At 33.8% G+C, this 72089-nt stretch overlaps 1 protein-coding gene across 1 annotated transcript; it reads right to left on the bottom strand.

The window, feature by feature from the left end:
* Nucleotides 1–15809: 15809 nt before the first annotated feature.
* On the bottom strand, nt 15810–26320 carry LOC111032976 (zinc finger protein Elbow-like). Its single transcript, XM_022313491.1, has 2 exons — nt 25916–26320; nt 15810–17527 (listed from the first exon to the last, which is right to left on the bottom strand). The coding sequence occupies exons 1-2, from the start codon at nt 25973–25975 to the stop codon at nt 16085–16087; spliced, it is 1503 nt and encodes a 500-aa protein (XP_022169183.1). The 5' UTR covers nt 25976–26320; the 3' UTR covers nt 15810–16084.
* Nucleotides 26321–72089: the final 45769 nt, after the last annotated feature.

Raw genomic sequence — 72089 nt, 5'->3', positions numbered from 1 at the left:
TTGTACATAATTTAATGAAACGTCAATATCATGTACTGTTGTAGTTTTTATTTTCAGCATTTTTTTTTTTAAATTTTACTGAGTTAAGTACAGTTTTAAATTTATATTATGTATAAAAAAATATTTTTAACTCTTATTCCAATCAATGGATGTTATTATGTCAAGCAGTTGATGTCAGAACAGTACGAGTCGTTGTCACAGCCATAATTGAAAATACAACGGTTAATTATTATAGTGGCGGTTATGTGTAATAATATGAATGAAAATATATTAATGGTCTAAACTAATAGAGATTTAACGACAGAAAGAGATAGTTGCAATATGATTGGCTAAAAGTTGTGTCCAAAGTCTGCGCTCTTGTCTTGGAGCATCTTAAAATAATTCAACATACATAAATATTTTGCCAAAATCGTATCGGATTTCTGTTATCTCAGCCCGCAACACATCGGAAGTATCAACAATATTATCTTGAGTGCAGTCATGGCCCCTGCAGGACGAACCGACTATGTCATAGTCGTACTAATGATGTGTGTCAACTATCTCCGGTACAAAAGCCTCAAAAACACGTGTGTGTATGTGTGAGTTTGTTGGGCCCGGGTATTAAATCACAGCAAAGTGTATTGCCAGCGTGTTAAGGGAAGATGGGGGGGGATGAGGGATAACGCATAAAAATACGGTCTTTTCGCCTCTTTAATGGGGTTTATACCTACAGGCGGTGGACGATCGATACCCGGCCGGCGGTGTGGTTGATGAACGACCTGACAGTTTCCGCTCGCCGAAAATCATATTTCGCCAGGGTCAGAACATTAAATCTATATCTTTGTGTGTGCGAGTTTGTGCTTTTTGGGTCATAAATCAAAATGAGTTTTGCGCCACCGCCGCCGCCTCCCGGATTTGTACGTCCACCGCCACCGCCGCCGGATGATGTATGTGACGGGTTGAAAAGGTCGAGGTATATACTCTTTTCCTGCAGTCCACCACCACCGTACTCGGACCGACAATTTATATACTTACAGATTTTCATCGAGCCGCGACCGTTTGGACCTCTATATACAATATTAATATGTATAGGGACCTATATTTATATGTATAATGTGTGTGTTATATTATGTATAATATATATATATATATATATATGTAAATATAAATATATGTGTGACTTAACTCGTGTCCCGGTATATACTATAAAGTATACTTATATGATATATTATGGCTATATATGTTGTGTTTTATCGGTGGACGATAACACGCGACTGGCCAATTAGAACCCGCTCGGGGTCTGGTCATCGCAGCGTCATAATATATTATTATTATAATAACGCGCACGCGCGTTTAATTCATCTGCATTTCATACGCAATTGGATAGATTGTACAAAGGTGGTTTTTTTTCGCGATGATAAATGTGTGCGTGTCAGCGTGTGAGTGTGTGCGCGTGTGTATGTGTGTGGGTAAAGTGTTCGCTGTAAAGTGTATATATACGGTAGTGTGTGACAAACGACATCTCGTAAAGTTTTCACACGACGTGTAACGATTAAACAATTTTTTGTACTTTTTTTTTTATTTAACATTTCCATTACCGGTCGACGGTACCTATATACAAACATGGCTCGCAATACAACTACCGCATGCTTTACCATTTTGTATTTATTGCCCGCACACACTGATAACTATATAACCGTCGTCGTAACACCTTGTATAGTATATACTGGCTGCGTATACGTAGGTACTATATAGTTAGCTTTATAGAGGTCAATATTGTTAACAAAGCGGTGTTATCGTATAAGGTTCGGAAGTAATGATTATGACGTGTTAGAATGTGTTAACTCAGTATACAAGCTGAACACGATTAGAAATAAGTACCAATAAGAAATACCTACGACCATCTTAAAACTTTTTTTTTAGTCTAAAAGTCTACCGTGTTAGATATTTAATGGATAATACACAAGTTTTTATGAGAGCATGATGACGAAGCGCCGATGAAATATCATAAAAAGTAATAAATAAAATTGTTCAAAAAAATTGAAAAGCGTCTGAAGAAACTTTTTATAGTTATTAGTAGGTACGTTACTTGTAATGTGTAGTACTTGCTACATAAAAAATTCTTCAGACGCTTTTTAACTATTTATAGACAATTTTACTTTTCACGTTATATGTATCGTACATTCATTACCAGTAAATGGATAAATAAATAATTAACTATTTAATTAATATAGTCGTATAATTATAACACATGTAAAAGCTTAAAATTTTTAAAAACTGCCTATAATGTTACACAATAAACCTAAATCACATGTTTTGTTCATAATGAATAGTTTTAAAATAACATACAAGTATGCCAAATTTATAATATAACTGCTCTAATCATTTCTAAACAATAGAATTGAGTATGATAATAAATTATGTCTATTGACGTACGCACGAACGAAAGATTATCGACTCACTGAATTATAGATATTTTATGAATATAAAATAATGAAAATAATAACGAACTGACAACTTATATAACACTTGTTGTTATATAACATTTCATAATTTTGAAAAAATACTGAGTGTATCATAAGTATCTAATACTAAATTTGAAAACGGTTTTGGTTTGGCATAATTTACGTGTTGACTCAGACACACGAAATACAAAAACATGTTCTTTACCATCTGATATAATAATAATATGTAGATAGATATGAATGTATAATATTATGTTTATTAGTTTTTAAAGGATGCGGCTATAATGGAATAAATTTATTACATAATATGTATGTATTTATGCATATCATAATATTGTGTACACAATATAAAATTGAGGACTCATGACACTCGATCACTTTTCGCAAAGCCATGGAATTTGATTTTCGTCTTTTTAGTTAGTCATAGTCATAATTCACATTTTCATAATCTATGCATTTTTACACAATGAGTAGATATATACTACTTTTTTTTTATTTAAATGGCGTACCTACCACTATTTTGATCTTTAATAATTTTGCTATATTTGTCCTTTTAAGCACTAATGGCTTGGCCAACTATTGAAGTCCGAAATCAAATGAGTAACAGCAATTCAAATATTATCTTATCTTCCATTATTTATTCAAATAAATCATTGACAAATTGACATTTAAGAGTTCTATTCTATATTTAAATAAGTTGAAAAATAATGAATTGTAAAGCATAGGTGAAACAATTTGATGTTTAAAGCAACATATCAATACTTATTATACTACTACTTATAGGTAATTCAAATAAATCCTCCCAAAAACTGAAAAATGAATTACAATTATTCTTCCTGGGCTCATGTTAAACTTAAAAACTTAGTCCAACCACAAAAAATTGTTGAAAAATATCGGTCAAAACGGTGGGTGAAAAGTGGATTGAATTTTAAGAAATAGTAGTTCATTACAAATTTGCGTCAAAAGTAAAAAGGTAGAAAAGGCCATGAAAGTGTGCATTAAGTACCTATATAATATAACGACATACTGAAAAAAAAAATTCAATTACATGGCTCTGTGGCCTGCGCTAAGACAGTATGTCGCATAATTAACCTATGCACACTATATAGGTTCAATAAATTATATAATATTTCAATATATGACATTTGTTATTGAATAATCTAAAAGGTAATCAGACGAGGCCTGTGTACATCAAGTCATCAACACAAGGTAATATAACTATATAACACAGAAAATAGTCAAGCAATAATTAAACCCGTTGAAACGTATACTATATATAGGCTTACTCTAACAGGTGTTCAAATAAAAAATAAAACATTCTTTTAATAGGTAATTATTTTTTGTACATGTATATATATATAGGTATGTAAATGGTATTATTAGCTTGAACAGCATAATATTCTTCTTCTATAAAACTACGTGGAAAACATATTATATTGGAATAGAAAATATAGTTTAACTGAAGCGTAAGACAAGTGTTATCTCTTTGAACGATCACAATTATCTACCTATATCTATATAAATGTATTTACAAACGTGTATTATAGTAAGGAAACGAATATATATAATATATATATATAAACTATGTTTTAATAGATTTAAACATTGCGTTGTTATTTATGATTTTTTTACTGAACGCACCGCAGACTGTGCGCATGTTTTGGTTGTATATTATTTTATAAAATTGAATTATATTATATAAATAAATAAATAATATACCTACTACGTATGGAATATTAAATTTGATTTACGGTGTATTGTTGTCCATGATATATTATACTGCTTTTGTTTTTTTTTCACGGACGTCGTGACATAGGTTTCTTTTTTATTACATGTATTTTATTAAATACGCGTCATATCCGTTGAACTTTTTTGAAAGAAATTTGGTGAAATTTTATTTTTGAATTATAATACAATTACAGCATATTTCCTAAATATATATTCTGATTTAGTTGTGATTTTTCAAGGATTTAAGTTCGTTCAGAGTACGTTTACAGCTAAGCCACTATTAAAATTTGAAAGTGCTATGATTACTAAAACAAAAAAACCTGTGGTGAGTTTGATAACACAATTGCGAGGCTTTATTGTCCATTAGCGAGATCGATTTTTTAATTTAGGTCAGTGGCTTGCAATCTAGCTTAATAGGGAAACTGACTAGACAAATTGAAAAGGCAATTTACTTACACGCTTTTATACGTTTAGTTGTAAAACGGGTTTGAGTGATTTGATTTCCAATGAAATAGCTCGTCTCCTTTATGTGACGGGCCCCAAGATCTTGTTGCAAAACGGAAGGATATAGATGTAGTAAGTACTTAGTTTTTTTTATTAAGTACACACTAATCTACTTTGAAATTGATTGTCCCGTGTGGCACTTAAAAATTGGATTTCAGGTCTCTATTTTCAATTCTAGAATGGGTCATTATTTTTGCATCTCGTCTCCATAACGACCTTTGTAGGACGATGATAATATAGTTCTGCGACGTATGTTAGCTAAATTGAAATTGTAATTTGTATAATATTATACTGCTAGTATGAAAATATCTTAAAAAAATTAATAAATACACAGACAATATTGTTCGTTTAACCGGGATTCGCTCCCAAAAATCCAAATATTATACTCACGTTGAGTAACTTGCGCGCACGGGCAGTACCTATATAGGTACGAGGTAAACGCGCCTCAGTAATAATAACATAGTGTGAAATCTCGCGACCGACAATAATATAAAATGAAAATACATATATAAGATGTATACATATTATAATGATATGGTTTACGAACAAGCCAGTGTCTGTGTGTGTGTGCGCGCGAGAGAGTGATTTTTTTTCCCCATGACAATACAAAAAATATAGTTTGGCGCCAGGTCGACGTCAACGGCACACACACACACACACACACACAAACACATGACAAAAGCATGTTATTATAAATAATGGCGTTGAAAAAAAAATACTAATAATAATAATAACGCGGCTGCTACAGCAACGATTCTATTGTCTGTCCTCCGTGGTGGCACGAACGCCTAGCGTGAATTGCGCAACGGGTGAATTATAATAATAAAATGAAAATATTACCGTCGGGAAATTCGAAAAACGCACAGTGGTGAAGATTGTAGTCATTGTAGTCGGCTTTGTGGCAGCTATATAATCACTATCGAGTGCAATACGTGAATCGTATGTATGACTTAACGATATATGGCTTAAATGGTCGGAGGGTCGGCGAAGAGCCCTCCTAATCGTAGAGGTTACAAAACAATATGGCATTCAGGAAAGTCGAGTAAAAACGAATTTCCCAAAATGTTGCTTGTGTTATATTCATTAACATGTTTTCAACCATTTTAAAGGGTAAGTAATTATTGTAAGTACCTGTATTTAAAAACCAAGATAATTTAGTATTTTACATAAATAGATTTAAATAGAGGTAGTATAGTATAATATACCATATTTATTTAAACAAAAGTGAGTTTACAACATTTATCATATTCAACTGGATGCAATTATATGACACGTATAATACGAGTAGATAGAAAACCGGTGATATTTGTAGGAAATGGACAATTTTCTTTAGCCCCTTCTGGAGAAAAATATGTATCCTGTCAACCTGCAAAAATCCATTTTTAGTACTTACACATTGTTACTTACTACTTTTAAAGTTTTGACGAAGCTGCGAATCGTCAAATGTTGTAGTGTATAGCTCCTGTATATACACCAACAATCATGAATCAGCAATTCGCATCACAAATTATACCATTAAACCTACATCGTATAGATAAATAATATTATAGTGATTATACGCACTTTGCGGTAATCAGAGGCTTGGATAAACTACATGGTTCTCCAGTGGCAGTGAGCACAGGTTGCGGTCGTTGAATTAGTGAAGGTTGTGGTTTTCCAAGTAGGCTGCGATGGGCTGAACGGAGGTGACTATATGATCGTGTGTGGTTGTTACCCTAGAAGTTTTGGCGGGTGGAGTGGAGGCTACGATTCGCCCGACGGAGCTGTGATGGTCTTGAGACTGCGGTGATCCGAGAAGAGGCTGCGGGTACGCCGACTTTGAGGAGCGCTGAGTGAAAGCTGTAGTGTCACGGAAGCCGGAAAGCGACGAGGTGATGGTCTTCCTCCACGACGACTCATGAATCCACCGACCGACAAACACAAAAAGTCATACTGACGGCCATTTATACGATCTGCTGTACAGCCATTATCGGTATATTATATTTCAACGGACATTCGATTGGGCGTGTTACAATTTCGTCATCATCATCATCAGCAGAACAGTCGTTTAGATGGGCGCATGTAAGCTCCGCCACAAATACCTACCTTTTTTTAGTGTAAACTCCGCCATAATACCTTTGAATATACCATTTGAGATGATCTACCTATTCGTTCTCACCAAACATAATACCTCGTTTTTAAGACTTCAATTAATTGATTGTTATACCTTATACGTCGATAGATTAGGTAGGTAGGCCTAAAATATATTTTTACATTCGTACGTTTTTACGAACTATGTATTTAATATAATATATAAGTATCATTGTTCGATCGTCCTTGAAAATTGTCTAACTATGATAATAATATCATAATATGGTTTAACTCGATCTCATAATATAGTCATATCATAATAAAATGTTTTTAGGTTTTAACCGTTATACTCACTATCGTGTCTATATTTTTTTTTTAAACTACATCCCAATCTTAACCATTGTATCCGGTTATTGTGACTATTTACTTTATGAGCGTTATTATATAATGGGTGTATAAGTATATACGAAAAACATTATTTCAAAAACGTTCTCCGCATTGAATTTCTGCTCATAAAATAGAATAACATACTCAGCCGGTATATTGGCTGCTATATATTGTATTCTTTATTCGACATGTCAATAATAATATAATACTGTGTGGCGCCGTACGAAATGGATGTCGCGCAGTGCTGTTCAAACAAAACGCGCCGTCGTTGAAAGCGAATTGACCCACTCGACGTCTCAGCTGTCGTCGAATTTGTGCACTTATCGATTGTATAATTCGTATTTACCGTTTTTGTGTACAACTAAAAATTAGATGTCTGTCACCGGCTGTTTCGCGTTGAAAAAAAAACCATGATAATAATAATATAATACATTAGTAATAGGTACCACGATCACGGTATACGATATATTATTATTTTGGAAAGTGTGCAGCCCAGAACGAATCACCGAAATTCGCCGAACGTTCCGCACCGTTATTGAAAACGATATTCCGTGGTCGTACACAGCAGTGGCGCCATACATTTGATCGGTATCTGTTATTTTATCGACTGACTCGAAAAACGTTTAATTGATAATAAGCGAGTTGTTAGTAATATTTTTGCAGTGGCATTGGATTACGTTAACTGCTGCTACGGTTGTCGTAAAAGCGTATACGTCAGTCCTATGCAGTCACGAAGTAACAATATACTATTATATTACACAAAAATTAATTCGGCCCCGATGTTTTCACGATTACCGTCATCGATGTGACGAGTTAATATAATTATCAATTTTTTTTTTCACAGCGTCGAATTCGTAGTGATACGTAAACCGTAAACGATAAATCTACACGGCACGAGACGACATTATTATTGTATTTGGTTGTCTGCAGGCTGCGAAATTTCACTGGAGATAATCTTTACGAAGGCCTCGTGCAGCTCGTCGTTAATGATAATAATAATTATTATTATTATATCATTGATGCGATGTATTCGAAAAAAATATCACAAGTCATACTTTAATACGATGTAGGTACTTGAGTATAATATGTGTACGAGTACACATAACCTACAGTTCAAGTTAATATAATTTTAAAGTTAACATTTTTTTTTTTTAGTGAACGTGTATTGGTAACGGACTAAAGTTTTTTCGGACCAACAGCAAACATTATTAGAACACGATATGATAAAAGAAAATAGTCATAGAGATTGGCAAAATGTTATCAGATTTGACCAACTAGGTTCATTCAAACTCATTATATCGGCTTCAATGTGACGCATATAGCTGTCTTCAGTTTTAAAATACTTACACTGTAGCAACTTTAATCTGTACGACATTATTATACACTATGCAGTAAACAATAAATTATAAATTAATAAGTAATAAATAAAATATTGAACACTTAATAATTATTATTGTCCATGTGTAACTAATAAGTAGTAAGTAACAACTATAATATAGTCGTCACCGGCCAACTATCTGCAATGCCGCGTTAATACTTGCAATAACAAATTTCTACGAAGCAATTTGAGTATTTTTATTACTAATCTTCGCACATTGCGTGGCTCAGCGACAATAATTATTGACAATTATTATCGTTTAAGATAAATGAAAACTTAGTTGGCTTATGCCATATAATATTATAAACTAAAGAAACGAAATAAAACAGTACACTTGAATAAATTTAAATTTAAATATTTTAAGCTCTAATGCGGGTACGTCGAGTAATGAAAAACACTGTTATCTGAACAACACACAAGCTCATATGGAATTTTTAGGGGACAATGCACTAGAAATTGTTCTAAAATGGGGACAGGGGAAGAATGCCCCCCTCCCCCCAACATACCCCCCCAACATAACCTAACCGGTCGAACGGAAAGCAACCTGGACTATGCGTTCATTAAAATGTTTCGTCCAAGTGCTTGTGAGGTCTAAAATCGTGTCTACATAAAAGTTGATACGCATATTAGGTATATGATGATCGAAAAAACTAAAAGACTCAATTATATAATATCCAGTGAAATAGTGAACGGTACTAAATCAAAAATACACGATAAGACGAATGATATTATGTATATAGTATGTGCTGCAGTGTTCACTTCTGTCGCAATCGAAACGCCCTGTATATACGCACGTTAAGACGTTTTTATGACCATTTGAGTTTCAAACAGGGCTGAGGGCAATAAAAATAGAGTGGTGGGGGGGGGGAGCAAGAATAAGGCGGAAACTCGGAGAAACCCAGTGCGTGAACAGGCCATAATATTCGAAAACAATCGTAACCATAAAAACGGAATTATCGGTATAAAGCACGCGGCGTCGATTCCAATTCCCTCGCGTCCCCACGTCTACGGCGACGTATGTATATAATAATAATATGTTTTTACGACTCGTCCGCCGTCGTAATATTTTAAAAAAGGCCGTTAAGGGGCCGAAAAAAAGAGGAAAAAATAATAATAACGACGGTAGTAATAGTACCAGACGGCCATAAATCTCCTCGGGAGGAAGCAGGCGGGCGACACGCAACCTCCGCCACCGTCACGCGATAAACGTTTGTTCGCGGAAGAGTAAATAATAATACTATAATACACTATTAGCTGGTATCAAATCGGCGGCGTGACGGTGGAAGCCTAGATAATGTTTTAAACTGTATTTGTCCTAAATTACACAAAACACTAAATGTTCATCATATCTATATATAATAGCTATATATTATTATAATCGATCTATTTTTTATTTCGCACATCTCTCGTCGTCAATATGACCGCGACCTGCTGCCCACCAGTAATAATATTACTATAACAGAAGCTGTGTGGTATGTTCCATCCTGGTCGTGATCACTTACGATGTGATAACAAACACTGCTGCCATTATCATCTGCAGCCGAGTGGGAAGTCCATAGTGAGGGGACATCGTTGTCTTATCAAAAATCAATAACTCTGTTCGGAAGGTTAACACTCTGTGCTCCGTATTTTATAATTATATCTTTTATTTTTTATTAAGGGGAACCCACGGCAACGTAGATCATTGGGTGAGGGGTGGTAAAGTAGGGAGTTATTTTTGAATATTTTTAAGAGATTTTTGAGTTGGTAGGGTTGTTACACGGGGTATTTTGTTATGTGCCATGTTCTGTCCCAAAAAACCCGAGTGGTCGCAGATCTGGGAGCTATAGCCTCGCGGGGCACAGCGTAGCTGCAGAAATCTTACTTGATTTTGGTCAGCCACTGCATCGTACCATGGCAGAATACAATTATTAGTATGAGACAAAACTGTAAAAATGTAAATCAATAAATTTTACCTGCCGTGAAAATAGAAAAAAGTTTCTTTGATAGCACTGTCTAGCTATTATTGGGGTATATGTGTAAGGTGTCATGGAATTTAAATAATAATAATAATAATAATAATAATAATAATAATAATAATAATAATAGTAGTAGTAATGACTAATGAGTAAATGACGGAAAAATTCCAACAATTTAATTTCGACTGTATTATAGGTTAATCCGACCATTGAACTCTCTCTACAGTCTTTTGGAGACATTAATATATATATATATATATGGATATGATATTATACTGGAAAAGTAATGGAATTTAACGAAAACAATAATTATTTGCATACGGCGTATGTCTTATGCGACTGACATAGAATCAGATATCGTCGAAAACACTTGTTTTCAATACATATATAGTGGGTATAAATATAACAATAACAGTGTTTGTGTGAGTATAACGAAAGCGTTTGTACTCGTGTAAAATAATATGTCCATAGGATCACGAGTTATAAAATATATAAATAAAATACTACGACAAAAAATTGAGAAACCTCTGGTAAGATTGCCAGCAGTTTTATGGCGCCTTCTGTGTTTTACGAGCGACGATTATATAATATTGCACCGTGTGACCACGTCGGGTGGGTGTGTGTACTTCGCGTAGAATCCCTGAAGACGGTCGTTAAGCACAATCTCGGACCCAAGTTCATGCTGGCCACTCGACCTTATCGAGCTTGAGGTCTGCGAGAACGAATAACATTGCATTATCATGGTGATTTATGGAATATAATATAATATTATGTGCGACGATAATCGCGTCGAAGGCGACAAGAATGATGGCAGTTCGCCGCCGTTGTAGATTTACCGTAAAAATAAAAATTCGACTTTTTATGAATGTTCTTATGTATGATGAAAGTAAGACCAAAAATACAAAAAAAAATGTATTTATATATTGTCACCGACGTGGTAACACCATATTATACCATTGTGCCTATAATCTTCTGAAGTTCTAACCATGTAGCCTAAAGGCGCAATATAATATTATTATCTATAGACAATGGTCTGTCAATATAATAATGATGACTGCTACCATTAAATAGAACAGTGCCGGTGACACTGTCCAGAGATCGCAATTGATTTTAAAATGTCGACATTTTAACATGATGCTGTATAAAAGATATTATTGTCACTGTAATTGAAAAAAAACTGGAAAAATAAAATATTGTATCGTTTTCTACTATACCCACAGGTATTCGTCATGATTGCAGTGGAACGGTTAAGAAATACCCCTTTGATCACATCCACCATCACCCGAGACAGTGAATCTACGATTTAGTTAGATGTATACATACATATATGCGCAATCAACAAACTTCAGGCTGTCGGGGGGTTGGGTTGACTATACACGCATTTAGTCTACAAGAGATCGTTTGTCACACAACCCACGAGGCCACGACGATAATGGGTCCATCGTTTTGGACTGCGTTGACCTTTTCTCACAAACACGCAGGGTATAAATAATATACAGGATTATACCAACGACTACCTCCTCCGCTTGAGCCTCCACCATCAGTGCATAGTCGAACACGAATAGTTTACTGCATACTACACCACATTATCTATATAATACAATATATATGGGGTGGTCCATTTGACTTAATATACACTCCCATTGTTTTAGAAAACACTATAGGTTTTTGATAATATTTCGTTTGCACAATTTTAAGTCATTGCAAATCAACATTTTTTTTAAAAAAAACTATATTTTTCACTAATTTAATATATTAAAATGAGCTGGTCGAGTTAGAACACAGAGATAACCCGATATAAGTGCGTATGTATGATAATATGTGGTAGTATAATATTATAATTTGATCTATAAAGTGCACACCACACGATGCACTGCGGGCAGCAGGTGTATGTGTACGACCACGGACGTCCGTCATCGAGACCCGCGACAGACGACTCTCCGCCACCGTCACGCTTAATTTATGCGACCGAAAAGGATACGATCGCGACGCGTCTGACCGCAATGGCCAACGCTAAGCAGCTCCGGTGATGGACACGTCTCGCTCGGCGAACAGTCTGTGAATATTAAAAACGTTTTACCCACCGGCATAGCTAACCCGCACACGTATTATTGTTATAACACCGGTCGGGCCCGGAATGGACCGTCAGAGGCGACGGGGTTGGCTGCGGTATATACCTACGTCGTGTTCGCGGTATCTACCACGACCGCGGTGGACGTCTTCTCATTGTTACATTATTATCATAACATACGTACGGCGGCGGCGTGCGCGTCCATCACCTCACGGCCGACGGTACACGACATACATTATTATATGGGTATTATATAATATAATATGTTATAAATTATAATAATATATAAATAAAATATAACATTATGTATAGGGGGACGTAAACGGCTGCTCGTAAATTTGACTCGAGTTTAACGTACGGTATAATAATATTATGTGTTTGTAGGTTCAACCGATGTAAGACGGCAGCCACGATACATGCGAACGACGCACTCTGTATAATGTATTATATAGGGTGATCCATACAACGTAAGACTATTTTACAATTATATTTATCTATTAAAATCTTTGAAAATAAAAAAATAGCTATTTTTAAATTATCTTTTTATCATTTTAAGGCGTTAAAATTTCAATATTGTCTGTGTCATAATATAATAATTGTTCACCGTTGTAATATTTCTTATCAATTGAATTTTGGACAAGTAGCTTATGAGTTATTAGTAATCAAAGTTTAAATGAACGGAGTGGAGTGGTGCGAACAATTAGGATACCTCGCAAAATGTTGGTCTACTACTCCGTTCATCTAAAATTGAAATACTTGAGTATAACTAATAAGCTACTTGTCCAACGTTCGATTTTTAGAGATCAAAACTACGTATCGAATTCTTACTACAGCTATTAATTTATGATTAATATTAGATCAAATTTACTTACTATCGAATTTGTAGAGGAGAATATACATACAGTATGCTCGAGTTAAGATAAGTTATGATTAGTACCTATTAAAATGAATTCATTTATTTCAAATTCACATGTAACTCCTTTTAAAACATTTTTAGACACTCGAACACAAAGACAACAGTATCGTAGTTGTAAATTTGCTCGTGCGGGTACAACGTCCTCTAACCGCTGCTGTTTCGTATGTTTTTTACTGTCGTCGTCGTGAGTACCTGTCGTGTTCGTATAATTTAAATGTATGGTGCGGGTCATCATCGGGGTCGTATATTTTTTTGTTTCACTCGCGAATATCCCCACGACGTTATATTTTGTCTGTTATGCGTTTCAAAATCGAACCATCGCGTTATAATCGTACTTAACGTCATGTCTGTAGACCGATAAGCGTTAAAAATTGTTTGACCTAACGACCGGGCGCGACAAGCAACACGTAGTTGCAGTGTACATCTCTGAACGGTTTTTGTTTTTATGACGTGCCAACAATTTTTACGCTACAAAAATTGCCGGCTTGAGCTGATTTCATAAAGTATTATTATAGCCTATAGGTATAAGCGTAACATTATTTTTGCCTGCAATATTCTTGTCGTTGTGTTTTTTGGCGATTAGCTGTCAGTATTTGGTAGATTGCTATTAAAAAATAATGGTAATACTTCTTTTCCTAAACATTATTTATTATTTTTTTTTTTAAGAGTTAATACTATACTATGTGTAATATTTATCACAATGAGAATATGAGCTGATTTACAGCGACATCGAAAGACTTGTTAGAAGATTCTACCCAGTAATGAGACTTCTGTACTTTTGCTGAACATATAATATACGACAATAAAGTATTATTTATTATACCTATTCAGATATTTAACAGAACGACGTAAGGCGTTAATCCCACGTTATAGGTACTCGAGACCGACGTGGACTATCATATTAATGCGAATCGATGTTTAGTGGACCAACAGCTTATAACATTGTATTACTTTATCATAGTAGATGTAATATACAATATTATAGTCTGCGGATCTTTGCCGACTAGTAATTATTTCAAGGCCATCAGCAGAAATATAAACCAGGGAGTGGAAGCCCAAAGTCTCTGACCATACAGCTCATACTATTTTTTTAATGTATTTAACCAATATTAACTAAAATAGCGGAGGTACCCCACCATTACACCCCTGAGGGCATCATTAAATTATATAATTTAAAATTTCGATTTCAAATTGTATATTATATACACATCGTGTCGAATAGGTACTAGAATATTAAATTATTTATTTATTTAAAATAAACACCAAACTGAATAACTATATTAATATTATTGAAATTTCGTAACAGTGAAAAATGTGTACTGTACATCATAATCGCGTGTTTGAATACAAATTTACACCATACCAACACTTTCTTCTTTGTATCATTTATACTGTATACATGGACTTGAACTTATAAGACCAATATCTCAGAGGGGAAGTAATTTTACCGACGTCAGCACTACTTTTGAAAATGTTACTGTTGAACAGCACTAATCAAGTACTGAACAATCGTGTTATGGCAGAAATTATTGGTTCATTATTATTATTTATTATTTGTCAACTAACTTCTCGCACCTCTGGAATAATCTACTGAAACCCAAAAATGCCAACTGTGCACCATTATTGTAACCATGGTTAAAACAAATTCGGTTTTATTTTCGGTGCATAATAGCAATAATATTAATAATAATAATGACCATTAATTATCATAATTTGTAACATGGTAAGTCGAATGGCACTCATACGACCATTGAGGTCGTACCTATTAATAACCGTCAATATACTTAGTTATACGTCATAGAGCACAGATATAAGTTATATCACTGAAATATCATGATACGTTGACGGTATCGTCAAAAATACTAAATAGTTATGAATATTCTATATTCTTGTTATCTTGTTATTGTGACATCTCTCGTCAAGTAGTCTGCAGAAGCAAGGAATAAACGAAAAAATAACACAAATATTATATATTATATTATTATATTCAACAATATATAATATGAAATCGGGTGATGTATATAATATAAATATATATATATAATACACAGTTACATAATATAGTTTAATATTTTTACAATAAATTCATAATATATAATTTATGTTATTACTACATATTTTATATTGTAATATTATATACGATTCGAATATATATTTGTTTATAATTCTGACATTAATAATAATAATATGAAATAATAAAACCGAATAACAAAAAAAAAAAAACAAGGTAACGTAGTCAATAACAAAATAAAAAATATATAGGTACCTATACGTAATAACTTAATTTATTATTACCAATTAACATAAAAAGCGGGCCAATTATCAAATTTTAGTAGATTGTTTTGTTATTCAAATGAAATAAAAATTAACGTGTACCTACAACCTACATCGTATAATATATAGAAAAGGAGCGACTGCAGTTTAATAATAGCTGGTGTAGGTATAAACTCAGTTATTGTTGTTGAAACAATAATAATATTATGTATATTATAATAGGTAAACGTAAATAAAATTAAAACAAATTTCGCTAATCGGCTAACAACACTCGCGACTAACGGCGTTACGACGATCATGATAATAATTAATAATAATGCAATCAACAAATCGTTAAAATGTTCGGCAGCAGAGTTATGTGTGCGGCGACGTGCCCAGTCGCGGGGCGGCAGCAGCGGCCGCGGCGGCGGCGTACGGTGAGTAGGCCACTGAGGGGAAGTACGGCGGCAGCAGGCCCGGGTGTGGTGGCATGGCCAGTGGCGAGGATGGGTAACCGGACGGAAATCCGTACGGCGAGTGGTGTTTGCTGGACGCGTACGGGTGATACCGGCTGACGGCCGCCGCGGCGGACGGGCTGAGCGGGGGCGTAGGGTAAGAGCGTTGCAACAGCGGCAGCGCGGCCGCCGGGTCGGAGGTGTGGGTGCGCAGGTGTTGGAGCAGCTCGTCGGACGTGCCGAAGCGCTTGCCGCAGTACGACGGCAGGTCAGCGCCCATCCACGAACACACGTACGGCAATTGACTGGCGGCCGCGGCCAGTGCGGCCAGCTGGGCATGAGCGTACGCGGCGGCCATCGTATGGTGATGGTGGTGCTGTTGCTGCTGCTGGTGCTGGTGCTGTTGGTGTTGGTGGTGTGCCGCTGCGGTCTGTTGGTGGTGATGGTGAGCGGCGGCTGCGGCAGCGGCCGCTGCTGACACCGTCTTCGGGCTGGCGTCGCATTGCGTGCAACCGGCTGGGCACGAGGCCGTCGGCTGTTGTTGTTGTTTGCCGGCGGCCAAGTGAGCGGCCAGCTGACATCCCGCGCAGTACGGGTCTCGGCATGGTAGCGGTGGTGCCCCGGCGCCAGGTCTGAAGTAGGGGCTCATCAGGGGCGAACCACCCAATGCTGCCATGTGGTGATGGTGATGAGGATGCGCCGACAACTGCGGATGGTGGTGCGGTGACGGGTAACCAGCGGCTGCCATCAGAGCGGCCACCGAAGCGGCTGATGACGACGAGAGTTTGTTGTGCGATGGTTCGCTGTGTTTTCTGTTCGTGGTGGCCGCATCTTCCGCCGGCGACTTGCGACTAGAAGCGCTTTCCTTGCTGCTGCACCGGTCGCCACCTCCGTTTGTGGCCACGGGTGTCGCTCTCCTTATGGTCGCGTCCAGGCTGATTGACGTGGCATTGGCCGTGGCGGCAGCTGCCGCGGCCGCAGCCGCAGCCACCTCGGCGGCCGGTCGCAACACGCACGATTCGTACGGTTTGAAACTGGACCGGGCAGTGGTGGTGACGGCGGTGATCGGGGCTGGCTGCAGGTGATGGTGGACGACCGACGTCTGGCCGGGTGGTGAACCGCTGTTCGAACACGACGATGACGACGACGATAACGACGGCGAACGCTTGTCTCGGCCGCCACTTCCACCGCCTCCGTGGTCGGAGGACGACGACGAAGACGAAGAGAGTGACGACGACGTTTTCTTATGGTGGTTGCCAGTCTTCTCCGAGTTTGTCTTGCCGTTCTGCGGCGCCGGCGCGTCAGATCCGATCTGACTGCACGTCTGCGCCAACAGCGCCAGTGGACTGTTTTTAGCGTCCAACTGTAAACAGAAAATAATAAAACATTAGTGATTATTCTAGTGGAAAGATCTCTGACTCGGGCTCTGGCCAACAGTTCGAGAACGATAGGGATGAGGGTTCTAACGTACAGTAGAAATTGCTTAGTGCGCGTCAACATAGGACCACATAGGTTGGTCACCTTTTGACAACGATAAATTAAATCATGTGAAATGTAGCTGGTATTGGTTTTGTGCGTATTAACCGATATGACGTGTAAACTGATGGAAACCTACTAAGCTCACTGTTTATAGACATGATATTTTATGTCTATATTCTAAAAATAATTTTGAATGTAACTCGAGTTATTATTTTAAAATTAATGCATGTTATTAACGTTGGGTTGCTGTTCTTTTTTTCTAACGTGTAGTGATGTTTTTGGGAAGTCGAAAAAAATGTTATTATAAAAGTACGTTTCGTGTTCAGTTTTCATATCCAAAGAAATGTAGTCATTTTTTAGATTTTGTTGTATACCTCATAAAAAAAGCACACGTTGTTGTAAATCCAATAAAACCTATTTGCTCCGCTTTCAACTAACGTAACATTATTATTCTATTGCGAGAGTTGGTTTCGTATTATATTATACTCTCGATAGATTTCCTTTTAAACGTTTTTTATTGGTTTTATTATTTAGTACCTAACTGTATAAATAGTATCATATTATTATAGCGCGTATTACGGTTGCTCCATCCTTCTCTCTTGTCCAATAAATATACAATTTACATATAGGTATCGATGACTAAATACAATACTACGGCGCAGCGCGCATAATACTATGCAACCATCCTAGTTTTCAATAACATCGTTTTCCCAGAGGTATGATATCGCCGGGAAATTCGACAATAAACCACATAATATTACCATGCCCGAGACGCGTTCTATATAATAATATTATGTAATATCCATGTTTGTACGTTTTTGTTTACTGTTTTGTGTATACTCATAAAAATTCGCCAGCCTTCGTCGCGCGACAGTAATCATCATACGTATACTGCACACGTATTATTGAAAAGTGATTTTTTTTTATTCTCTACTCCCCCCCTCCCTGACCTTAGTTTTAGTTTACGATTCTGTATGCGATTTTTCAGTTTGTTCTCTACTTCGACCCCATTCCGTTATGTGTTTGTGTCACGTGCCCGACATTCATCACCTTTATACACCTTGAATGTACAATATTGCATTATCACACTTTATGCCACATTTAGTCGTATGGATCTTTATCATGTACGATAATGTCGCGGAATTTGGAGACATTGATATCGTGTCAACTGAACTCCGGACGTCAGAAAAATGACGTCATCAATATATTATAGTTTGACGGAGTTTCCAAGACGATTTTGGAAAATATTTTACAACTGAGGAGTTTTTAGGGTGGAGAGTGGACTTGAGGAAAACCAACTGATCTTAATATAATATGTTGTGTTTGGTTAAACGAGAGAAATAATAATTACAAGACGTATTATAATTATTATAATAGGTCGAGTGTCGAACATATTCTTTTTAAACTACCTACTCCTTTAAAACTTATATAAATCCTGCTCAACACTGTTAAATTATTAAATATTTATAACCTATTTGTAAATAATTTTAGAAAAAAATATTTCATTTTGTTAATTTTCTTAGAGGAAGATTCTCCTTTCTAAGAAGAATTAAAAATCATTAGAACCAAAGCCCAAAGTTATATCAAGAACAACTTTTGAATTTTAGGAAAATGTATATGAATCTTTGACAAAACTGTATAGTTATTGTTATTTTTCTATTTTAAATGTTCTAAAGTTGATTATATCGTAGGTATAATTATGGTTCTATATTATAGAATATCTATATTAATATGATTTAAATATTTGTTAATAACTGACTTTTTCAAAATAATAGTTTATATTAAATGCATAACTATGTAAGGAATGAACTTCGCATGAAATTTGTACACAAATATATAAGATCGCAACCACACATTTCAAACAAGCGATGACCTACCCGGATAAACGTATCAAATGTTTGTTCATTTGTGGTTATCCGATAAATTCGCATCGAATTTCCCACACACGTAACCAAGGGTCGGTGAATGTTACGCGGTGGCAGAAAACTGTATATATCATAATAATATTATTTACCTACACGAATTCGATGAGTAAAAACTTTCGGAGTTCGGGAAGTACAGAAAGTAATAACATAATAAATATAGTGACAGTGTATAATACGTATGAACGTGTGTAATATATATAAACGTATAATGCGTATGTATGTATGTATGTATATGTGTATACTGTGAGTATGTCTTATAGTACTAAGACTTTATTATTTTTGAATATTCTATGCTCGTTAAGAGTGGGTACGATTTGGCGATGTGTAAATAGATTATAATAGATCAGTAGGTAAAGGTAAGTAACTACGTTCTTATATGTTAAATAAAATAAGGTCAGATCATTGATTTTCATTTCACCAAACGAGTATAGTGCTTAATGATTATAAATGTATAAATAATAATCAACCGATTGTGTGAATTAAACTCTGACCGGACAAGACACTAAATATGTAAACGTTTTGAATTAATTTTATTCCGGTATTATGCGTACCACCACATAAACTATTTACGTGTATTTGTGAACGGCATGTATAATACTTGTATAATATAATCATCGGAGTACGTAGGTCGTAGGTATTATATTAATATTACTTGTAGGTACGTAAGATAGGTATTACCTACAGTGGACTTATAATATACTGGCCGCGGTAATAAGTTTCCATCGCTTATAGATAGTTGTATGGTTTTGTAGCGAATACGTGATGATATGTGAGAGTGTCATATGTGTATATAAATAATTATAAAAATGTGTGCATACGTTGGGAAATAATTTTTAAAAAAAACCAACATATTTTGTGATGTGAGACTAGAAAACGGACTATAGCTAGTAACCTACTATAAATATACCATCGGGATACGGCTAAAATATTTTGAAATTATAACGTCGCCCGTAAATTGACTCGTTCCGACGGAATTCCGTTCGTTAGACGTCTATTTTTCTCTCCGCCGTCATGTCTACACAACAATATTGCATTCGGAATAGGTACGATGACGGCGATTACGGCTGCTGTTGTATCGTTGTACTTTGGTAATAAATCATCATTGCCGGACGTCTGACACGCTGTGACGGCAAGCGATTAGTGCAATGTACTTAAATAGTTTACAAGGGCTGCTGTGGGATTTTTCTGACGAGGACACCTCGGAATGCTAACAGTAGTGAAGCGCTATAAGGATTTTTTAGGGGAGGAGGTTGTACTATTAATAATTTTCTCAAAATTATCACACACCACTGATACTGTAAAGGAGAGAGGAGCTTAGTAAAAATACTTTTTCATTTAGGAAGACACATTTCTGGTGAATGGGAGTGTTGTGTCCTCTTTAACCTCCCCTTCTGTGTGCCATACTGGCTAACAATTTTATAATCCGAAAATGTGGACCAAAGAAGAAACCGCCAGCGTGGGTGTAGGAGGTAGAAAGATAACCTTTGCGATATTAATATTATCGTTGTAAGTACCACCACGTCTCTCGGTAGGAATTATGTATTCCGACTTATATTATCATCTGCATTATACTATACCATAACAGTTAATTGGTTCGATGAGTATCAGAAAAACAATAAATCATGCGCAATAAATTCAGGAACACGATTTTGAAGCTCATACCAAAACTCGAATTGAGGGTCTAAAAACATGCTTTAAATTATTCTATTATACTATTATCGCGATTACTTTGAGGTACTAGTGCATACGACTTCACCACGTTACAGCCGACACTCGCAGACAGCGAGAACGTAGAGAATTCTGTCGATCGGTAGTCGTCACTCTATATATAGTGAGACCGATATGTATTTCGGTGAACGATATCGGTAGTCCCGTCGAGGAACATTATGCCCAGCGGCGAATGCTTCGAATACCTTATCTGCGAAATGCTGCCCGGTGGCGGCGAGTCGAATATACGAGGCCAGTCGTTGCGGTCAGTTGCCGGAGATTTTTCCATTCAATTTGGTGTGCGCGCGTTAAATAGTTTCTGTGCAAATATTCGAGCGGTACGGTAGACGAAAATAGCCGGACGGTAAAACGAATGTCGGAATTCAGATTGAGACGACCGTGCATTTAATAATATGATAAAATATATTATAGAGATTAATGTAACAGATTGCTTCATACAAAAAAAATATGTTTAAAAAAAGATAGGCGACTGTCTTTACTCGAATATTTTGGTTGTATAATAACAATCAAAGTATCAAACTCACGTCGACCCATTGGCGGGTGTTTATGGTGGTATTTGCTTCGTGTAGATGTGACGCGTCGTACGCTTTAGACCCTTTTCCTGTGTCCGATCGACCCTGCAGTCTATACAGGGAATAGCTATAAATGTCACTTCAGCAAACAAAGCTACTTTACATTAAAATATAATATAATATACTAAATCATTATACTACGCTAGTACTCTCAAGTAGTAAAAAAGCAATAACTCATTAATGATATTTTAAAAACATAAATTATGATCATATACGATAAAATTATACATTATAAGTTATCCTTATCACAATTAATTGTTATTTACTAAATGTTGTAACAATGTTGTGTATCTTAATTAGAATTAGACCAATACGAAAATGAATTAATGGAACAATTTATGCTACCTATACTAAGTATTTCATAAAATACATAATACACCTATTATTCGTATAGACTATAGATTATACCTATTATATTTTATTTCACTCGAGACATTAGAAACATACTCGTATCATACTCATAATTATTTTTTAATAATATTGTTAAAGTCCGATGTGTGATTTGGTTTTATTTTCGCACGCCCATTTCAAGTTTCAAAAGTTATTGCGAGACTAACCTATACTAAATAGTACGTTATCTGTATTAAATTAAATTATAAATATGTCTATCTATCACAGCAATCGAACTTTAAGTAATTGGTTTCCTATATGCACTTGGTATTTTTCTGCAGTATACCTGCAACAGTTAATGTTTTGACTTGCGGGCATTTATCTAGTTTATTTTTGCTTGTGTACAATATAATATTTATGTGTGTGTGTGTGTGTGTACGCCTAACGTTATAAACATGCAGACCGACAATATCTTGCAATGCTCTGGTGTGCATAATAAACACGCTCGTGTCGAGTGATGTGCAATAAATTAGCCCACGTCCGGTTAATATAATACATAATATTATGATATCGACAAATTATAACGTTATATGCATCCCGTTTCGAGGAGCACTGTATAGTGTATAATATCTCGTGTCCGTCTCGAACGAGCGGTCATCGCGGCGTTCCGGCGGGGACGTATTATATATTATAATGATGAAACAGATATATACACGTCGTAAATAATATTTTATCGGCACTATAATATATTATTATTATGTACTCAGGCGAACGCTTTTAGAATAAACTATTACTCGTCGTTGTATTAATAGCGTATAATATACATTATAATAAAGTGTACCTCTGCACTCCTGGCACGGGATCGTAACGAATAAAAGTCGGGCTATTATATTTTGAATATTATAATTAAGTGTGTAAAACGCAAAATAATAACGCGCCGAAAACTAGTTATCCGGGCTGCGCAATAAAAGTAATATTGCAGGTATTGTGGTTATAAACCCCGTGCAGCCGTGTCAAAATAGGTTTTAACTCCCAATTAACGTTACTGCGCGAGCAACTGCATCAATCGGAATATTATATAGTGAAATCATTTTACTGACATTCGACATGCATCGTCGTCCATAAAAATCACGTATCTACGGTAAAAACTTATAATAATAAAATGCAGTTGGTTTTAAGTCAATGGTATGAGAAAAAAAAGTAAAAACCGTCAACGTTTGATTGCGATGTACCTACAAAATATTTTGTTATGATTATAAAGTGGTAAGGCATATTATATAAATTATAATACACCGCCTCCGGACAACATCAGCTTTGACCTTTTAGCCACACGAATCGTTAATATTATATTCACACCTAGTTAACATATTTTTTTTAGAACCATGTAGTTTTATTGATCAATATTAAATGACGACAAATACCGGCTCTATAATAATATATTAGCCCAAAATCACGGTCGTCGTGTACATACAGGCACAAACAAACGAAAAACTGACCAACCACGCTTTAATTTATCGTTGTTTTCGATTTGCACTCCGAAAACGATTGTCAGTCAAAACCCGATCGAGACAAACAATAATTTTAGCAGATATTTTCATTTTCGTCTTGGTCTCTACGATTGATGATAATAAATTCTAATAATGTAATATCATCAATCTCGTTTTTCACCAACCACCACGCGACACGAATAGGCCTGACCGGAAGGAAGAGTAACCTATAAATTATAATACACTCAACAATGACCGACAGTCGCGGAAACCCGTCAATCCGAGCTGGATAACTTGACCGTCAGAATTATTATACTATTATCGTGTAATATTATACACTAACGTCACTAACGCGTCTGTATGGTATCAGCAGCTAATAATAAAAAAAAAAACAACAATAGTATATATAATATAGGGTGGTAGGTGTACACACCTCTCGTTCCGGATCGCTTTTCCTTCGACTTTCCTCTCAACCACTTCCCGTCGATCGTCAGACTTTGCCGCCGCCCGTCGACACGTCAAAGTCCTGTAACCAGCCTAGTGCGCGCAGGCGCTCGTGTGTAGACATCAAAAACGACGACGACGACGACAAGCACTTCTGCAACGGGCGGGTGGAAAACCATTAACGAACCGACGACAGGGGTGGTGAAAAAAATACACTTCCCCTCCGCGTGTCATTATCGAACATACACGCTCGCGCCCGGGCAGTGGCGTAATCGATTTGCCGCCGGCGCTCAAATACCATTTCTCTCATCGGCGATATATATAATAACATTATATTAGGTGAAGACGTGAGCTTAGGAATATAATATTATTATCAGGATGTACACGATTTATTGTACTATGTTAAAATATATTTTGTAAATATTCATAACAATAATATTATTATGTGGAACTCGAGGATTGGTTTTAAAATTGTATTTTATTGTGCTTTCGAGCTACTGGTGTACTCGCCTTGTTTGTTATATTATATTATTATTATTATGTGTGACACAACAAATCAATATTGCACGCGAGTCTTCGGGAATAAATCAAGTGTCGAGTAGATAATATAGCTTCGACGGCGGTATTCTTCCCGATCCCCCCCCCCCCCGCCAAGCAACGCTAACCAACTCAGCTCGTATTGTTATTATTATTGTCGTCGTGTCCGCAGGGGGTTAACGTCCTTTTCTTTTTATGGCTTTCCGATCAAGCGATTAGGATGCTCGATCGCTTTACATATTCCATATAAGTAGAGAGATACTCGGAGATTCGTCGCTTTAAGGTCGTGAAAACACTATCGTCGGCGTTGTTTATACCTATACGCATTTTGTAATACTCTCGAAAATATATAGTTGTCAGTTGCTATTTAAACGACAAAGTTTTCGAAGGTTTTGACTTGAAAAACCATAACAGTGCAGTAGTACAAGCCATAATATTAGTACCTATTACTACCAACGCTAATTCTGACACAAAACTTCAGCTTCAAATTTATTCAGTCATGTACCTACGTGAAGTGTTATTTGTTGCGGTCGGGTGGAATAATACTATAGATCTGTATCATATTATAATATTATATTTAAGGTGTTTATTTTGGTTTTATATATTTTTTGCATTACCTAACAGATCAGTACCGTTCTGACTTATAATCAGACCCACGGTATACTGAATTTCAACAGCCTCTATAGTTGAAAAAAAATCATGAAGTTTAGCCCCAACATCAATAAAAGAACTCGGGATTTGGGGCTATTGAAGTTTTTTTTATGATGTAGTTATACAATTTTTAATTACGTCATGTACGATTTAATCGTTTTTATTTTATATGTTTCTATGGTTAACACGTCCAAAAATATAAAACTAATTAATTACACTTGAGCAAATATCTATACCTTGAAGTTCGAACACATTTAAAAGTTAAACACAGTTAAAAATTTAAACGGTATAGGACTAATTTTACATAGGTAGTTGAATCAATTGTTTGAATGTTTAATTAGTTTAACATATTTAAATTAAATTCTAATAAAAATACAGAATTTCTTAAAGCTTTTTTAAGTTTTAAATTGGTACACCGATATATACGTCATATTCCACCCTAAAATGAGGGGTTATACCTATCGGTCTGGACTGAGATTATTTTTATAATAAAAATCAAAAACCACAATTGAAAACATAAAGGTAATAACTAATTGTTGGTGGGTATAAGTGCATAAAGACGTCAAAAACAATATAAAATATGTAATGTTACACTTACCGACGGTAAAGGAGTTAAATAATCCGGTCTCAGGTATTGGTTTTCGTTACTCATGATCATGGTTCGCACTGCACATGCACACTCGAGTGGCGGATTCTGCGTGTTACACTAGGTGGATTTCAAAGTATCCAACACCGGACGAAATAACAATATTGATATAACAAAAAAAAAGTTTTTCGTTAAAAGTGTTTTCGAAAAATTATGACAAATACAAAATCCGAAACAAAATTAATACAGACGGGCGCACAGACACTCTGAATCGTACAATAATAATAATATTATTATTATTAAGACGGTCGCGGCGAGACGACTGAGGCGTACGGAAAACGACTGCGCGGACGAACGTCGAACACTTACGGACTTCGGTGTTGCACTGACGCTGAGGCCGGTGTAGCACGAGTGCGGCGGCGGGCTGACGACGCTCTAACGCGTCCGCAAAGCGGTCGCCGGACGGTGGCTCCGTCTACCGGCGGCGAGGGCGCGCGCGCAACAAATCACTTTGCGGACAAACGCGGTTCGCGTGAACGGTCTCTCGCGATTTTCAGCACGACCGCCGCGGCGTTGCAGCCGTCACATAAACCGCGGTCGAGTCAAAATCTGATGACGTGTGTATGAGGGTGGGTGCGGTGCCTATAAGAACACTATTGTACTATGACGGGGGTGCGAATGAGAACAGACGTAATGCTAAAATCTTGTGTTCAAGATTGATCTTGAAAATCTATTAGCTATACCTACCCTAAGTCAACAACAATAAATGCAAGCGTTCTGCAGGAAACACCATAATATTACTTATACTACGCTACTTCAGTCGGATTTGAGGGATTATACATGACCTCTATGTTTCCGAGATTGTGTCTAGAAATTTTACCTTGGCATTGTACGAACTAGGGAACAAATTAGTAAATTAAATATTAAAATCCACTCAACTAAAATCAAATGTAAAGAATATGTAGTCAAAATAACTTGAAGATATTTGCAAAACCTATACAGTGGCTTGGATGAACAAAATTGCTTGGCCTGCAATCGACACCCCCGAATCGCATTCTGCCAATTCGATAAGTAGTTGATACCTATAATCTATATAACATAGTATATATTACATTATATTATTATAAGAATATAATATGAGGGACCTCAGTCGAAATAGAATGGAGTGTAGGTTTTATTCCGTCGGAACGGAAGGAAAACTGCAATGATAATAATATTATAATTTAATAATAATAATCATAATAATAGCAACACGTCTAAACGATAATATAAACGCGTTCAAATGTTGTTTTTGGCACACAGCGATGCACATCTGCAGTGCAACACACACACACACTATCTGGGCTTGGGGCCCAATTCTGCCGTCAATCCGAAGTGTATAATATACTATTATGTACGACAACACAATGGTATAATATGTTATATTATGCGTGCGTGCATACGTCTCGGCAGTCGGCGACACAATGTACGAATGTCGACCTGGCGGCGATAATGCGGTTAGAAATCGTCCGAAACGGGTTCGGTCCGTTTAACGCTCGCTGTGTAGGTTCAACCACGCGCGGCGCTTCTTATAATAAATCCAATTCGAGATTATTTCGTCGGTCGGCCAATTTTTTAAACCGTCTGGTCGGCTGATATTCGAGTGTTGGTCGTTGCATGTGAAATTTGTACTCGAATGCGTGTTCGATATTGTTTGTCCAAAAACAAAATTATTCATCGAAATATGAAATAATTGAAAATAAAAACTAATGAATAATCAAACCTAAAAAATAGTTTCGTTAACATGCCTACAGACTTATAGTTCTAGACTACAACTATAGTGTTAGAACACACTTTGGTAAAATACATTCATCTGTCAATTAAATACATATTATTTAATGTAATATATAAATTTATTATAAGAATATATATATATATAAAACATAGAATCTTAAAACTAAGTTTGATTATAAAAAAATATCAAGTCATTAAAAAGAATACATTTTGTTTTATAAAGTCAAAGCATGTTACAATTTCTTGATCATTTATAAATACTACTTAATAATCTTAAATCATATTTTTCTTATTTTTATTTTTATATTTTTATATTATGATATTATGATCATGTCTTGATCTTGAGTGCTATCATCGTCATGATTCTAATAAAAATTTTATTTTCTTGGAATAATAAATTCGTCTTCTGTTGAATACACTTTACATTTGCATTTTTTATTTATGCGCCACCACGTATTTTCGTTTAATTATTATTTTTTATGTGTAGTTTACATTCTTTATATATTATCATTTTTAGATATAAATAGTGTCTAAAAAAAGAAAGTTTATTCAAAACACAAATTTTTGAATGTGTAAATTAGTGAAGATTGGAAACATTATTACATTAGATTCTATTACATTATTCTATAAGTATTTTCAGTTACAATGTCAATAATTATTGTTTTATAGGTTTTACACTCGTTATTGTATACAAAATCAACAGACAGCTGCAATATGCAATACCGACTTATTTTGTCAGTCGTTTTCATGATTTATCTTCTTGTTGGTTTTGTGGTGAACAAAATATTATTGTTACTGTGTAAGAGCAGGGGACACGACGTGGTACACACGCGTATTATGTTAATTTTGCGGAAGGATAATCGGCGCGGTTTATGTTGAACCCCCTCCCCCCCAATCCACCTTAACATCATTCTTGAACCTCTCACTGCACAGTCGTCCGGGTGGTATCCCTCCTGATGTATACGTACCAATAATTCATATTTTATGTGTCTTATATTATTATACGGTTGTTGGCCGTTGGGTCGTTGAAATATGCATACGATACGCACGCGCACAAAATAATTACATCCAATTATACGCCATTATATGATATATAATAATAATAATAATGATACCGCTTACGTGGGAATTATTTACGAGATACTGCGCGTATAATGTAGATGCAAATCGCGCGAAATTATATTTTGAAAAATCATTCGAATACATTTCACTTCAAAATATAATAACTTATAATATTGTACGTGTGATATCATCATTTCATTGCAGAATATTTCCAGCCAGAATTGGCTCGACGACAGTGGCTGGCCTGCAGCGCAGTGTTTATCTTCAGCGGTAACCACGTTTATGGTTATATTATACCTATTAGGCGCCTAAAGCTGGGTTCACAGAACGGTGTAGATAAAAATATGTCTAATATTATCTGTATCGTGGCTCACAGCTGCGTCGTCTGTCGTGTGCTTTTTCTCATATTCCGATCGGTTATTGATATCATTCACTACACAACCATGATCTACCGGTTAAATTCCAGAGATGGGCCGATTTCAAATTTTGGACACGAAACGACTAACAACTTAGCTGAGAACTCGATTTAACGCAGTTCGCGCTGGGCACGTGATCGTAAATCCTCATTCGCACAATGTGCATGTACCATATTGTGTATAGTTACATGGCATAATAATTATTATTATGTTTACCGGGAACTACGCGTGTCAACTCAATGTTTCGTGAACATTATTGTATACTTATATTTTTACTTGGCAGTTGGCATGCGTTTTCAAAAAGTGGGATAAATTTAGTTTTATACACGGAAACGGGGGAAAAAACATCAACGTGCCTATATTACGTACCATTCGAGTAGACTGCAGTATACATTACATTATATGACTATGGCTTCATAATATTGTCATTAATCATTGTCATACATACATACGTATATAATATATGTATACAAAAATGAGAATTTATATTATACTGCTATTATACATACCATGGCATGCTCAAAAACTTCACATTTATATATAATCATATTGTGTACCTATACTTACGGTCAAAAGCACACAAATATAATTTTCCGCTGCATAAAATCATTGTGCGCTATACAATTTGAGATTCACTTAATATTTGAGATATATCGTACATTATAATTTAGAATAGGTGCACAATATAATAATCTTACTAATTACTATGATATTATTTGTCGGTTGTCAGTGTAATAATATACTGTCATTAGAGCCGATGCATGTATTCCTATACAGACGCACAGTATAACATTAAAATATATTATGGAAACTCACATATATTTACTCATAACACGCCTGTTGTTATTGCAGTATACAATATCAGTATGAAAAACAAGAGACAAACGGGTTCCCTTTAGTCACATAAATCGATAAATCATTTGAATATTTAAACCGCAACTAAAATATTGACAATGGAAAGAAAAACTCTATTTCCGTCGGACGTGCCAAACAGACTATAATACAATAGGCACCTACATTTCAATTTTCCCACCACGTGCATGATGTATATAATATCATTGTGTTTCCACGCATTATGTATATATTAGCAGACGGAAGACGTTTCCGAAACAATAATAATATTGTTAACTCGAATCGATCTCACTCACGTCACGTGTTCGGGAGGGATCTCATCGGAGTGAAGATTTTAACGACTCAATAACAAACGAATCCATGGGTCGCGAGTGAAATTAAAATGGAAGAATAATAAAAAGTGGTAGTTTAACTGCGGCATTAAACTCCTGCCGTTGCCATAGAACCGTATACTCGTCACATCATAAGCCGTAAAAGTCTATTTTTGTTTTGTTTTCGAATATACGACTTTCATTAGCGACTAAACGGGACCGTATACATGAAATGCACGTTTATTGTACACGGCGTACACCCATCGTGGCTGGGTTTGTCGCATATAATATTATACGTATATGTATGTACAACGTGCAGGTATTGGTACTTATATTTTTTTTTTATAACCCCATCGGTTTAAATTGAGCAGTCGCCTACCGGGCCCATCAAAACACCACCTTTCACGTGATATTCTGCTGCCTATAGGTTATAAGGTTCAGCTGCAGCACGTATAATAAAAAGAAAAAGGCCCCACACGCTATTAAAATCGAAATTACAATTTATACACAATTAATTCTCACGATTATTATCGCCGTTGTCGTCGTTGTCGTAGCCGTCGCCGGTTCCTGCGCCACGTATAATAATATAATATACCTATATTGTGTACATATATATGCGGCCATTATGTAAATCGCGTTAATCGCACGACTACTCTCTGTCCGTGTTCCAATCAAGATGCATAAATTTCATCGGTTCTCGTTAGTTTTTTTTCCTTTTTTTTTCTTTTAATATGTAGGTATATATATTATATTCTATTTCACAAAATGTTTACAAGCCGCCCAATGTCGTAAAAATGCCGATTATATCGCCGTGCAGTCATTATTATTGGGACTCGCACCGAGAATAATCGTAAAAACAATGATTTAACACCGACGACAACGCTGTCGAGGAGGTCTTCCTCCGTCTTCCTCTGTCGTCGTCATCGTCGTCCACCGTGTTCGATTTGTATCGGTTTCTCGCGTGTTCGATTACAATCAACGGGTCTCCGTGTGTGTATATATACGTGCCTAGTGCACTACACCCCTCTCCTATACTACAGCATCCGTTAAGATTAATGGTTCGCGTGTGCAGCGTATATAGAAAACTGCTCGAGAGATGGATAGTGAGCGTGTGCATGGAGGAGAGGGGAAGAAATTACCAGTTTTGAGAGCTTGTGTCTTTTTTGGAAAAGAGAAAAACGCACAAATCGATTCTGCTGCCCGAAAAACCCGTTTTTTACTCGCACCGAAACCGTTTAATTGCATGGAATATCACTATTTTCGTTTTTACCCATATGCATATATTTATTTTATACCAACTATGCATCGCCGTCGTCTAATTTAGACATCTATCGTGATGCGATTTCTTTAACCCGTCGAATGGCCGCCGAATCCTCTCCTCCGCCCCAGTACGAACCGGATCAATGGCGAACGTAATAATTTACATTTTACACTTTTTTTTAAAATAAACTTATAAGAAAAACTGATGTCAGTAAATTTCAGGCATCCGACCCGACAGCGACAGCCTAGCCAGGTCCTCATCAACGATGATGGGCTCAGTGGTCGCTAGTTCGATGGTACAATATTTATGTTATAGTTGTTATACTGTATTATTATTATGGTTACAACAACCGTTATAAGCTATAATACAACCTATTCTGATACCAGCTAACTGTGCTAACCTTTAAGCTTCTGATGCCCCTTGGTATTCCCTTCCACCAATGTTTAGCCCTAATACGTTTATTTTTAAATTATTTACAACCTCACCAATACTTCCAAAAATTGGTGCTCGACGATCGCATAGTAAAATCTTTGGCGCATTATTGTTTTGTACGTTTCAGGATAAATTATTGAACAGCTCCCGTTATATTATGTACTTCACGTTTAATATTGGTAATATTATTTTTCATTCGAACGTATATTACAGTATACCTACTATGTTTTATATATGAAAATATAATATAAATAATATGTATGATATATATATATATTATATATATATTATATTATGTTTCCATTCATGTAGGCAATAACTATATCTCTGATGCTAAATAGATACCTATAATATACTTATAGTTAGTAGACACTATATAAGCTTACAGTTTTTAATAACATATATTATTGCGTATAAAATATATCGATTGGGTCTTCGGAATCGATGATTTAATTAACGCACGTGATAAAATCATTGCGTGTGCTCAATACAGTCGAGGACCAGCGATATTTCATCCACCTTTTATGTGCACGTATAAGGAATATAATTAATATTGAGTACGAAAAACACGTTTAGTGCAGACTTACTGTATATAGATGGTAGATATAGCTCGACATTTTGGAAAGTATCTGATTAAAGACCCACGTTCTGATGAAAAACAACATGTTATCGTCATTTGCGATTGCAGACGCGATATATGGATGAGGCGACCATTGACCATACTCAAAATAAATAAATAATGCAGGGTTATTGCACAAACACGTAGTATTCCATAAAGTGTTCAAATCCCTTCTTATTTTCTAGTGATTATATTATTAAAATATTGTACAACAGGACGAGGTCGCATTCGATTGTGTAACGTAAGACGCATAAATTATAAAATGTGTTGTAAAGTTCAGAATATTTACCAATTGTCAATATGAAAAATATAATATACTCAAATGCATTTAATGTATTCCTAATAGTGTGTTAGTAGAATTTTTATTATGGTTGAAAAACGATTGAGATGGTAACGAAGTATCGTTTGGTTTCCGGGATCACAGACCGACTGTCACACTTCGGAAACGAATTTACGTGATGAATATACCTACAATGACATTGGCATTAATGAACATTTATAACATGTGTGGGATATGAAAACCACAAGCGACCGGACGTCACGTAAAACGTTCGGGAAACGGTTCGCGCACAAATCTTCATCGAGCTCATCAGTCCGACTGTTAGCAATACGATCTGGTGCTTAACGCAATAATGTGTAGCGTCATTTTGTTAGGGCGAGAGGAACTCTATAATTGAAATTAAGTGTGGACAAGGTCAGGTTAAGCCAACGACTTCTATGGCACTGGTTCTCATATAACATGGATGTCATCACGTATGCGTTACACGCGAAAATGGTGGACTGTGTCAAAGATGTGTACTCTGTAACCTAAACTCTGTATTTCACTCACTGTGTTTACACGACCAAAAATAATAATTATTACTATTATATTATTGACCTTTGACATCAGCAAGACGAATTGCTTTATAATATTTGTAAATTAACAAACACACATTAAATGATATAATGTAATAGATGTCGTTTTGTGTGATAATCTATATAAAAAATAAAATAAAACTCGTGGGTAGGCCAATTATTATCGCGACGAAACGGGAGTTATCCGCACGCAGGTCATTTATTCTAATGAACGCTCATGTACAGTATTTCTAATACCATTACCGGTAGGTATATTTTATATTAATATATATATATAGCTGTTGTTCATAGATGTGTGGGTGTGTATAATATACTAGTATATAGTAAACAAATCGGATCACGATTACGTGTCACGAACCATTTGTTATTCGTATATTGTCACTTATCAGTAATGATGCTTATTATTAAACTTATTAGCCCAAAAACCAGCAGTGGCGTTCCAAGGTGATTTCGAGCATAAGATGTCTTTAAGTGTTTCGTTTAAAAAACAGTTCAATTTGGTTTTCGTGGTTCGTAAACGTTTTAATTTTATCATGATACGCACGTTGTTATACTTATCACAAATGATTCGTTAAAATATAATGTTGAATTATATCAGATGATGCACGCGATAGTTGTTAAAACCAAATACAAAAATAAAAATGCTATAGTTGACATTATATATTTTATATTATACAGCAATTATCGTTGTGCAGTTACAGCTTACAAAAACTGTGAATTAACTAATCATATCGCAACTTTAGACTAAATTAATTTCATATTATACTACATGATGTTGATAGAATGCACTAATATTTTCATATTAAAAATGTATGTGTTTGTAGAAGACAAATTGTTAAATCTAAAATAAGAAATAGCATTGATAAATGGTAAATATTTAATGAAAATTCTTACAAACCTGCCGCATCAGCTAATATAGTTAGTTAAAATAATATATTAATACATTACATAAAGTATCATCGTTGTTCGAAAAAAACAATATTACATAGCAGTCGTATTTTATTAAACCTATTATTAATCGTCCATACACGTCCACCGTATCTCGTGAACAATCGTCATCGTGTTTTTGTCACTAAAATTTAGTGGCGGTTGTGGAAAAAAACCGGAACCACGACTGCTCGCCACCACATTATTATAATATTATGTACCTCGGCAGGTTTAATGTAAATGTTAATAATGTACTCGTCACGAGGAGGTCTGCCGTATCTTTAACTGCTGTGGAGTGCATAAAACATAATATTATAATGCCCGGCCGGTCGTATACGTAAGTAAATTACGTGAACATTTAATACATACATATATTATACGCATACGAAACAGCTGATCGGTATCGTCGAAATAATAATAATAATTAACCGAAGCGTGGAAAAAGGTGTCCGGTCACTTTCCACGTCGGGCAGCTACGCCACTGATTTATAAGTCTAATAATTACCGTCGTTTGCGCGCTCCGTATCGAAAACACTCGATCTCTCGATCCGTAATGTACGTTATTAATTATATTGTACACACGAGGGTTCATGATATAAATTGAACAGCACCGACACGACGTCGTCGTCTGATAATATAGTATAATATGCCTACGCCATAATAGTATACGCGTCCAAGTCCGTAATGTTGTGTTGTATACATTTAAATTGCCAAATACCACTCACTCATTATTCACTCACTCACCGTGTAGTACGAAACACGCTGATATTTATATTTATATTTTTCAGGTAGATAATATACGCGCGCGTAGCAATCAAGCGTGTTCCGATAACGTCCCGCCGGCGTTCGCGTCCGCTCGATCGGATTTCCAATCGGTATATCGAGATTGAGTACATATATATATATATTCAATCTCGATAGGTATAATATGCTGGCGAGTTAATAATAATATAAGTCTACGAAGTCGAGTTAAATTTTATTACACTACTCGAACACTCTAGACCGTGCAAATTATAGGCAACCCGCGCAACAGTACCTACCCACCCACAGCATGTGATTCGGTTGACGTCTGCGTTTCAATAATTATAATCATTATATACGACTTTTATAATCATTCAATCTACGCGTATCCAATTGAAACATGTCTGACCTCACGTGAACCTATATTGACTCGTCACGTCATGTTTAAAATCATTTCCACGCCAAATATTTTAATGAAGCATAAGTAGCATGTAGGACTTTGACTTTTGGAAGACTTTTTAACGCGGTTTTGAGTCTACCGTTCCGTGAAATCGTTACAAAAAAATTGACTTGACATACCTAATACCTATCGCCCACATGTTTTATATAACATGAGGTGTGGGTACTCAATGCATTGAAGCTTGAAGGGTTTAGTCAGAGCCGATTTAAATTGCTACAGTCGCAATTCTCTGACGGTTGCAGTCAACTACCTATTTATAAAATGTACCGACATCTCTATACTGGGTCAATAACATTATGTATATTGTAAATGTATTATTAATACTTAATACAAATAAAAGTTACCTTTTAATCATAAAAAGGGAATAACACACATTCGAGTATAAAGGCGTATATTGTATATAGCTGTACCGTTGCAGTGTCACTGGTGCAGCGCGATGCACTTTGCAACAAGATCGATCTACGAGTGGTGCGTATACGTAAACAGTCACGTTCACGTAAAAATATATCGACCTATATCTATGGCTGTATTATTATATATACATCACTTATCAAATAACCATAGACGGTTCACGGTCGTAAAACGATCGCAAGCCCATTCATATATTACCTATACATATGTATATTGTATATTATCATATACAGCCATACAGCTGATGAGTGACTGTATATTTTTCCCATTTTCTTATATACCTAATATATAGAAAAGCGGAAAAAAATGATGAATTCCCCTCTCTTTGCTGTAGTATATGCAGAGTATATTGAAGTTGTGTCCGGGTATATAAGGGAACTCTTCTCCTCATCATTATATAACACACGTATATTATATATACATAATATAGAACATTTATTTATGATTGGAATCTAATTCGAAACTCTGTGGACGACTACCGGTAACAAACTGTAATAATATGGTCGTTGTCGGTCGCGTAAACGTCCGAACCCCGCACCTTCCGGAGGCAGTAAATTCTAATCGCGAAACGTTTTTATCTCCCGACCGTTTGCGACGACAACCGTCATATTATATATGACATATACACATACATAGGTACGACGATCCTCGTTCGCACTGCCTCCGATTATTACAGTATAATATATTACACGATATGAATATTTATGTCCGTCTGGGTTACGTAATATAATATATATATACATATAACAGAAACGCGTCGGCGGAGGGGTATATATAAACTGCACGATTTTCTTTCCAGCCCCTCCTAGTTCCACGCGATTTCCTATAATATACTCGGACCCATGTATGATATATCATTATATTATAATATGCAGTATCGCGTGTGAAATATAACATCGCATTAAATATTATATTATATATAATATATAAATGGCCATATGGGTATTAGCCGGTATATATATATATAATATATGATCGTATTCCTACACCGCCGATATTGATAGTCGTCGAATAATAATATATCAATCTCAGACAAGAAAAACGAACCATTTACTGTAGCTTATAATAAAGGTATATATCATAATATACAACACGATCGTAGTATATTGGGTATAATATAATAATATTATACAGTGTTGTTTATTCTAACGTTTGAACGTCAACATCTGGCGGCAATATTAACACTGCAGTGTGTTGAGTCATTCGCGAGACGCTTGCAAACAATGTAAGTACTCTGTGTGAAAGGGTCTTAAAACTAGTGTGGTCTGGTGACTTTATAAGCGGTTTTAGAGTGGCTCGATCACCGCGAAAACGGAACAAATTCATAAAATCGCCTCTACGTCGTTGACTCGACGTGATCCGTTTTGAAGAGGTTTTCACTGTGAACGCACGCGGGAGACATGCTATATCACATAAATATTATAATATTAAACACATGACTGAACATAAGTGTATATTATAGGGGACAGACTTATTAATATGAAAAACGAGCTTGACAATAATGTGCGACACGCTCAATCGATCAAACGGCGAATAGAAACACGTCGATTGCACGGTTTTCGAATATGCCATCGCGGTTGAGCGATCCAGTGACTCCGACATCCGTCCGCCTGACATCTGCAGCGGACAGAATAAGTTTTCGGGTGGTTTAAACGGCTTCGCGATTGAAATGTTCTAATAAAATATATGCAGTATTCCCATTCCCCGTATACCAACGATAATATAAATAGGTACACATTATAATGGTTATTTTATTATGCGAGAGCATAAAATAATGTGGAATTATACTTTTTGCAGAGGACGCCACTGGACATTGGCAATGACCACGTTGAAGCTTTGCCTAAGTCCCTTCGACATTTCAAAAAAAAAAAAAAAATATCATGTCTTAGGCTCCATAAACAATAACATATATACTGTCTATCGTATATCCATAGTTAGGCGTCCACGCGTGCGCACGACTAAAATATGCAATAGGTAATATTATATAATAATAATAATACATATACATTATACAAACTATAAAGTCGCTGTTCATATGCAGAACAATAATAAAATATGTAACGCGTGCGTGTGATTCCGAATGTATGTATTATGCACCTACAATATATAAACAGGGTGATTCACCAAGCATGCTCACCTCCATTTTTTCCTTAAAATAATACATTTATACAAATTCTGATTTTTCAAATATTTAAATATACTTACTCAAAGACAGTACTTTAAAATTCTTCATTTTTTTGTAGTGCCTAAAGAATTGTCTATGGTGATACAAACTTCAATTTTTCAAATAGCAACTCCCTTTTTAACTGCGTGTATCGTTTTTTTGAAAATTCTGTTGTACTTTGATTAATAATTAGAAATGTCAGTTTCTTAGTTCGTTTAAGGTATATTAAAATGATTGTACTAGTTTGCAGTAACCACTAGGTATAGTTCTTAAAAACGGTTTTACAAAAATATGAATTAGATGTAATATACCTTTTGGATCTAGTATCTTTTATACTTGGACAATCTTTCAAATTATTTATGAACATCTTTGATAACACAGCTTATACTATTTTTTTGTTTTCACAAGTGGTTGAACAATTAATATTAACTAAAATATGAGGGGCATCCCCTGGCGCTCCTTGTGGGCGCCCATGATTGTTATGTGAATATAAATCGCTAAACATTTAAAATGACCATTCCCATCATAGTATATACTATAGATAGTACATTTACCCTTAGTTTACCATTCACAGTATCAAATAGTTAAAATCCTATTACTCTTACGAATATGAATTCTGATACGTCGACATTTTCAGAACAATTATTTATTAAATAATTTACAGTAGGAAATAGGAGTGGATTGTAATATTTAAAAAAAAATGTTCGGATCTCCACAGGACACTCAGAGTTGTATGTACAGATAAATCTCGATAATTTGAAAATATTATGGTCTTTGAGTAAGTAAATAAGTAAGTATGACTAGTATGAGTAGGGGTTTGATGTTTAAAAATCTCAAAAATGAGATTTGAAATAACTGCATCATTGGAGAATAAAATAAGAGAATATATGTATGCTTGGTGAATCGCCCTGTATAAAATATTACATGATGTGTGTTGTACATTGCTGCAGTACCGTTTTTGCGCATTATTGCATATCGTTGCGCTGTGTCCGCACGTCGTCGCATAAAAAGTATGTATTATTATAATAATTTACCTGCAGACGTGCATATATACACACACACACACACACACACATATATATTATATGCATATATATAGATACAGTATACACATTATATGTAGACAGAGGTACATTATAATAATATATTATATTTATACGAACAACTGTGCGGGGATTAAATCGTCACGACCTTTGTGCGTCGGCTGCATCGACGTCATTTGTCATACGTTTAATGTTGCACCGCGTCTCGTGCAAAACTTTCACGGCCGCGTCTCCCGCGATGGTGAAACGACAATAATATGTTTATGGATAACGATGTTTTTATATCTATCTGCGGCCATCTATCAGGGTAGGCGGTGGCAGGGGTTGAATGGTGCTCGTATTTACGATCCCATTGTGTTTATCACTCGACTCGGGCGAGCACACTGCAAAATCATAATATTACGTACATTATTATTATTATTATTGTTGTTATACTGCACAGACGTACAACTATTATACGCATACAGTATAGAATAATGTATATTATTCTAAAATATAAACGGCGATATTAAATTATTATATTGTTATAATAAAATATGATAGCACAGTGGCCCCGGGTGTGTGCGCTACGCATATAATGTAGGTAATAAATAATAATATATTATTATTATTAATACGTGTGTGTTGTAGGCCAGACTAGGTAGGTACGTTTTTGATCACGGGAATCGAAAACACGAAAAAATGTTTTCTCGACTTTTGTTTTGTTCATTATCACTACACATGGTATAGGTAAGTAGGTGGTGTAGCTATATTATTATAAGATTATATACGCGTATGATGCATACATAATAACTTAACAATAATATAATATTATTATATTGTTATATGTTATTTGTGTCTTGTGTGCCGGAGGATCTCCGATTATGCGATGAGATCGTAAAACATTGGGACTGTTTATTGTTTAATGGCCACAACACGACACTGTAGCTGCATCGGCATCAGTAGCGATCGCGCGAGTTTAACAACACGCATTCTATAATATTACAATATAGTAAAGATTAAAAACTAGAGTCATATATACAATATATTCATATTAATATATTATAGTGTTCCCAATGTACTTTTAAGTGGACACAATATTATACGTTTTCGTTTGAAGGCTGAAAATTTCAAGATAATTAGGCTAGTACAAGCCACCATGCTTAAATTGGGAGAAAATTAGAAGGAGACCAAAAAGAGAAAAAAAAACAATATCTGATTGATATTTAAATTTCTAATTGATTATCTAGGATTTAATTAGGAGGGTAACGCATATAAATATGTATAATGAATAATTTAAAGAGAAGCGCATGACTCCAGCTCCCTGCATTCCACAATACCGCTTACAATAATTCCACTCCCTGAATTAAGCACTGCTTACAATACAGATAGGACGCGAGTACAATGATAAAGGTACAGATAATAACGAACATAAAATTCAAAAATATTACGTAAGACTTATAAAAGCACTGCAAATTAATACAGACATGAATAAAATAATGCACCACGACGTGTGCGTAAAAGGACCGACACAGCCTCGTCGAGCGTGATCTCAGATCACCTCCCATGTGCATATATTGTATAGAACAAGCACACGATCGCACGGTAATCATCCTTGCGGAAATCGTTAATATCTCAAATAATAATCATAATAATAATATTATATAAAATAAACGTATGTAATAAATTATAATATAAGTTTTTATACCTATCACACACGCGTATGACGTGTCCAGATATCTCGCGTGAAAATGATGTAAGAAAACTTGATCAAGTAAAATATAATATAATAATATATGGCAGGGGTTTTCAACCTGTGCGTCGCGGCTCCCAGGGGCGTCGCCGGTTATTATCAAGGGAGCCGCGTTCGCAATAGAAACTAAAAATAAAATTTCGGCGCACCAATACATATTACATGTTGCATGTGTGAGATAACCGTCGATAACCGTGTTTGCGATATCGAGTAATAGCATATTTCGATTACTATTTACAATTAGGTAGGTACTTAATGATTTTCCTCTAATATAATCTATCAGTTGTAAAACGCACACCGCTGTCGCCTGTCTGTTTTGTATTCAGTGTGTTATATGCGCTACGGCTAACGAATTTTGGATAGCTATGAAGAAGCAATATCCGATCGTAGCCAATAAGGCTATCAGGACTTTAATTCCATTTGCTTCTTCATACTTATGTGAAACGGGTTTTTCGGCCTTAGCAGTTATCAAAAGTAAATACAGAGGAAAACTAAATACCGAAAAGGAAATGAGAATCGCACTATCAAAATTTACCCCACGATTTGATGATTTAATGCAACAAAAACAAGCACAGCCGTCCCATTAAAAATTAAAATTATTATTAATGTATTAATTTTTTAATTGTATGTAAAAAAATGTTTCCTATTATTAATACCTAATTACATGTTTATCATTAAATAAAGTTAGATTAAAATTATTATAAGTAATGTAAATTTGTTTATTTTAAATGTTCGTATGGGAGCCGTATATTTTATTTCAAAATCAAAAGGAGCCGTGGACCCAAAAAGGTTGACAACCTCTGATATATGGCATTATCTGCCATCTTAAACATTATTATAACATTCTTATATACAACTCGACTCGGTAACAACTTTGAAAACGTTTTTCCCGATAAACCGTCTACTTCGAATGTAACAAAACTGCATAATACCGCGTACTGTGTATTGTGACCCACGATTTAAGTAGTATGGTTTACCAACGAATCCTGAAAAAGTGTCTACGAAATCACTATTGAAAACAGTTGGGAAATTCACCACTAGAGCTTATATTGAATAGCGAAGAGAAGCTCAAATACCGCTCTGGTGTCCAGCTATTCTTGTCATTTAATTTGGTTACCACTTTAAAAAAATCTTATCATAGGTCATCGGGTAACCATGTACTATCTTGAATCGTGGTGGGAACATTGATCTGTCCGACTTCATGTTTTAATCCACGAACATCTCGTACACCATGCGTTCACGAGAAGGTGGCAAAAACATCATAGCTATGAAAGGAAATAAAAAAAAACCAACCTATGATGTCTATTAAATAGTTACAAAGTATCTAAAAACGGAAAATTACATATTATTATTTGTTGAACTTATGTATCGATAAGAAAAACAATATCCGTGGATAGTAACTATCCCTACAGCTAATACGCCTCTGATTTTGTTTATGGGAAAACGGAAAAAAAGGCTTCGCGCACCTAAACCATAATGATTCTATTGATACTATTCCCTATGTATATCTTGTTCGGAAATTATACTCGGCTGCATCGTCATCGTCATCGTCATTGTCCTACGACAGTCAAGTTTAATGAAATGTTTTCAAACGCTATTAGCACACTCTAGTGATGACGATTAAGTGTCTCTTTCGAGTATCAAAATATATTATATTATAAATTACAATACTGTACCTACATATCAATTATACCCATAGGCTGTGAGTACCTATAGTGTTAGTTGAGAACTTGCAGCGTCCGCGTTTCTTGATATTTTCATTTTAACATACCGACACGTGATTGAGCGCCTAGGTAATAAATCATCATATTATATTCGAGTCGGTACACTGTAATATTATATGAGTGTGTGCATGTAGTTTTTTTATTTTTCATTTCATCGATCGATCGTGTGAATGCGACTTGTACGAACTATACGCCGCACTGCACAACATTATCATATTGTCATTTTCACACCGCATATCGCCGTATAAGCCACGGGGTGTGTCGTTGGATGGTGGAATATCGAATAAATAACTCACCGATATAATATTATATAATATATTATCTCGTTTGCTTCTCGCTTAATTCTTTCGCGGACAATATGCGTCTCGTGCACCAGATAATAAGCACGCATCCTTGACCAGGCATTCTAACCGTCAGTGATCATCGTCCAAGGGGTAGTAATAAAATAGCGTTTAAAACCGTTATAGTACCTATACATATATACACGTCTATAGAAATTAATATTCTTTGTTTTGCACATTGTATTATCTGTTGCACGACGCCCTATACAGTTTGAATGTCTTTTTATTCATTTGTCAAACTCAGCATTGATTCTTAGGTATATCCACTTCGACAACGTAATAATATGTGGGTGAGTGTAACTTTTATAGTTTTATTACAGGCGTCTGAAATGATTGAATAGTCTTCGTCTTACAACGAATAGTATAATATATATTGTATGAATATTAAAATATCTTTACCCTATGGTTGACAGCTTCATCACAAATAACTAATAAGTAATTCATAAAATATTAAAAATTACCGAATATTAGTAACATGGCAGATCTAGAATGTGAGCTGCAAACCTTTATTTCCTCTCCGACATCCTGTTGTCAGTTGCGACTGCAGATTGATTGACATGGGCTCTTTATTGGCACAAATTAACTGTAATATCCCCCAGCTCATCAGACTTGATACACCACTCCCTTCCTTATACAATTACCAAAATATAACTCCTAACTATCCTGGCTAATGCATGATGTCAGTGATTAAAATTAATAACATTTTAAATTTTGAGAAGAAATCGAGATGCTATGCTGTCATCCGTATCCGTCATTTATGTCACCGATTCGTCCCGTCAAAGCCGACGTGTTACAGATAAGTTCGGTACACAACATCGTGGCACAGTTTGGTGATGCAGAGTCTGAAAACGGCTTGACAAAACCTCTGGACCACGAGAAAGTTAGTTTTTAGGACATAGTAACCCGAAGCGGCCACAGACCCGACGGTAACCGCGGTCTGTCCTAGACGCCTCTTACTGTGGAGCCGGACTAAGAGATTCTCTGGACGAATCTTTTGTTGTGGTGCTATTGACAAAGACCGTAATTAAAAGTTCACAGACTTCGACTAGACCTCAATTGCATTAGCCAGACAATCTGTTTGACGTAATTTTACGTAATTGTACGTCCACTACAATGTGTGTTCGTCCCGAGATCGATCTACACATGAATATCATGTGATGGACTTCTGTTGTGTTCCACCTGTCAGGGCAAGTTTTCCGCGAGTACTGTAGTACTGAGTATCGTGCCGACTTTGGATGTCCACACTTGGCCGAGCACATCTTCCATCTGTAGACTGAATCAAATCTGGACATAAATGTTGAGTTGTTCTAACCCTGAGCCAAGAGGGATGTTTTTGAGGACGAGTTTAAGAAAAAAAATTAAACCTGTAAACAATAAGATGGTTATACTGTCATAATCTTATGTAGAATTACATGAATAAACTTTTTTGTTATACGAGTAAGTCACATTTAGTTGGCTATTGTTTGATAGGTATTAAATTATTTTCAACAAACGCGCCAACGCGCTGGAGTTAAATATATTTGTGTGGCTTGTGAAAATAGTGTTCATATTGTACTGGTGTACTTTCGGTTGTTTTGTAACCTGTGTAAACTTGTAGGTATTTTAACCAAATAAAAAAAAATGTTATCATCAGTTTAAGTCACATCGAAAATGATTTAGTTCAAATGACGCGATTATTTACCTAAAGTGGCACATCATATGAACATTTTTTATTTTATCTTAAGGTAAGATAAATGATGATTTACTATTTATCTAGATAATCATCATATTGTATTATTATACTCAGCACTGGCTATCAAGAATCTGTCATAAATCTTTATACTATTTTGAGGTTTTAATTTTTGGAAGTATTAGATTTTAAGTACTCATGTTAAAATTGTTCATGATGTTATGTAGTACTACTCCGGAATAGCTCATATTTTATTTTCGGAGTCGGAGTGAGATTATTGTTTACTTAATAAAAGTCTAGTTCTGTGACAGGTATGTCATTTTAGAGGTATTCTGTGTTGCTTGTAAGTTTAGTATTTCAGTTCATTGGTCAATAGTTGTACTGCAATGTTATACTATTATAACCAAATTCTAAACTTGCGTATTATACAAATCCAATAAAAAAAAAATGGTCAAAAAAAAATTATAAGGCATCAGTCAAAATTGCATAAAATTTTATTCTGAGGTAGATAATAAATATACACTATGGTATAAAATATAAATGGATAATAATATTTTAATAGGAGTCTCGTACTTTCGTATCACGTTTTCGTTTGATCTTTTCGCTTATAACCTATATAATATTATTCTAATTTATAATCGGTTGTTTTTGGTTGCAATGCTCGCGCAGAGCTATAATATTACAGTGTAAAATAATATTGTATATTATATTCGGACGCGTACATTATCATACCCCGAGGAGTCGATTCTTGCAGACTGGTCGCATTTATAATATTTTAAATACAATTATTATATCGTGTGTATTTAATTTTTATTATAAAATTAGCTACCGGCTATTATCAGTCATTATCGTTGAAAAAACTCGATTTCTGCGAATTGCGGTGCACATTGCGTATGCATACGACTATAACGATGACAAAGATAATAATAATGTTCCTGCAGTATACGCGCTATGAGGATAGGTTTCCGGACACTCACGCGACCGACCTGTCAATCGCATGTCGGACTGCGCGTGGAAATATATCATGACTTATAATATTATACAGGTAGACTTCGGACGACTATCATAACCCGCCAAGACGGGCGGCAGCGGCGGCGCATTCCTTGTCGTCGTAGCTAATTATTGTTATTTCGTCGTCGTTGGCCGCCTCCCATGTATACATATTATAACATAATGTACATATATTATATATATGTAACGTGTTATTACGCACATTGTGTATGTGTGTGTCTGCGTATATTATAGACTTATACTTACACACATACACACATATATATATATATAAGTGCATGTTAGTATATAATTATCGTCTTATGGCCTGTGGGTTTAAGGAGACGGCGGCGCAGTATAATAACGTTAAGTGACGTGGTAATTTTCATAATGACAGAGAGCACGTCGAGCTGCCGTGGGGGCTGAAGAGGCACGCGGAGAGACGGAGACATGAGCGAGAGAGATAGAACGCGAGGGAGACCGAGGGAGGCAGAGAAAGAACTAAGAAGAGGTGTAGTACGTGTCTCGTAATTGACGGCAGTGGCGACGGAACACGCAACCCGGTCATGATGCCAGCAGCTACTTGACTACGTGTAAATTATATTATAACCGCTTTAATAATTAGAAGACGACCCCTCGCCGTCGTATAATAATCGTCCAGAAGTATATAATACAAAATACAAATTATAAAGTATAAAGCCACAGCAGATGCGTGTAAGTGTGTGGCCTCCGCTGGTTAATCCTAAATGAAAACCAAAATTTTTTATAAATATATAAAAGAATAGCAATGCATCATAATTGGTACTACTGCAGCTATTTGCCTGGATGCGAAAAAGTTTGTTCAGTTTGGATTTGCACCCCTGTATATTTTATTGCATAATACTATATATTTATTTCTCAAATTTTTATTAATAAGATTCATTGAAAGAAAAAACGGGAAATAGTTGAGTAACCATGTATAAGTTTTGTTTGTAATTTGCATTTAATAAAGGAATTTGAATTTTATACCATATAAAATATGTGTAAAACTGTGTATTAAAAAAATTAATTATACTATAGTTCATTACACACTGTTTTAAACAAAGTTTAGAGACACCAAATGGTAAAATACAAAAAATAAATAAAATAGGAATTTTTACATTATTAGGAACATAAATAGTTGTATTTACATTTTGTAATTCATAAATGAAAAATACTGTAAACATTTAATAGATAATAACACAATATAATAGTTGAATATTATATAATTATCATTAATATTCATTATTATTATTGTTCATAAAATCAAGATTGGAATTTCATCACCACAAAATTATACATATTCCAGTATAAATTATATATTTATGTACTCAGACTATACTCAAAAGCCGGTCCTTTGAAATCATCACGAAAGCCCGCCTAAATCCATCCACCCATTTAGCCTGCTAAATCCACATAGCGTTACTCGTTGTACCGAATTCTGCAGTTATCTTAACATGGCTAATATAATATCGTATTAGGTAAAACAAATTACTTTAATATACTGTCTATATTTTGTAACGTTAAAACACATCCGTTAAATGGATCGTACACATTTACTATATTAGTACATAGGAAGTGGTTCTGCTAAAACGCACTAAAACGATTATTGTTATACATAATTGAAAGGATTTTAGAACACCTAACTGTTTTGCTTCAAAATATTTATCGAGGTATATAATTCAACTATTTCAACTTTATTCTGAAGTGACTTCCTATATATTGAAAATTAGCTAACTGTTATCCCTTTTATAACAAGTACCTTTATGCTAAAATCACTCGCAACAATAACAACTCATTTTAATGGATTTGGGTTAATGTTTACTTTCATTAAAATACGTCACGATTATTTGCAGTTTTTTATACTGCTGATCAATAAGGCGGAAGACTGACCCGACAAGTAAAAGCTATTATTTGTATTTTAAACGAAATTGAAATCTATCCAATTAAAAATGAATTTTTTACTCATATTATGATTATTATGTTTCAATATTATTTACGACTTACACAAAAACTATATGTCTTATGACACGTACCTAATCGAAGTCCATTAATTTCGATTGCTTATAACAAAACATAATATTCAACATTTCATACTTTTGTTTAACTATGCATGTAACCCACATAATTTAGTAACGTATTTAGTTTTTCTCGCTTAAATAAAAACAAAAAACAACATCATTAATCATTTAGTTTTATGACTGATTCAAAATGCAAACAAAAAATATATTGTTTATTTTGTATTTTTCAAATAAATTTAAGTTACCATAACCAGTAGTGTAATTGGGTAAAAATCTTGTATTAAAAAATTATGCATTCACCATTATCGAAACCATAACCAAATCATTATTTTGTTTTGAAACTCAGTTTATGGCTTGGACGCAAATCGTACATACCCATAGGCCATAACATAAATAAATAATATTAAGCTACACTAAACTATACTAATCTACATGAAAGTTCATTTTAAAAAGGCTCTAAATTATACAAAATAATTTCAAATTTAGATGATACGTTAGGTTAGGTTAGGTTAGGTTAGTTCAGGTTAGTATTTATCTATTGCAGTAGTATAATTAAATTGCAATTGCTGAAAAATGTGGTTTGCAAAATGTCGAAATCGGATGGAACCAGACACGATTTCAGAGCTAAGGCTTGCTAGTTGCTAGTGTCTGATGGTTCAATGCAAGCGTCAGGGAGTGTTAAAAAACAGAGAGTTTAAAACGTTGTACCTAAACACATTTAACACAGTTTAGGTAAAAACTTGAATATTTTCGAATTTCGATGATATTTTCCAAATGTATTATTATAACGACGAGCGATTGAATCTTATCGAGTTATGGTGATAATGATAGGTAAACGTTATTTGAGCAGCCTCCTAGTTGCGATGACCATCTTCACATGTATAATAATTACATCGATCAACTCACGTCTAGACTGACTCGTCGCCGCCACCTTCACCTCGAGCGTGTTCCACGTAGAAGACCAGTTTTCCGATTGTTGTGTAGACGTACCTAGTATATAATATTATTATTATATATAGGTATATGAGCGTGAAGTTGTATGGCAATGCAGAAAGTGTATATTTTCACACTTGTTTTTAAAATGTCTGCAACCAGTGGAAATAAATCTCTGTGGATGTCCTACGGTCTGAAACATAAATTATTTTACACATTATGAGTATCTGTGTGTATGCTCTTGTAGATAATGTACCATATATCAGTAGTATCTATTTTATTATAAAATAAATAAATAAACAATAAATGAGTATCAACTATCAGTTATATAAATAATTTAAGTTAGTTCTTGATTTATTTTTGACTTGCCTTTTTTGTTAGTCAACTTTGATTTTGGTTGATACATCAATTATTATGAGATCATATTATACTCTCACTCACGTACGGTTTAGTTTTATTGTTTTAAAAGATTCACGATTATCTGTTGAATACACATAGGTACCGGAATATTACAACTATAATAAACTGTAAGAATTTATAACAATAAATTGATCATATAATTCGATATTATGGAATTCAATAAAAATTCCCATAAATAACTTGATAAAATCTAAAAAATTCATTATTATTTCGTTAGTCGCTGTACGATAAACTTCTCTCTTTTTAACTATACTTATGCAGTTATGTCTACTCGATTCACTCACATCATGTTTATCGTGGTGGTTCGCGGGACTCAACACTTTTGTTGATCAGCCTCTATTATGTTTTTATAATATACTCCTTCGATCTCGAATTACACACACACACACACACACACACATAATGTAATAATGTAGTGTACCTGCACAGATACATCTTGTTACAATACTACATCATAATATTAAGGTTTTTATTTAATAATTATGTTACGTCCATAAAAAGTATATTATAGGTATATGCTACACCATTGCATACGCTTTCAAAATATATAGGTACTACCTGTTGCCCTCTATTATATGTGTATAAACATGATATTATTATTTATCGGTGTTGTAGGCATGTTCCAGATGATTCGATAAATATTTTAATTTTGGGTTAACAGTGAAGGATTTAATCGAGTTATAATAATTTTGAACAACCAACGTGAGTGCCAGATGGTTAGATGATAACATGTCGACAGTGTTACGATGATAATCGTTATTTTTTTTTTAATTAAAAGAACAATGCTTGTATGTTATTATTATTATTATTTACGTTATTTTTATATATACATATAAGAAACAAAAAACTCAACACATGGTAATAATATTAATTGGTTCCACTGTATATACCTAATATATTATATAGTTTATAATGTTCATATTTACGTACCTACCGTTAATCCGAAAGTTAAGAATTAATTCACTTGAGAACAAACAAGAAATGCTTCGATTAATTTAATATACTTCAAATTTGATGTGAGTTCATGCTTTTTCTATTTTTCTTAAATTTAAAGTTTTTAAACTGTATTATGTACATAATATTTTGATAACTTCAAACTAGGTTGTGATGTTTAAATAATAATTAATTTAAAAATGTAAAAACTGTTGAACTTAAGTTATTAATGAAAGCATTTTCACTTACATCACGACTGTTAAACTTCTTGTTCTAAGTTTAAAATATTAACGTTTTGACTTTTGAACATTTATTTTCGTGTTTCTAAATTGACTAGAATTATGGGAATTTATAAAAGATGAATTTATTTACATGGAAGAACACAAATCATTCTTCTTACTTGTCGTCCTAAAGAGTATAGTATATTGTTATAAAGCTTTTCCATTTTTGATCCATGGATCTTTATTTATTTATTTATAGTTAAGATAATTTATGCATACATCGCCTTAATCATAAATAAATACATACTATAACAATCTTAAATACCCTACAGCAGGATTCTTGTATCTTTCACTTGTCAGCTTGTGTGACAACCTTTTTCCAAGACGCAGCAAGTGAAAATTATTTGAAAATCACTAAACGAGCTCGCTACTATGGTATTCGAAAAAGTTCAATTCAATAGAATTCAATGAAAGCTATGTGTTTTTCGCTAATTAAATTTGAGTGCCTACAATATTACCATCTAATTATATGACTGCTGAGTCAAAATGCCCGATATCATTCAACTAGCTCACCCACCGCCGCTGGTGGAAATATGGTCCCGAGCGAGGTCCACGTATATATGACCTCAGCGACGAGTGGGTGGGTGAGTTTTGTTTGATGATTAAGACGCGTGTGCACCAGCGACGGGTTGTGATGGTCTCTCTCGGGGCGTAGACTCTTACGCGTTTATGGCACCATCACTGCCGGTCGTGTATCCGATAGAGGTATAGTCGGCGGCGGCGGCGACAGTGGCGACCGAGAGACGACAGTGAATTATTATTGCGCCGGCTTACGCGCGCACAGATCACAGCTGCTACCTCAGCCCCGAAGACCGGTAGCCGACGACCTGTCCGACGATAAAATTTACCACCGACCCGGTTGGCGGCCACCGCCGTATAATATGTATGAGAATAATATAGCTAGCCCGACTGCTGAGGACAGTGTATAATATGCAGAGGAAATAAACTCGTACGAAATAAATCTGTCGGCTCGGCAGACCGGCGAACGGGGTAGGTTCCTCCTATATGACAGATATAGTATGGCCGGGGTGGGTGGGGGTAGGCGTGCGTGATGTATATAATAGTGCGAGACGACGCGTACGCGTATATATTAAGTAGTCGGGAGAAGAAAAAAAAACTTTGTTCTTTTTTTTAAAACAAGTACCGTGTAACCGGTGGCGGTTTCGGATCACAAAGGACACATCTCCGGTTCCTTATAATATACAATAATAATATAACATCGCGGCGTATATACATAGGTACGCTACGCGTCTTCTCCTCCGTTCGCTTTTTTTTCTCCGTCATTTCGCGTAAGAACCCGGTCTTCAAAGAGTCCTGCACCGGTCTTGGAAGCGGTTTACGCGTGCTTATAATAATATATACGTATATAGGTATATTTAATATCATGTATATATAGGTGGGTTATAATAATATTGTAGTACTATTACTCTTTTTATTTGTTTTTTTTTTTCATTTATGTTTTTTTGTTTGTTGTATATTTTTTCTAATAGTATAATACACTATCGCCACGTTATAGTTATTTAGGGTCGCCTGGGCGAGGTTTCCCTCCACCTCATGTTTTTTTCTCCTTTTAACCTCCCACAACCACGATATTACTCTAGTACTTCATATGTTATATTATTCAGAGCAGAGTGCCGAATATGGAGATCCGGACCGGTCTCGTCCCGCCATCGTCCCCGGAACCCTCGTGTGCGTGTATATAGACTATAGGCTCGGTCGTCGTCCGCCCGTCCACTGCGCTCGTCGCCGGTCAATTATCGTTCACGCCACGCTGCCGTGGATTATTTTAGTTTTTTTAGCCTCAGATTTATAGTGTCGTTTCGCCGGCCGTGTGTGCACATACTGTAGCCTTGGTGAGGGGAGGGGGGGGGCTCTGGAGATTTTATTGCCGGCCGCCGACGGAATGTTTTTTATGCCGCCGCTGCTGCGTACCTATATGCGAAAACCCTATTGTTATATTGTGCCGCGGACACGATTTACGGGTTTTACAGCGTCGTGTCGAACAAAACAAAATATTAGCGTAATACATTATGATGATTGTGACGATCGGGATTTGGCGAACGGATAAAATAATAATATATTGAGCAAAAATTATTTAAAGGGCTACCGTTTGACCGCCGCCGCCGATCGGTCAATGTCGTCGGGCTGTCGGACAATAACTCGTCGTCGTCGTCGGTATTGTGGTGCATCACCCGCCTCCCCTCCCCCCATGCACCATAGACCGAGCTGACAGACGATGTGGTTTGGTTTCAGATTATCTGGTTTGCTGGTCGGATGACTGAAGTAGGTATTATTGTACACATGCTCATAACAGCTATACGTACCTACCAATAATGAAAAACAAAATAGTTTTTATTTATTACGCTGTTCTTTACGAGGTGGTCAGTTCGACGCACGGATAAAGCGCATAAAATACAAAACCCAACAATATTATAGTTTGCTATTTTATTTTATTACAATGTTACTTCGCTGCAGCTGCACTGTTTTATTATAGGTAGTGTGATTGCATTACGTTCTGACTTTCTGAGTTGCATTATTATATTATTATGTTTTGTTTGCCCTGCAAATGGTGCCGTGTGGTAGACCTATAACTCACCTATTGTTGTGAAACGTATACATGGTTATGAAATATATCTTATGACTTTTCTTAGACCCCAAGTATGTTAGGTTAGGTACCTATCGTTGGATTTTATGTACATACATTAAAAGGTTTATCTCTGTATATATTGCATTAGTCGAATCAAAGATTTCTTGGAGTTCTTTATCGTTATCCTATTGACTGTGATTGATTCAAGTTGAATCATTCAACTGTTTGAAAAACACTGCGTAGCTTTACACACAGGTATACTTGGCAATTTACTTCAATAGTTCAACGTTTTCATGCTGAGGCGTAACGCAAGCGATTTAGGTTCATTACGCTATAGCTGTAACCTTTTGGTAGGTAATAATCTTAGATGTCATATCAGTACGTCAATTAATATGGCTCAGTGGTGTTTGATTGCATTAATTGCTATGTAAATAAAAATTATCTACTTTTACCTAAGTTAGTTACACTCGATGGTAGTCTTATCTCTACAGGTCTTGCCGATCCAATGAATGTACTATAATATTATGGACAAGTAATTTATTTAATGAGTTATGTTAAATCTTGTTTTACATCAATTAATATATTGAGCTGTGCAGCCACGCAAGACGTAATATTCCTTCTTAACTTCATAATTTAAATGTATAATAGTTAGTTATGCGAGTATGATTGTTATATTTTGTCTTGTTTGCCGTACAAAATTTCCATTAGATCTCAGGAAAACTTTACATCTAACTTCCTATGAACCTCCTTTATTATATTAATAATTTACTATAATTTCCTATACATATAGCTATACTTTATAGTTAATAAATTTCTTTAGACGTTTTTTAAAAATATTGTTACGTATTATATTCATTGTTACGTTATTGTAAAAACTAATATAGGTAGTGGAAAAGTAAAATTAAAAAATAAATTACAACAGTACTTATTTTGTTTTAAGTGTGCTGCTGGTATAAAAAAATTAAATAATAATAAAAGATACCTTATTCATTAAAACAATTAATAATAATAGATAATTATTATAAAATGTATAGTAGCTTGTAGTAAATACTTTGTATATTATAAAACTTTGTGTGTGAGCTATTATAAAGGTTCTATTAAATTATAAACAATTTCTAGTGAAATTATAATAATACCCATAACGTATTATTAAAGATAATGATGAAAATGGTTTTTACTATAATGGCTAAAAATAATGAGTCATTAAGTTATATTATGAAGATTATTATTTTAACCGATTAAGGATTACATAATCGTTATTTTGGATTCTGAACATAGCGATGGCAACTAATGTATGATTTTTACAATGATGTTTTTTTTTGGTCCATCATCGTCATTTGGATCACTAAATTTTCAACCTATAACTTTGCGGTTTTTGTTTTTGGTAGCAAATTAGGTCTAGTTGGTACTCCGAAGGTTAATAGTTAAAAGTAAAGAATTTACTATACTTTTCATAATAATAGGAAATAACAAAACAAAACAATTATGAGAAACAGACATTTTTTATACAAAACCAGTTTTTGATTTTGTTTTTTTTGTTGTGATTCGAAAATAAAAATATTTGTAGAGACTTGAATTTTTAAAAAATATATGTATTCGCATTATCATTTTCCCTAATTTTGGGCCCTTTTAATATATTCAATTAGATAAATTATGCTTATAATTAATAAATGCGATTTTTTTTTAGCAAAAATTTGTTCAGCTTACCATTGTATTATGTACTAAAAGAAAAATAAATTACCAACTACGATTTAAATATATAAAAAATATCCTCCCTAATAGGGAAAGATTCTCATGTCGTTAGCCATTATTATTAACTATTATTGTCCATCCAGTTATAGCAATAACTTTTATTTGCAGTTTTGCATGATCAACTGATCAAGAATATTAGTATATTAATTTTGTACCTACCTTGTGCTAAACATTTCTAATAATACTATTTCATATAATATGTGAACAAAAATAGCTAAGTTATAAAAATAAAAACATATAAAAAATAATAGGCACTCATGTATATTATAGTATAAAATTACGTTATAACATGATTATATATTAAGTTAAAAAATATATACATATAGGTGTAAATTTTATAATTTTAGTACTCCCCTTATATTGTATAACTATATAATATGCATTCATCAAGTATAATTAATTCATAGGGATAATATATTTGTAACCAGTCTATTAAGTGTTATTTAAGGTCATCAAGAACTTATAGGTTAAATAACATACTGGTTTTTTATGTTTTGACCAGCCCACATTATTGATTATCTACCGAAACTCATTAATATCAATATAACCGCTTAATAATAACTTCTAAATTTGATGTTGTGAAAATTTAGGTATAGTTACTAAGATATATGATTATCGTATAATATATCCATTAACAGCTAACATGAAGTTTGTCTGTTTATAATATATTAATATTATTAGGCAAGTTCTTAATTACTCAAATAATATCTTAAAAAATTACATTCATAAAAAGCTACCATAACCGAACTTAATATTATAGCTTAAAATAAATATAATGATTAAAATGAAAAGTGTATTAATATCTATAATTTATAATGCTGAATGTTAAATATTCATATTTCAATGAAACTTCCATAGATAAAAAGTGGTTTTCAAGACTATATATAATATAGGCATACTATGCTTTAATATCTACTAAATATATACGTGTTATAACTTATAACATATTGCTCAGTTTTATGGCGAAAAATAATTTTATTCTCTCGAATATGTTAAAAGTTGACATTTCACTTAATATATACCTACTTAATATACAGCAGGTAAAATTTATAGCAATATCAACTATCAATATTAAAATAATATTTATTGTTAATATATTATGAACTTTTATTGATGATTGCTGTTTGAATACATTAACGCAATGTAATTAATAACATAATTTAAACACGGTTATTGTCGATGGAGAGTTATAATAATAATAGTAATATTAATAATCGTATGAAGGCAAACAAAAAAAATGTAATTGGAGAAGGCAAGAACACTTAATATAACAAGAATTTCAGGCTACACACAATAAATATATAATTTTTATTTTATTTATGTACAAACAGCAATGTATAATTTATTATTTAATGTATAGTTACATAGTATTATTACTTAGACAGTTATTATACTTATATACCAAATGTAGGATATACTAAATACATCTCAAACCACGGAGATAATATTATCTTTTTTTGCAATGAATTATTAACGAGACAGTTATTAAAATTTGAAAATAATAAGAGGTATCCGCAAGAACGAAATGTGACCAGTCATTATATGGGTTTTATAGAACTTATTTTTAATTTATCTTATTATTGTGTCGAAGGCCAGAGCAAGTGTAGCTAGTTGATTTAACCATTTCCTTAGTGTACCAACACTTAACGTCTGTACATTATAATATAGTAGTGAATTTAACACGTTTAGTACCACATAAACAATTTAATATCCTTAAAATAGACCGAAACATTATATCCCAGCTAGCTATACGAGTATTGCCATTATAATTTATCATATCTGTCGTCAAAATGTATAAAACTATAAACTAATTATAAAATCTTTTAACAGTGTGGTGTTGTTTAAAAAAAAAACACGCAAATAGGTGTTATAATTGTTCGAATAGATGCCTAAAAATCACGTATGAAACTATTAATATATATTAACCTATATAATTATATGAAATTCAACTATGAGTGAAAACCCTATATGTAACACCAATCTCCAACTATATTACATGTTTTAAATAATTATTTACGTATATTTTAAGCTAATTATGATTATTAAATATTTATCAAATAATTTTGTAAAGATTACATTATTGAGTTATTTGGTATTCAAGTATAATTCTGATTACCCCACAGTCAAGAATTGTTAATAAAAGAACATCATTTCTGTTGTCTCCGTCTTACTAACGAATAACATGTAGAATTTCAATTTTATATGGTTATTTTTAATATTACAGTGAATTATCCTATTTTAAAATTGAAACTCAAAATTAAATTAAGATAATATTTTAACTTTTAAGTTTATAAAAGGTTAATCTAAAAAACATAATAAATACTAATAAACATATATACAAGTAATACGATATTATTAAATGATAAAGTTTACTAGTTTTTATGTCAGCTATTAATATATTTTTTTCTTAAATATCTCACGAGTCTTCATCATATTATCATTACTTTGCTATTTTTTTTTCAGTAGTTATATAACATATTATACACAAAATTCAATTAATTTTAATTTTTAGTTACTACAACTAGTTATTTTTATATTTTGTTAAATATAGCTTGAATATCGATTCAAAGCTTAAATCTAAAATGTTAGGCACCGCAAGCCCTCAGGACTGCCTTCGTAAACTGCTAACGGGTTAATGCTGTAAATTACTTAGATTTCATTCTATATAGTGGCAGTATGATGAAATTTTTTTTTCACTTCAACAAGAATTCGTTTTTAAATTGAAAAAATATTTGTTTAAAAATACAAACAACAATTAATGACAATTCAATAATTTTGAATGGCTGAAAAATCTTTTTAGACAACGGATTTACGGATACAACCCATATAATAAAATATATACTGTAACATAGATTCAAGACATGTTGAGTTCTTTCAAAGGTTTTCAATCGTTTTCAAACTTTCAACAAACGTTTGCCGAAATCATTTGTCAATACGTCTAGTCTTTCGAATTAGTTACCATGGTCAAATTCCTCTATGAACTTAAACCTGCAATATTATCGAGGTCTCAGAGATGGTACTACAAGTGAAGATTCAATGCATTATTATAACCATCGAATAAAAAGCCCAGAGTGCCGAGCACAATTCACAATGTTCACTCTACAGCTGCTGCAGTTATTCTTCCATGGGAATCTGCAGAAAATAAATTCTGCGCGATTTTCGTCAAGATAAAAACTTAACCACCACTGTCTTACCTACCTATGCCTATTCCTCCGCAACGAATTCGGCTCGATTCGCTATCGCTCTAATCGCTCAGCGTCCACAACCATAATAATATGATATTATACCTGAGCACGTAGGTATGGTCGCAAAATCCGTTGCCGAAGGTTTTTTATATTTAAGCCGACAACACACGACCCGAAGACGTAATCGTCATAATATAATTTCTGTACGACGCGAATACCATACTATAATACGGCTGTAGTTGTAGTATTGCTCGGGCGTACCGGCTTTCGAATCCGAAATCTATGTCACCGGCGGCGACTTGCCTTTCATCGGACAGAGTTTCACCGCTACTGGATAATATTTTAGAGGACCCGCCGCAGCGGCGGTGGCGGCGGCGGCGTTGGTTGAATTCGCATTGTCTTTGCAGATTCGCAGCGATCCGATCTCGTGCTGCAGATAAGTGCAACAACAGCCGTGTATTGTATATAATATATACTTGACATTATATTATATTATATTATGCACGTTTGTCTCCTTTATAACAACATATTATTATACAGCGGCCGCCTCTCCGCTCGCGTATATTATGCGTATTTGGCCCACCGAAACGTCCGTTGGTATTATTATTTCGGCTTTTTTTTTCTCGTAGTTTTAGTCCCCCTTCCCCCCTCCCCTAATCAGGTTTCCCGTGCGGGATAGGCCTGTATATATTATTATCATCATTGTAAATACGACGCGAATACCCTCCGTTGCACGCGTTACACATCATTATGGTAACGCGGACAGACAAGTGGGCATGGTCGCGTATATTTTACTTATTTTTTTTTTCAATATTATTATAATACATTTGAATGTGCGCCGTCTACACATTCTCGAATTCGTTATTGGCTTATAATATGCGTATAAAGGTCCGCCTATATACCTACCAAATAATAATAAACGTTGTCGTTTTTTTTACATATAACAATTTATGCAACAATTTGTATTATTGTCTGCAACCGTATTTATAATAATATTTAGGTACCTAACCAACGCCTCTCACGTGGAAGTACCTATACACACGAGTTCGCCGCTTGTTAACACGATACATATTATGTAGGTATAATAATGAGTAACACGAGTATATTCTAATAATACTGTACCTATGACGTGTGTTTCAATATAATATATGTTATTAAAGATTATGATGGTTACAAAACGCAGAAAAAATGATTGCATTCGATTTTCGTTAGAATATCAAACGTGTTTAAAACACGATGTAAAATATATGATATAGCCAAGCCGATAACGTATAGCTAGGTAAATTCCAATAATTAATAATTGGTTTTCGACTTGCGAAATTGATAGTTCTATAATACCTACTAAATTATACACTAACCTAGGTTATATTATATAAATACCTTATTTATTATTGGTATTAATGGCTAGCTCCGACACGTTTTACGTTTATATTTTCAAAATGTAATCAAGTTTGAATTGCTTAATCTAAAGATGTTATAGTGCTAATAAGCAGGAGTAGACATAATAGTGTTTATTTTGAATCTCGATGATAATCTTCAAAAACTAATTAACAGCATTCAACGAGTAAAATAAGATATCTTTTAGTTTTCAGTTGCATAAGCTTTCGGAATTTTAAACGATAAAATATAGTAACGCTATGGTCGTAAATCTCAATGAAAAATAAATAATTTTATAAATTTAAATTACCTTCGATTAATTATTAATTTTTATAGTTTATTGAAACACAATATTCCTGGTGAAATTCTAATTTACCTACCATAATAGTATGTATATAATATATAATATTATTTTTTATAACTTATAGGGACAGAATGATTAGTTATTAGTTAATCACAATTACAATATTTAACTTTTCAATGGAATTATGATGAACATTGCATTTTACAATTTCTTAATTTACTCATTATATGTTTTGTGTATAAATAAAATCGCGAATGAAACCTGTTATTATATTTTAATAACGTTGTGAAGGTACTTACTATAATGTCTATTATATGACTTTATAATTTATATTATATATAAATGTATAAAATATAATATAATGATAAATGATCTAAGATTTAACAAATGATAAAGTATAATTGAAACATTGTATTTCAAAATAACAATTATCGTATAGAGTATAGACAGTAACCATTAACTTGTGTTTTTGATGAGATTTTAATGATTTATTTATTTAGTATTTTTTTATTTTTTTTTATTAAAAGCCAAATTATTTTTAAAATTAAAAAAAAACTAGACCGTAATTGCTTAAAATAAAAATCTTCATAACCGGAAACCTGAAACCAGTGAGCAATCACCTTGAAATTGCTCAATGTCGTCTGTTTGAAATTAAATTCATTAAAATGATTATAATCAATGCGCTGTCTACAGTTTTACCTAGTGTGTAAATGAGTACCTAGATGCACTACGATTATGGTTTGGTGATAATTAAATGCAGATGCTTTAATTATATGGTAGCTATACTATGGTATGCTATTTTATTTTTTATATGATTATAACTCCAGTATTCAAAACTCTATACTAATAACAAATAAGAATAATAACAGAGAATGATCAGACTTACGGAACGGCACTGAATTCATTTCGTCACGGAACAAATGCGATGTTTCAACGTCAATTCTTAATGGTAAAACCATAGCCTGAACGTGGTGAGTGGCAGTTGAAACTTGAAATTAGTAATTACCTATCTTATTTGATTAAATACAATACAAAAATATACGGTATACGTATTTATTAAAACATATAATGAAATACAATAATAATTATAACTTAACTCTAGAGTATAAAAAGAATAAAAGAGTAAAAAAACTTATTCGAAATGCTGTTTTTTTTTTTTTTAAATATCTTTTTCTTTAATATTGTTTGTGTAATCCGATGCTCCGATATACATAACATATTATACCCATAATGCTGTCAAAGATGCTGATGAATAGTTGGAATGAATAGGCATTTATAATTTCTATAGAATACTAGTTGGTCTTGGTATATACTATCTACTATTTAGTATAAAGTGATGATGTATAATCAATCATCTTGGACTCAACTAAAATAATACACTAAAAATGAATGTTGATGAAAAAATAATTATTAAATCGACAAATGTAATTTATAACGAAGCATTAACAGTTTTTTATTTAATAAGCCCTATCCATAAAAACAAAAGCTAGCTATATAACCACTGCGTGGTTTCTATAACTTCCAACTACTCAATTAAATATAAGAAGGACAGTTCGAGCCATTATGATACACCAACGATTCTTGGAGACATCTATTCATTGCATGGATGGCAGTACATAATAATAAATAAATAATAAAATAAATCTAAATAATAAAGTATCTTAAATGTTTTAAGTGTCTATATTACTAATGTTTAATCTTTAATGCCCTTAAATTCCTTGTGATTTATGAACGATGTGATACACAATACCTACAGCTATGATAGAGTCTAACTAATTTTCAATTATTTATTTTCTATTTTATTAATAAAACCGTGTATTCAAGTTAAAATATTATAATAAAAAAAATAAGCCACTGAAAAATTATAAATATTAAATACATGTAGGTAGTATTATAGAAAGTAGACAAGATAGAAAAATAATAATATGTAATATCCAACATATTATGATTACTTCATTAAAAATATTAAGTATAATAATTCTATTTTTTTTTTAAATTAAAAATAAGCATCGAAGACCTGGTCATTGGTTGAAAATTTTTTTTCTTATAATAATAATAATAAATTCTTAAATAATGAGTTTATGGTATAATGATATTCTTAAGGTTATGTTGTATTTTCAATTTTTTGATGCAATAAATTGTTCATTTCTGTTTTATCGAAAAAAAATTTAGTACTTTTTGTTGGTTGTCTAGTTTTGTCCTAGAAATTAATGGAGGAATATTTAATTTAACTCTAGAACATTCCAGGGTTAGTCTGCATATTTTGACCAGAAGTCTAGAATGATTTTGGCTATTGCAGTTTAACTCCGTATATCATGCATTTGGTATATGTCATCTTCTTTCCTCATAACTCATAAGATGACCGTGTGCCATGTATCTTCAAGTATGTCTTGTTACCTAATTTCCTCTTCTTTTTAATTTAACTTTTTTATATTTTTCCAATGTTCAGTTTTTCGTTTTATCACATTTAGTTTGGTTTTAATACAACTATATTTTTGTCAGGTATAATAATATTTAGTATTTATATTATTTATTCATTAATTATATGGTATAGTATTATAGTATAAAATCAAACACTCATAATTTAATCTTATTGAAATTATTATATATTATGTCAGTGGTGCTATATTATGAATCAAATTATATACAGTGGAATACAAACCAACTGCTATGCGACATTAATAAAAATAATATTATAAACTACAAAAAATGAATGAGAGGTACGTGGGAGTTATTATGCACCATGAAGTGTGCTGTACACAATAAGATTTATAAAAAGATAGAGGAAGTTCGGTAGTAGAATCTGAATAAACAACGACCTTTGAAAGGGACAGAGCATGTATTCATGCATGCAAGATGACACCGTGACACAATAATAATTTCAGCCTTGCAGTAACACTGAGTTTCCATTAAACTACGTGACGTTTTATTTTATGGTGGTAAATATTGTACGGACGCCTGTAGAATATTATAATAACGGCGTCTTAATACTCGCAAACACTGTTCACTGAACGAATCGCAAAGCAAATACAGTCAAAACCACGATAAATTAGAACTAGTTTTCAACGTTCGTATGTTAGAAAATGGTTAAAAAATAAATAAATAAAAAGGTAGCAAACAGCTGAATTATCAATGTTTTGACGGTTGTGTGTACACAGTGAAAACAAATAACGAACGGCGCAAAGTGAAAAAATAAAAACGAAAACTCTGAGCCGCCATCTCTCTGATCTGAAGTATGCCTGCAATGGGATTTTTAGATGAATAGAAAATTGTATAGGTTTTTTTTTATTGTCAGTAACAGACACGAGATACCAGGTACCACTTGTAAGAGTGTGTACATAGTTCGAATATTCGATGAAAAAAAAAAAGACATTATAATCATAGTCGTAAAGCAATCCCAATACTATAGTCGATTCCTGAAAACAATCGTCGTCTACTACATTTCTATTTATCAGTTTATTATATTTGCGTTAAAAGGGCAAAAAGAAATCCTCATCGGCCTCAGTGGATCTCTGACACCATAATACTATTAACAGAAAAAAAAAATGTTAACAATTTAAAGGGCAACCGCCGCATTATTACAAAACATAGTAGGTATATACGCGCGTTACCGGACGGCGGCGGCGGCGTGTCGACCGCAGCAACTACAACTGCCGGCGATGTGGTGTAAAGTTGTCGGCCACGACGTATAAGACGTCAATACGTGTATGTAACCAACACTACATTTATAAAATATTATATTATAAGATATTATAACAAGTCGGTACAAACGAAATCGGATCGATCGGAATGAACAGGCGGGTAACAGCAGTGTGTGGGTAGAAGGGTTGTGGGGAGGCGGCGGCGCGTATGAATGTCAGCCCAAAAATCACTTTGACGTGTCCATTTGGATAAAAAAAAAAAAAGGAACGGCCGGTTTGTGTGTTTCGACTAGCTGTTGCCGCCACCGCACCGCCGACTAATCAATTGTCCGTCATCGAAAACCGTGTCGGGACACGGCGGCGCGGGCTATATTATAATATTATTATTATATACCGCGGCTACCACGACCCATCATACCCGTGCAGCATTATTATAATACCTATAAACCTATACCACGGTACCGCCCGTTATATCACACGGCACACGCACACACATTATAATATATTTATACTTACGTGTGTGTGTGTGTATTAAAGTGCCTATCAGTGATAAATTATTAGCTGCTCGCGAGTATTACACGGCGGACAGCTGCCGGTTCGAGACTGCATGCACCGCTGCAGCAGTGCGCAGAGATCCGTTGTAATAATATAACAGACAGACAGCCGCGGCAGCAGTCGGTTAAGCCATAATATAACATATTATATTGTGAACGTGTGCAGTGTGTGTGTGTGTGTGTGTGTGTGTGTGTGTGTATGTATATAAGACGTATACTTCAATAGGTACAATATATACATATTACAATGTATTATAGTGGTAAGACGTGTTGTTATACTACGCGGCGATGATGGTGATGGCCTATAGGTTAGGTTTGTGTATAAGCTGCACATTGCAGGTACGAATATGTATATAATATATATATTTATTTATACGTGTATGGTGTATATTGTACATATGTGTATGATGTATATATGTACAAAAGTACCTTACGTACAATACGGGCTGTGGGGAAGCGGAGGACCAGCAAAGGAGAAGGAGAAGAAGAAGAAGAGGAGGAGGAGGAGGAGGAGGAAGAGGAGAACGTTACAATAATGGATAACGCGTTGTACCTATAATATATATATATGTGTTATTATATGTGTTGCTTTATATTATCGGCGTGTCAGCGTGATTTGGCGTTTTCCGAGAGTCGCCGACAAAAGGGCCCCCCCAGGACCACGTTCGACGGACTATACGATGCGCTCCCGCGATGGCTATAATGTCTCGTTACGGTTCTGCGATCGGCGCTCGATTTTTCATTTTTCCATTAACCCGTCGGCACACAACACAATAAATGATACACAAAAATTGTTTTCGGATCGTGTATGTGTAATTTTACCCACCCGCTACATCTGTATCCATCTCTGCATTCCATCCATCGTTGCCGTCGTTCCTGGGTACCTATATATTATGCGTATATTATTCAATACAAACTAGTGATATGTGCATATATATTGTATAGTATTATAATAAATAATAAAGGCACCCGTTTTGTTATGTTTCGGAAAGTGGTAAACGATAGGCGCAGTAGAGAAAGAGAAATGAGCAGAGGAAGAGAGAGGAAAAAAAATTAATTTTCCGCCCCACAAGATATCGGAAATCCGATTATTTAGGGTTGGTAAAAATATAGAAAGAAAAAAAATACACATCGATAAATCGAAGGAAACATAACAATAGAGGGTTTTTGGAAATAACTACAACATGCACTGTGCGGTCGAAACCGATACACTCGTCGTGACTGCTGCGTGTGCATACGACTTGGGCCTAATAATGGTTCATTGGTCGCGTTTATAGCAGAGGGGTGGGTAATAATGAAAAAAAAACCAACCTATAATATAAAATGTAGGATATTTCACATTTTTATTTTTTTCATTTTTATCGACACGCTTTGTTTGACTACCCTTTGTAAACTGCTGAACGGAAGCAATGTGTTTAAAATCGGGACACCTATATAAACCGTTCCACATTAAAACATCGAGGGTTTGAAAAGTATTGTTGTCAAATACATTTTTTTGTTAAGGTGTTTTGAAAACCATTTATTATAATAATATGTATATGATGCCATGATGGTTATTATTATTTTATTTCATAAAGTATTTACGTTTCTATTTGCATACCTGCACCGGAGAAACTAAATAATAAACGAATAACTAAGTAATATTTTTTTGTCTTAATTGCGTAGACAATTTAAATTTTTTATTTTACACTAATGAGTGCCAAACTATAGTAATTTATCAACTGCCATTTGAAATTGGTGCATACATTTCTGTACGATACACATTCCTATATTGTATACTAAACAACACAAATACAGGTATAATTATAATAATGTAACTCCCCTAAACTGCATAATATTACAACAATACTAACTAAAAATGTGCATACAGTATACGTCTTGTAGTAATATATATATGAAGATAAAATACAACCTAATTGTTGGCATTAATTTAGACTCTAAATAGCACGGATGTTGATGAAAAACATAAAATTTAAAAATATTCATAGGGACACAGAATTATAATAAATTTCAATAAGTATACAATAATAATATATATATATTATGTATTAAAAGTAAACTGAACACATTACAAAGTAGATGTAATATTTCTAAATATCCATATAATAACTAATAAATACAATTTGTATTCTATGAACCGTTATGCAGAATAAATAAGCTGTTTACATTGATTAAAGCGAAAAATATTATTTTTAAAACCAAATTAAATCTACTATTTTGAATTTGCTGTTCGTTAATGTATCCTAAGGTTCTTTTAAAGTTGAAAATTCCAGTAAATTTGTTGAGAAATAAGAAGAATAATTTAAGACATATAATTTTATTGATATAAAACTATAAAAGTAAGCTCCTGTAGCTGTGATAGTAAATTGTGACTAAACATTTGTTGTTAATAGTTAGTCTATAGTTAACTATATATGCTAAGGTAGGTATAGGTACACTTGATCTTTACGCGCTAATTAATAATTGATATAGTCATTGTGTTACAACTTTAATATTTTTTTGGAACCGATGCCAATTTTTCTCTGTCGTAATAATACATGAATTATTAGGTATACAAATCAATAATATATTATGTATGTAATATATTAATTGGCTATTAAAAATAAATATTTAAATAAATATTTAATATGAATAGGTAGGTATGTTTGAACAACTTGAGTATGTTTCATGAATAATGTGCCTGTCTTATACACCAATAATATAAAAATAAGTAATTCTTACACTGCAAAAATAAAATAATATATTTTTTTTAACTTTAAATGTTTTAATGTTAACCTTAATCAAACATTAATTATTATGATTACATATAAATTCAATTTACTTTTAACTATCTCCTTGCGTAGTGAGTGCACCAAGTTAAAGGTAATATTATGTTTCTGTTAATTATCAAACTGCATGATGTATGATCAAACTAATATCGTCGCTTAAATTAGTAACCAAATCTGACACGGATAAACGTTGTTACTAAAATACTAACTCTCAAAGTGCAAACACGTGTATACTATAATAAACCATACATAATATACCTATTTAATGTGTACATAATAAAATATAATATATACGATGTAGTAGTTGAACTTAACGACCTTGTTTTGTGAAAATAATTATAATTATAATAAAAAATGGTTCCATTGCTAGAATCGTTAATTTAATCAAAACATGGGTAAGTACCTAAAATCGGGGAGTTAAGAATCACTTTCATTACGGAAGAAATATTGTGACCTATAAATAAGATCAATTAGCAGTATTTATTACGCCGGGGAGCTAGAACGGCTAATAAAGTCTTGAAAAATTACGGTCGGGTGTACCTACATTAATATTAATAGTGATTTGTATAATAAAGTGTTTATAAGGTTCATAACTAGGTTCTTAAATCGTTATAAAAAAAATCGTCAGTAAAATTGTTTTAAATAAAAAAAAAACCAACAAATTACGGATGGGCATTGGCTGATTTTTACCGACTTCGCATAATAAGTAGACGGTAAATTAAAATACAAGTTTAAATTTACAAAAATACTTTAGAATGTATTATTTTACATTAACTGACACTCGATGTTGTTATTAATTTGTCTAACGTTTATGTATTTGTATATTAGTAAATTAAAATGTATTTGTATGATTTCACAACATGTATAATTTGAATACTCGTGTAATTATTTTATTGTATTAGACAATATATAATAGTGACAACGGAGTTTTGAATGAATTTTTTTTTTTAATAAAATTGAATTATTATCATATTTTTGAATGTATATACAATATTATACAGTATATTATATATTATTATAATAATATGCCATGTACAGAATAATACGAAGTAGTCGTTGTGAAAGTCGAAGGATGTGCTTTCGATGGAACACATCACGTCATATGTTGGCGTTTAAAACCATTTAACCACCCGAATTTTATGTGCAACTACTCGCTGTTCGAGCAGCATTCATTTCGTTTCTCTGTAAACAAAAACATTTGTTTGAATTATAAATATTATATAATAATATTATAACTGATAACACGGAAAATGCATCGAACACAATAAATTACCTACTACCGCCAATATTTCCAAGCCGAAATTACGCAACATACTAGTGTACATAACACTACCTATAATATATACGTACGTGATAGAAAATAATATCTGGACAATCATGAATATAATATAAAACGTTGGTAAGACTCATCTTTTAAATTTTTTCTTTCGATCGTAAAAAACAAAAATACAATACAAGTAGTACAAAATGATGACAGTTATTCATAATCCTTTTTAACCCTTTTTTTGCGTAAATACACAAACACACACACACGCACGCATGTGGAAAAGTAGAATGGTACATTCAAATGATAAGTGGGCGACAAATGTGCGCACGACCGTTCTAAAAGGTAGTTTTCTACCGTCTGCATTGTCGTTTCACTTAATCATTCCCGAGGTTTCGAGTTGACTATAAATTAGCTTGTATCCATTTATACCACGTACGAACACAAAATGGAATTTACCATTGTTTTTTCCCCAATTTTTTATGAACGTGACACACGGCATGGTATGCTTTGTATAATACGTCGCTGTACGTTATACACACAGTTTGTTCCACCATATACCTACCTACTCTTGAAACATGTTGGCATTTTACCTTTCCCATTTTCATCGCTAGTGTATCTGTCATTATTTAGTTTGCAACACTTGTGACTTGTGAATTATGAACGGCGGTCAGACATTTAGAGAGTTAGGTAAACTCATATTTGTATATGAAGTCCATGTAGTCATCTATATTATACGATCATTTCGTAAAATCCATCAGTGCAGTACCCAATTAATAATTTACCATATAAATTACTTTATAAATGTTTTAAGTATTATACTGATGATTTAAAGTTTTAATAAATATTCTGAAGGTTAGAGAATACAAAATATAAAATAAAATAAGTATACTGTAAATATAACTATATAAGTTATAAAACACCATGACTCGTGACTCATAGTACCAGCCATTATGTACCTAGCGCATAAAGTCCTAATACTCTTCATTATTAATTCTCAACAGTCCAATTTCTAGAGAAATATTGACTGTAGGTATTTGTAAAAAAGGGAGAAATTTTCAATTTTGTAACAGAGTTCCTACAATAACATTCTTCAAGACTATACTTTAAATTATAGTCTGTACAGTTACCTATGACTTATTATCTATAATGTATTAATACCATAGGTATTAATGGATTTTTTTATAAAAAAAATTATCATCTGTATCTCCGTTTGCTGGATTTAAGTATTTTAAGTTAACCCTCGCAGTATAAGTAACGCACCACTAATTTCTGAAAATATGTGTTTTCGCATACTCTTTGACATAACACACGCACCAAGATCCCACTGCCAAGTGCACTATAGAATCTCCTAAATCATTTTTAAAATAGATCACTTTGTCTGCTTAAGATGTGTCACAATAATATAAGACATCCGTAACACCAGTGGCGTCATGTGCGCATTATTGTTCTGCGCCAGATTTTCGGTCACGCATAGATCAAAAGAAAAATACCTAATCGCCGAGCTGAAAGGAAGTCGAGTGAAATATTTGGTTTCGGGTGCGTGGAACATAAATTACATTTAAAAAAAATAACAAACAGACAGACATGACAACAAAATATTACCAGATTCTATGTCGAGCGAAGGAACTGCTGTGGATTGTGTGCAAACGGGGGAGGTGATTCAAGCGGAAATTTACGATTGCAAATTTTGGTCGTTCGATGAATAATATGGAAGAATACGATTGGACTTCTTTGTTTGGAGTTATACTGCCGATACAACTGGTAACAAATCTGAGTTATTGAATGAATCGAACAAAAGGAATTCCGAATTATTCAATACGCCATGAAAACTTCTGTTTAATCGTAAGTTTTTTGCAGCACAATGATAATTTTTTTTTCTAAATCGATACGTTTTTATGGAACTATTGAATTTGAATTAATTTCTTTGTATTAATACGTTTCAGTATAAATAAATAAGATCAACGAAACAACAATATTTAATGTTTAATTGTCGGTTGTCATTGGTTGAAAAAAAATTCATTTCCTCTAAAAAGAACAAACAATACGTATAGACGAAGTTATTCTGTTAATACTATAAACGCGTATATGATAATGACTGGAAATTCTAAACAAACACGATTAAATCATAATCGCCGACCACTCTAATAGAATAAAAAATGAATATATTTGACAAATAAATCACGAGTACGGGCATAATAATATATTGTTTAAACGTGAATTATTTTTCATTTTACATTAGGCACCGTTGTGCGTATAATATACAGAGACGTGGTCACATCATTATTCGAAATATACTTTTTATGACTTGGACGTACATTACATGTTAATAATAAATATTTTATTTTCGAACCGTACCACGTAGAAGAACGTGTCGGTCGGATAACGGGTTTCCAGGTTGGGTAGACGACAAAAAATTAATTGTTTATATTAAAAATCCGTGTGAGCATTACGCGGTGAGGACGGTCTGTGGTACGTAACGTCATCGCTCGGTGTTGTTCATGCAATTGATATTTTTCATTAAGACATATTTATACATTTTTACCGTGCATGTGTGTGTTTGTGCGCGCGAGCGTGAGTGTGTCTGTGACATCGATGATGTGTTACGTGTCTCCTGTGATCAGCATTGTTATAATATTATCGTCAGATCGAAGTGATGCCGGACGATCCATTGAATTCGGCCCAGCGGCGGCGAGTCCTGAATACGATATCTTGTACCGTCGTACACCACGAGGACCTATAGGTATCCGGAGAATACGAATGGTCTAATTAACTCGGGACATTCCTATTCACGAAGAATAGGATAGTACAATGCCCGTAGTATTATAATATTGTTATATGGACAGAATCTGACTGGAAAAAAAAATACAAATACAAATAAAAAAAACCATTTTGCCGACGTCTCCCATTGAATTGTTGCACGTTGATGGATGACTACGTTGAAATATTAATCCGACGTAATTTATTAGTATGGACGATAGACGGTACGGCGAGGAAAGATAAAAAATTGAATTGTAAATTAGGCCAATTAGTGACTAGAAATGATTTTTCTGTTTGTATAAATAATTGTATTATGTTCTAACTACCATCAATGCGTCGCATATGTAGGTACCTACATACCTACAATGAAAATAGACGATCATATAACAATACATACATACTTAAATTATAAGTTATAACCTACTTAATCCTAGAATATTAAATTCACTTCGCATAATAATAAATTATGATGTCCGTTCTACAATTATATACGCACGCAACTGCCGTAAAAGTCTCTGAACTCGTAGAATTAATAATGTTTATTAGACGAATTAAATCGTAGATAAATAGATTACACGTGATAGAATACTTTATAATTCAATAAAACGTTCATGTCGTCGTTTGGTATTTCTGGCTGCAAGACGAACAGTTTTGCCAATACAAAGTGTTGCCATGTCAAATAAATCGAAATAATAGTTTTGTATCAAGTTTCCAACTTAAATAAAAGTCATTTTGTTCATGAATTTATAGTGTTGAATATGACATTTAAAAGTGGGATTTAAATAAGTAGGTATTTAATAATAGTAAAAACACGAAGTAACTTTGTGTGAATTACATTTTCGACAAAGCCGCGATATTTGTTTTACATAAAATCATGTATGGAAAAGATCATTGTGAATTGATTGACGGCGTCTGTCAACTATGGGAATATTATGGAAATGAATGTTTCCTTCATAACGATTCAACAAATTTAAAAACACCTTCTCAATAGGCATAATAATATAATAATATATTACACAGTAACGAAGTGATAAATATAGCCAATTACCTTAGATGGTTTTGTTAATTCCCCTCCAGGTCTCATTAAATAATGAAAACTAAATAATATAAGTTAAATAACTTTAATTATAAAGTGTTAAAATCATGGTTTGAAATGTAAGAGAATATAAATGAATAGCTTTATATACACTATACAGGGTGAATTTTTAAAACTTATTTCTATAATTACCTTGAAAAGTGTTTTGGAAATTTTTGAAAATAATTGTTTTAGTTGATTTAAAAACAGACAAATATATTTTAAATATTTCTTAAAGTTTGGCTTTTTTAATAGACGCCACACACTTTTAATTTCGTATAACGAAGCTAAATGACTTCCTGAGGTTATTTGTATATTAAAATCGATTTTTTATAGAGTAATTAGCTATTGTTAGATCTTATACTGTTATATCTAAGTAGGTGTTTAAAGTTTAGATTACCGGAATAAAGTACTTCAAATGATCTAAAATATTTTCAAAAACATTATTAGGTACTTATAAGATAATGAGTGTTTATTGTTAAAATAATCAGCCTGTAAATATACATATATATATATATATATATATAATA

This window comes from Myzus persicae, unplaced genomic scaffold (assembly GCF_001856785.1).
Source record: "Myzus persicae strain clone G006 unplaced genomic scaffold, MPER_G0061.0, whole genome shotgun sequence".
Taxonomy (NCBI): domain Eukaryota; kingdom Metazoa; phylum Arthropoda; class Insecta; order Hemiptera; family Aphididae; genus Myzus; species Myzus persicae.
The sequence above is the reverse complement of the archived record's forward strand: the minus strand, read 5'-3'. Positions and strand labels throughout refer to the sequence as shown.

What these genes read in the sequence shown, in the direction of transcription:
- LOC111032976 (XM_022313491.1), bottom strand. Translation starts at nt 25,975, where the DNA reads ATGATCATGAGTAACGAAAACCAATACCTGAGACCGGATTATTTAACT. An exon ending in ATTTAACTCCTTTACCGTCG is followed by an intron (nt 17,528 to 25,915) that starts GTAAGTGTAACA and finishes TTCTGTTTACAG; the next exon opens with TTGGACGCTAAAAACAGTCC.